Raw genomic sequence first — 72,089 nt, 5'->3', positions numbered from 1 at the left:
CCATTGTCTGACTACCTCTCCTCCACCTCCCCCTCTTCCATTACCTTTGATGCTCATTCTCTCGAGGTCCGCAAACCACCCTGAAGTATGTAGTTCCTTACAGTGTTCGAATACTGATTTATGAGATTTCTGTTTTCTTTTTTCTGCTTACTTTTCATATTTTTAAGATAATGCTTGTTTTATTGCTTTGCTTTTTATCCAATGTTATGATTCCCCTTTTTCTCCCTCCCCTCTTTTTGATGATATTTGATTGCCTCTCCTTTGATTGTTCTTTTCATTTTCCTGTTTCTTCATGGTCCCCCGATCCCATGATTTTTTCCTTTGTATTTCATATATTTTAATAAACTCAAACTTAAAAAAAAATTTTTTTTTATATCTTATTAGATCTGGAAGCAAAAGCATATACGCGAATCCTACTCGAAAAACTAGAAACTTGGGCAGAAGAAAACGAGATTCTCCCTTTTTTTCAAACAGGCTTCCGCAGAGGAGCAGCCACAACCACCAATATATTTGCTCTTTCTGCCTTTGTCATCAAGCTATCCAGTCGAACCAGCCACCACTGTTTTGTCGACCTAACCGCAGCCTTTGATAAGGTTGACAGACAGACTCTTTGGAAGAAACTAGCTAACTGGGGCATTCCACCCTCGCTTCTAATGGCCATAATGTCCCTTTACCCGGAAACCTGGGTGCGAGTGAAAACAGGCTCTACGTCGCTCACAGAAAAAATATACACGACCGGTGGCCTTAAACAAGGCTGTGTGCTTGCTCCCCTACTTTGCAACTTGTACACAGCGGTCTTGGGTAAAGCTCTCTCCAATGGTTGCCTGGTGGCCCTTCTCCTAGACCATCGTCCTTCACACTTTCTCCAATATGCAGTTGAAATTGTCATTATGGATCACACTAAAGTTGGGTTGCAACACGCTCTGACCTGCCTACACAAGTACAGTATAATTAATTACCTAACCATTAACCCAGATAAAACAAAGATCCTCGTACATGGAAGGCAAAAGAACAAAAAAGAAATCACATGTACCATAGGCCCCACGATAATCAACTCAGCGCAGAAATACAAGTACTTCGGGGTCTGGTTTACAGATTCCACTCAACCCGCTGCTCACAAAAAAGAGCTGATCAAGAAATGGACAGCCATTACCTCCGGCCTATCAAAACTTAATAACAAGCTGGAAAGTCCGTCAGCAGAGAGCACAAGGAAGGTCACTCAAGATTCCCTCCTCCCAGTTCCCTCATACGGGCATCAAGCCTATCTGGTGCCTGCTCGGAAATCCGTGAGCGGGCACGGAGCATTGCCTACAAAAAAATCTTCCAACCAGGGGCGTAACGCAGGCCTCCGCAGCCCCCGCGGTGTGGGGGGCCCTAAGCTCCAGGGGGCCCCCTCGGCACTGAACTCTGGCAGGAGAGCTCCTGATTGAGCCGAAGGGGGCCCCTCTGCGTACTGTGCAGGGAGACCCCCTCAATGTTCGTTACGCCAGTGTTTCCAACTGCCAAAACACCTTTCCAGGGCGAGACTTAGGCTGGAGTGTGGACTGGTCAAACAAACACTCATCATCGATGCTGACGTTTTAAAATTTTACATTCAAATTTTGAAATCCCCGATGCAATCCTTAAAGAACCGCCTTAGAGTCATATTTGAGAAACCTGGTTACCCGGGGAATATGCAAGTTGAGAGAGCCATGGCTACTACAGAAATAAACAAATTGCTGTCGATCTGCCTTATATCCCATACGCAATCTGGAAAAAGCATATCAATAAACAAGTCCAACTAGTTTAGTTCCTGCAAGACCAGGCAACACTAAAAACTTCTCCTTTCCTGGTCCCATTAGACGCCTCATATCTGGTAATCAACTGCAGCCATATCTTTCTGCCTCACTGAAACCAAAGACCAAAAGAAACACCATGTTCATGCGACAGCTGGCATTACCAATAGCTGAATTTACTCGGGCTTGGGCAAGCCAACACGGAGCAGGTGCATGCCGACTGTGTAACTACAAACATGAATCATGGCTACACCTCCTGTGCTGCTGCCCAACTTTAACAAATGAAAGAAGAATCCTCTTTAGGGAGCTATACCTCAGCGAAAAAGAAAGCACCTATTTGGAGGCTTCAGCAATATGTTTCACACAAAAGGAACCCCACATCCTGGTGCGCTGTGGAAGATTCATGCAATCTATCAGGGGCGCTCTCCAGCCCAGTACTAGTCTCCTCTCTCACTCGGTATACAATGGTTACCACGCATTTTTTACAACGCGGTACCGTTACCACGCTACTTTTACCACGCAAGTCGTTACCACGACTTGCGCTGGGGGGCGCTCCAGGATAGTAAATTGTTTAATTTACTATCCAACTCCTTCCCTAGAGTCCACGGGGACTGGAGTTGGAATAGTAAATTAAAAAATGTACTATCCAGCGCCCCTCCACGCAAGTCGTGGTAACGACTTGCGTGGTAAAAGTAGCGTTGTAACGGTACGCGTTGTAAAAGTACGCGTGGTACCGTCATACATCCATCTCACCCATACACAGTTCAAACGCTGATCTTGCATTACTTCAAATACAGCTCTTCGAAAGCACGCTGATTCTGCCTTGAAGCAAAGGATTAAGCATGGAGAGACTCACCGCTTTACTGTTATAACAGTTCAACCCAATTTGATATATAATCACAAAGCACAAGCACTTTATAAGAATTAGGCCGCAGGACAAAAACCAGAGGCACCTGAGGTGTATCGAAAGGAAGGAAAACAAGGGCAACGCCGAGCCAAACTGGTTTCTCCATTCGGGCTGATCGGGAAAATGGCAAAGCACTTTACTAGAGACTGGGACTAATGTTGAATATGAGGTGGTCAAGGACAATGGAAGGGGAGAGAACTAGGAAACAGATGAGTCAGCCGGGTAACATCCACCCGGGACGGTCTAAATGGAACGAATCAACGTAATTTCAACAACAAGCTCCCAGCCACTGTATGGGACATAGTATATACTTTTCTATCACAAACTTTTTTATATTTTATGAGCTATAGCTCGACTCTCCTTTTCTTTTTTTATTGGTATTTTACTGTAATGCAATGGTTTTAATTAACTTATGCAAATAAATAAACTTCACTTAATTCTCCTTTTAAAGCACAATAAATGTGGGCATTCGTACATAGTTGGCTCAGGTAACTATAACTGCTGAATTTCACTGGTTTTGTATGAGTGAAATCTGACCCTATCTATAATGTCCTTGGAACTTTTGTTTTTTCAGTGAATTTCCAAAGTTTGTTAAATTCTATTTGCTAGCTATAGCGTCCGTGCAACCTTTGTTTTTTTCCCAGTAAATTTCTGAGGTTTTTAAATGCTAATTCCTAACTATAATGCTCCTTTAACCTTTGTGTTTTTTCACACACCCTCTCAGAGACTTATGCACTCAGTCATATACACATACACTCAGAGACTCACACTCCAGCTCACAGACTCACTCAGATATACATGCACCCACTCACTCACCCACCAGCTCAAAAACTCATGCATCTACTTACAGACCCATCCAGACACTAGACCCCTAGACCCAGACCCACTCTGACACTCATGCATGCACAAATTCACTCACCGACTCAGTGACTTATGCTCTCACTCCCAGACTGTTGGAAGTGGGTGGTCTTTATCCCTCACCGATGCTACCAAATGTTGGCAGCGGGAGTCCCTGGCTCACACCGCTGTCACCAAGTGTGAGACCCAGACCCCTCGTTTCAACGTTAGGCTAAGTAAGGACACCGTTTGAGATAGCCCTGCTCACCCCCTTAGTAGCTTGGCACGAGCAGCCACGCTGATCTCCAAGGCACGAGTGTACAGTATATGCAGCCACACCCAGAGCAACCCAATGATGTTACCACAAATGGACTCTCCACGAGTTTTATAAAATGAGTCTAAACTTTATATGCAAAGTTTTATAAAATGAGTATAAACTTTATATGCAAAGATATACGATATGACCAAACGATACAAAACTAACATATATCAATGGATAGTATTCCTTCCGGTGGGTTGGTAGGTTCCAATCCCAACCACCACTTCTAACCAACAGCTAAGCTTACTTCTAACTGTTTCCAGGTCATATTGCTAGAATCACACACGTTGCAAAAGAAAAGAAATACAGCAATTCTTAATTATACACTCCTGTACTGTGCAATAGAGAAATATTGCAATGCGTAGCGCCACTATCATGTACTTTGCAATATAAGGAATAATGCAATGCGTATTACTACCAGCATGCCCTGTACCAGGAAGAAAAAGGAATGGGTTTGTGCCGTGCACACCTGTATTCTAAATTTTGACTATAACCTGAAGTATTCTGCTGTTTAATCTGTGCGTGCTGGGCGGTAAGGAGGAAGCAACCCCCCGTGGAAACAATAATACCAAAGCTTTCAAGTGTATTGATTCGTGAATCAATACACTTGAAAGCTTTGGTATTACTGTACCAGGAAGAAACATGCTACAATCATGTACTGTGCAATGAAGAAATAATGCACTGTGCCACGGTACAATCATGTACTCTGCAATGGGAAAATAACGCAGTGCGTAGCGCACCACCATGTAGTTCGTTAGGCACAAATAATGTCAGGCGTCATACGACAGTTCATTAGAAGCAAGAGTGCAATGTGTAATACAACAGTTGAGGTACTTTGTTAACAGTTGCCTCCAACCCGGATCAATGATGATACAAAAGTACTGATTCTTACTCCGGCCCCAGTACCGCCCCTCCTTGGGCCAGCACGGGCCTCAATCTGATCCGAAGCAAAAGGCTTGCACTGCTGATAGAAGCAAGAGGCTGAGAGAGTGTCCCCTAAGCCTGCCCCCCGCCCCAGGTGATGATATATGTTACCTGGGGGGGCCCACGACCCCACTCTCCCCTCCTTCTTCAGCGGCTTGGGCCTTGATCCAGAACTCCGTCAATGGGTTTGGCGAGCTCGGGCCGGCAGCTCAGCTTCTCCAGGGCTGCCGGTCCAGGCCGCTACTGTTTAGGAAGATCTCAGACCGCCGCGGGGCACACATACCCCATGCCTCTTGAGATTAGCTTGCTCCGGGGATACGATGTCACAAAAAACCTCCAGGTTGTCTCCCCTGGCACAAAGCCACGCACACAACGCTGATGGGACTCATGTCATCTCCAAGGACCCATTACCTGGCCCTCCTTCCAGCGCTCTCAGTGGACACCGAGTCATGCACTCAGCGCTGTTAAGAGTTACTTCGATTTCGGTGCACACAATATCCAGGCACTCCTCACCATCGCCTCTGGTTGCACCCCAACACGCAATCTGTGTTTCCGTGACATGCTCCTCCTCTGGTGCCCACAATGACCAGGCACTCCTCACCAACGCCTTGGCTGCACCACGACACTCACACTGCGCGTCTGAACCTCACCTCTTCTCTCGGTGCACACGATGACCGGGTGCTCCTCACCAACGCCTCAGCTGCACCACAACAAGCACACTGCACATCCGAGACTCAATTTACTTCTGTGTGTCCCCGATCACAAGGCACAACTTCTGAGGATCTCAAGCTGCAGAATCACGCGCACACCACGTTGCTTGGGACTTCTCTAGAAACTTTTATGTTCTTGTGTTTCCAAACAGGGAGCCAGAACACCACGGGCAGAGGTTCTTCTTCACCATGAAAGAGGTCAAAGAATTTGCAGACTCGACCTGTCCATTTTTCCATTCAAAACTACACCACATTCTAGGGGTTTCTGTACTCTTAGTTAGACTTCTTCATGTCTTTGAAGTTCTTGTGCTCAGGGGTCCCTGACCCCTGCCTAAATCAGTTCTGGGTGTCTCCCTCCCAGTGTCACTTTTCTCCCTTTGATACTGGGGCCTGGATCCTTAATCACTCAGCAGGAGATGGGTCAATTGTTTTATAGCAGCAACCCAGGCCTCTTCATCTCTCGGGGCTTCTCCTCACCCTGCACTCCAGATGCAGGTAAGCCTGGTGCCGTCTCAACCCCTCCCTTGGGTCAAGACCTCCCCAGCTCCTCTCCCCTCTCAGATCAAGACAGTCAATCCACATTTAGCAGAGACACATAGAAATGCTTGCAGCACAAAATGTAGCCACTTCTAAAAGAGTGGTTTCTGAACACACAGTGACATAACCACCTTCATAGAAAGATGTGTTATGGCACTGTGAGTTCCCACATACTAAACTTCACCTCTCCATTTCAAACATGTGGGAAACTAGGCTAACAAACACAATACCCAGCCTCCCCCATTCTGTCCTATGGGCAGGATGGTCTTTCACCAGTGAAAAATGAAATGGAGTGTTTTAAACTGTCAGGACATAGCACACACTTCAGTACATGTCCTGCCTTTCACCTCTACTGCACCCTGCCCAGTGGGTTTCCCTGGACCTATCATAGGGGTGTCTGATGTGCACGCAAAAGGGAAAGTAAAGCCTGACAAGTGGCTGCACTTGTCAGGACAACATGCTAAATTAGCAAAATGCGTGCAGGCCTTCCACTGCAGACCTGAGTTCCCTTCTCTGCGCTCCTTTGTATTACTCGCCCTGGCACGCACAGTGCACATTACTAGGGACTTTACTAGTAAGGCAAACATACCAATCATGGACAACCAATTATCATTACACTTTAAACAGGGAACACTTGTACTTTGACACCTGCAGGGTTAAAGTACCCGCAGCATCTAAATTGGCAACTCTATGTCAGGAAAATGGTCTAGGGGAAAGCAAAAGGTTTAGGGGACTTTAGCCAAAAAGTCCAAGTCCTACACAGACCCATTTAGATACTCATACACCCACTCATAGATCCACTCAGACACTCCTACAATCAATCAATTAATCAATCAATCAGGGATTTATAAAGCGCGCTACTCACCCGTGAGGGTCTCAAGGCACTAGGGAGGGGGGTGCAGCCCCAGTTCACTTGAAGAGCCAGGTCTTGAGGTTCTTTCTGAAGGTGTGGAGGGTGCGTCTGATGTTCACAGGCAGCTTGTTCCAGGCTCTGGCTGCGACGTAGGGGAAGGATCTTCCTTCTGCTCTGGTTCTGCAGATGCGGGGGGTCTCCTCAAGTGCGAGGTCTGCGGAGAGAAGGTTCCTCTTGGGTACGTGGAAGGAGACTCTCTCATTGAGGTATTTGGATCCGATGTTGTGGAGGGATTTGAAAGTGTGGGTGAGCAGTTTGAAGGAGACTCTCTTCTCGATGGGGAGACAGTGGAGGTCACATAGGTGTTGGGTCATGTGTTCATGCTGTGGGGTTCCGAAGAAGAGTCTGGCTGAGTTGTCCTGGATTGCCTGTAGCCTGTGTAGGAGGGTTCTGTTTATTCCGGTGTAGAGGGCATTGCCGTAGTCCAATCTGCTGGTTATGAGTGAGTGTGTGATGGATTCAGGGGGTATCCATTTGAAGGTCTTGCGGAAGATCCGGAGGCAGTTGAAGCTGGTGGAGGCAATGGAGTTGATCTGGCGGGTCATGGTGAGGGAGAAGTCGAGGATGATGCCGAGGTTCTATGCGAGGTTTTTCGGGGTGGGCATACTCCGGAGGGCCACCAGGTATTGTCTCAGGCAGAGGTGGAGGGTCCCAGGATGAGGACCTCGGTCTTCTCCGAGCTGAGCTTCAGGCAGCTGTTTTTCATCCAGGCGGCTACATCTCTCATTCCTTCCTGGAAACAGAGTCTGGTGTCTATGGGGTTCTTCGTGAGGGAGAGGATGAGCTGGGTGTCAAAGGCATATGATACTATGCTGAGCCCGTGTTGTCTGATGATGGCAGCAAGGGGGGCCATGTAGATGTTGAAGAGCGTGGGGCTGAGGGATGATCCTTGGGGCACTCAACAGTTGATCTGTGTGGGTTCAGACAGGAAAGGAAGTAGTCTGATCCTCTGGATTCTGCCTGAGAGAAAAGATCCGATCCAGGAGAGGGCGGTTCCTCGTATCCCAGCATTGAGGAATCTGGCTGCGAGAGTGCAATGTAAGACGGTGTTGAAAGCTGCGGAGAAGTCTGGTAGGATGAGGGCTGCGGTGTGCCCCTGGTCTAGTAGCATGCAGATGTTGTTGGCGGCAGCGAGGAGGGCTGTCTAAGTGCTGTGGTTGCTGCGGAGTCCAGACTGGGAGGCGTCTAGGATGGAGTTTTCTTCGATGAAGGCGGTCAGCTGGGTGTTTATGAGTCTCTCAGTGACTTTGCAGCAAAGGAAAGGAGAGAGATGGGCTGGTAGTTTTTCAGGTCTGTCGGGTCGGCCGTGGGCTTCTTGAGGAGGAGTTTGACCTCCACCCGCTTCCAGTCGTCGGGGAAGATGCCGGATTCAAAAGAGGCATTGATACACCAATCAAAGACCCACTCAGACACTCACACACCCATTCAGTCACTCACAAACCCACTCACAGGCCCACTCAGAGATTTATGCACAGTCACTCATATATTCAGAGACCCATGCATTCACTCACAGTCCCACTCAGAGATCCATGCACCCACTCAGAGAACCCCTCAGACACTCCCATGTCATAGACCTACTAGGAGAGTTATGCACTCACTCACAGACGCACTCAGACACTCATGCACCTACTTACTCGCCCACTCAGGCACCCACTTAGACACTCATGTATTCACTCACAGATTCAGTCAGTCAGTCATATACTTGCTTACAAATACACAAAGCCAGTCATGCACCTACTCACAGATCGACTGAGAGACTCATGCAACCAATCACTGACCCATTGAGACACTGATGCACCCACTCATTGATGCACTGAGACAGTCACGCAGCTCACTGAAGAACCTTTGATAGACTGATGCACCATCTCACAGATCCACTCAAATACTTATTCAGTGAATGAGAGACTAACTGATACAGTGATGTATGCAGTCACATATTCCACTGAAAGAGTTATACACTGTGTTATAAAGATATTACGGGAGTTATACTTGGTATTAGATGGTAATGTGTTTAGGGTGTTGGTTATAATCCATTTTGCAGTTATAAGTTTTGAATGTGATGGTGGCTGAAATTCACTTAAAAAACAAAGGTTAGAGGTTAGAGGGACGTTATAGTTAGGAAATAGAATTTAAAAAGCCTTAGAAACTCACTGAAAAAAACAAAGGTTACAGGGACATTATAGATAGGAAATAGAATTAAAAAAGCCTAACAAAAGGGGAGTCAGGGGTATGGTTAAGAAGAAAAAATTCAGAGGCAAAGGTGGAGAACTCGGAGCAAAAGGTGGGATCCTGGAGTAAAGCATTATTGAATCTCCATCTGCCTGAGTGAGGGGAGAAAGGGATGAGATCCAGGTCTACAAAGACAGGGGCATGGTCAGAGATCAAAATGGAGCCTATCCCGGAACGGATGGCATGTTGAGAAAGGGATTTACTGAGAAAGATATGGTCAATACGGGACTGAGATTGGTGTGGGGGAGAGAAGAAACTATATTCCCTCAAGTTAGGATTACATAACCTCCAGATATCAACCATGGCATTGTTTTGGGTAGTGTTAATAAATTGAGAGTGCATCCTGGAAGGAACAAATTTGACCTTGGAATGGCGATCTAGGAAGGGGTCCATGATCTAGTTACAATCCCCACCGAGAAGAATGTAATTCCCAGGGAGAGAGGCCAGTTTAGCAGAAATCGAGGGCCAGAAAGACTTACCTACTCCTGTGGGAGCATAAACGTTAAAGAGAGTCACGGGAATGTTATCAATAAGCATATCAACAATGACCCAACGGCCGTCAGTGTCACATTCGTGAGTAATGGAAGAAACATTCAACTTTTTGTGCAACAAAATTAATGCACCATTTTTCTTTGCAACAGAGGGGGAACAGAAAACCTGTCCCACCCAACAACGTTTAAGTTTACTCGCCTCAGCCTCCGAGAGGTGAGACTCCTGGAGGAGGGCAACATCAGTATTAATTCTAGCCTGGTGCGATAGCACCCTTTGCCTTTTAATGGGATTGTTCAATCCCTTAACGTTCCATGAAGTAACTCGGAACGAAACAAGAAGAGCAAACAAATATCAACAACATGCTCTAAGATAACCAATGCAAAGTAAAATTGAGGAAGCATAAAATGCAACGTAAGTGAGAAAATCAACAAGGAATCATTAGCAAGTAATGCAAAAATATTGTAAACAAAATCAAAAATGAGAGAGAGATAGGAAGATGAAAATAGAGTCGGTAGAGGAGGAGCAAAAATATCTGAAGGGGAGAAAGAAGGATGTGAAGATTGCTCTGTTTTTTCCTCCCCTCCCCCACTTCTTTCCTTTTCTTCAATAAAATTCAAACTTAAAGAATTTAAAAAGCCTTAGAAACTCACTGAAAAAAACAAAGGTTACAGGGACGGTATAGATAGGAAATAGAATTTAAAACGCCTTAGAAACTCACTGAAAAAAACAAAGGTTACAGGGACGTTATAGACAGGAAATAGAATTAAAAAAGCCTTAGAAACTCACTGAAAAAAACAAAGGTTACAGGGACGGTATAGATAGGAAATAGAATTTAAAACGCCTTAGAAACTCACTGAAAAAAACAAAGGTTACAGGGACATTATAGATAGGAAATAGAATTTAAAAAGCCTTAGAAATTCACTGAAAAAAACAAAGGTTACAGGGACGTTATAGTTACATGTAGGAAGAGGAACTAATAAGGAAAAATAAACATATTTATTCTCATTACACCTCTATAGGTCTGGCACACCATTTTGATGCAATCCCAGTATTACTACCTTAGTAAATCTGGCATTACATCAAAATCTGTGGGTGGTTGCATGGGAACGCCCAGGCTCCACTCATGAAATGCCTTCTCAAAGCAGAGTAATGCAAGGGAGTGGTTTTTGCTGCCTTGCGTTACTCTGGATTTACTAACCCCTGCAGAGCCAAGCAAGGTAACTTTCCTAGCTTAGTAAATCCCACTAAAGGACTTCCTTTACATTACATCACCCTGCTTGATGCAAGAGGAATGCAAGGCCTGATAAATCTGAGACCCAGTCTTTCCATTCAGGGCGTAAAATACACACAGTTTGATGTCAAAACAGCACATAAAAGAGTTCTGCCTTTGGAACTTGCGTCCAACTATCCTTAGGTTGGAAACTGATCTGTTGAACCTTGAAAACCCATAATATGTGTTCTGCACGGTTCTTGTATCACCCCGGAGCTGACAGTTCCAGTTGCTACAACTATATTGAGAATGTTTCCTTTCTTGACACTCTGTAATGTGCTCATGATCCTGCTCTGTGATCTCAGACCCAAGAGAGCTGCAAAGATTAGTACTACTGTGCCTGGTTGGAAGAAGGCTGCAGCTAAGACAGTCTTTGCAGCTCACCTTAAAGCAGGGAAGAGGCTCTGCAGACCCTGGTGAAGGAGGAGTTGTTGGATGGGCACAGGGTACCGCACATGGAATAATGCCATGTCTAGACACTGCATGCAGCTTGCAATGGAGGCTTCCTGGCTGCTCTCTGCTGTGGAGTGGGCACAGGGTGCTGCACATGGTGTAATGCCAAGGGATGTATGACGTTACAACGCATACTTTTACCACACCTACCATTACCACGCATTTTTTACAACGCAGGATCCATTACAACGCATACCATTACCACGCATGTATTTACAACGCATATACCTTTACAACGCATACAATTACAACGTAAGTATTGGTAAGTATATAATATTTTTTTATATTTATTTTAATTAAAATTAATATAATGTAATTTAATTTAATTTAATTTAATTCATTTAATTTAATTTAATTTAATTTAATTTAATTTAATTTAATTTAATTTAATATAATTTAATTAATTTAATTTAATTTAATCAATTTAATTTAATGTAATTTAAATTTAATTATATTTAATTTTTACCCTGTACCCTTTTACCCAAAAACCCAAAACTGACCCTGAACCCAAAAAATACCCCTTTACCCAAAAACCCAAAACTGACCCTGAACCCTAAAAATACCCCTTTATCCAAAAACTCAAAACGGACCCTAAACCCTAAAAATACCCCTTTACGCAAAAACCCAAAACTGACCCTGAACCCTAAAAATACCCCTTTACCCAAAAAACCAAAACTGACCCTGAACCCTAAAAATACCCCTTTACCCAAAAACTGAAAACTGACCCTGAACCCTAAAAATACCCCTTTACCCAAAAACTGAAAACTGCCCCTGAACCCTAAAAATACCCCTTTACCCAAAAACTGAAAACTGACCCTGAACCCTAAAAATACCCCTTTACTCAAAAACTGAAAACTGACCCTGAACCCTAAAAATACCCCTTTACCCAAAAACTGAAAACTGACCCTGAACCCTAAAAATACCCCTTTACCCCAAAACTGAAAACTGACCCTGAACCCTAAAAATACCCCTTTACCCAAAAACTGAAAACTGACCCTAAACCCTAACAATACCCCTTTACCCAAAAACTGAAAACTGACCCTGAACCCTAAAAATACCCCTTTACCCAAAAACTGAAAACTGACCCTAAACCCTAAAAATACCCCTTTACCCAAAAACTGAAAACTGACCCTAAACCCTAAAAATACCCCTTTACCCAAAAAGTGAAAACTGACCCTAAACCCTAAAAATACCCCTTTACCCAAAAACTGAAAACTGACCCTGAACCCTAAAAATACCCCTTTACCCAAAACCCCAAAACTGACCCTGCACCCTAAAAATACCCCTTTACCCAAAAACCCAAAACTGACCCTGAACCCTAAAAATACCCCTTTACCCAAAAACCCAAAACTGACCCTGAACCCTAAAAATACCCCTTTACCAAAAAACCCAAATAATATTTTTAATAAAATAATATACTTACCAATACTTACGTTGTAATGGTATGCGTTGTAAAGGTACCTGCGTTGTAAATACATGCGTGGTAATGGTATGCGTTGTAATGGATCCTGCGTTGTAAAAAATGCGTGGTAACGGTAGGTCGTGGTAAAAGTTGCGTTGTAAAGGTTGTATACCATGCCAAGTCTAGACAATGCATGTGGCATGACATGGAGGCTTCCTGGCTGCTCTCTGCTGTGGAGTGGGCACAGGCTGCCACATATGGTGTAATGCCAAGGCTAGAGAGCATATGCAGCTTGCCATGGAGGCTTCCTTGGTTCTCTGTGCTCTGAGGTGGGCACAGGGTGCCACACATGGTGTAATGCCAAGTCTAGATGATGCTTGCGACTTGCCATGGAGGCTTCCTTGGTTCTCTGTGCTCTGAGGTGGGCACAGGGTGCCACACATGGTGTAATGTCAAGTCTAGACGATGCTAGCGACTTGCCATTGAGTCTTCCTGAATGCTCTGTCCTGTGGGATTGAACACCTGAAAGGCAGTTAGCAATCAGACTGGTAAAGATGTAAGGGCACCAAAGCTGCCAGGATTGGGGAGACAGCACAAGTCCAGAAATAAGAATGGTCCCAATAGGAACATGTTCTCTCTTAAATGATCAGGCTGTTTAGAGAAGCGACCAAGGAAGAAATGTATTCAGGAAGTGCTGGAACAACAGATGCTTTGAAGTCAGATTGGGAAAGAAAATGATTTGGAGACACAGTGGTGGAGATGCTGAGCAAAGCACATGGTTTGAACAGGGTGAGAGAGAGCCAGGGACTGTGCCAGTGATTAAAAAAGGAGCTAGTGAGATGGTTGGAAAGCTAGAGAGAAAGAAGGTAAGACGCGAGTAACAAGATGTGGGAAGCTGAGTGTTTGGCAGAACCTCACTGAGATGGGCATCACTGGTCCTGCTTTTCCAAAGATGAACGCAGTCACATTTAGCCCAGACCTGCCGGGGGAGGAGAGAGACAGCTCCATCAGGGCAGAACATGGATAAAAGAGGGCAAACCACAGAGAGTCCTTACATACATGACCTCTCACATACATAGGATAGATCATACTAGAGCAATGACACCAGTGACTGAACAATCTAAGTCAGAGTAGGACTATACTAAGGTGCAGGGGAGTAAGACACAGCAAGAAGGAAGAGATGATGTACAGCTAGCAGAGTGACAGAGTTGAAAGATGGACCTGTGAGAAGGGGGAAACCAGGGTAGTTTACTTCGTCCATTCAAAGCTGAAGGAAGAGAAGCAAGACTGCTGAAAAACTGACAAGGTGATGCCTGCTGGAGCACACTCACTGTTACAGGGGAGGTAGTCTTCTGAGATGGACTGGCCATTCTGCCACTCTGGCCATTCCACCTTGGACTACCGACTCACAGCTGCTCTTATCCAATCACGTACCTCACTGACCCCATTCAAGGCTCACTTCCTGCAAATGTGGGATAGTTTGACATTTTGCCAGGAATTATTTTGGTTCCCAGTCCAAAGCTAGAAGTCTGCAACTGGTGAACATATGTTGCTTACAATATACTTGTTACGGGGGAGCTACTATTGCGGGTGGGCTTTCGCACACTCAACTGTAGACTGCTGGGAAGTGGTGGGCTGGGGGCACATTCAGTCTTAGGCTGCTGGGAGGTCGTGGGTGATGCACACTCTGCTGGAGGTGGCTGGGAGATGGTAGGATGGGTAAATCAATCAATCAATCAATCAGTAGATTTGTAGAGCCCATCTTGTCACCCGTGAGTGTATCCAGGCTCTGGCAGGGGCCAGGTGATTAGCCAAATAGCCAGGTCTTCAGGGACTTTTGGGACTCTGGAAGAGATGGGGAGGTCTCTAGATTAAAGGGTAGCTTGTTCCATGTCTCTGCCTCTAGGTAGGAGAAGGAACATCCTCTACATCTGCTACATTGGATGCGGGGTGAGGGTTAGGGAAAGGTACGGAGCGCGGAAGTGTCTGGTGGGCTGATGGAAGTTCAGCCAGTCGTTCAAGTAGGGAGGTCTGCAGTTGTGTAGGGCCTTGAATGCTTGGGTCAGGAGCTCAAATGCCATCTTTTCTGTACAGGGAGCCAGTGGAGTTCCATAAGGTAGGGATTGATGGGGGTTCATCTAGGGAGATGCAGGGTGAGGCTGGCTGCGGAGTTCTGTATGGTCTGTAGTCGGAGGAGGAGGTGCTCTGCAATCCCTGTATAGAGAGTGTTGCTGTAGTCCGATTGGCTGAATGTGAGGGCCTGGGTGATGGTGCATCTTGAGCTTTGGCATCGCCATTTGAATATCTTGCAAAGCATGCTGGGAATGAAGCAGCAGAGGGAGGTGACGGAGATGACCTGAGTTGTCATAGTTAACGTGTTGCCCAGAATGATACCTAGGTCTGTACTAGAGTGTGAGGGGAGGCCCTCTGTGTGAGGGGAAGCACTATGTAAGGGGAGGCACTATGTAAGGGGAGGCACTATGTAAGGGGAGGCATTATGTAAGGGGAGGCACTATGTAAGGGGAGGCATTATGTAAGGGGAGGCACTATGTAAGGGGAGGCATTATGTAAGGGGAGGCACTATGTAAGGGGAGGCACTATGTAAGGGGAGGCATTATGTAAGGGGAGGCACTCTGCATGAGGGGAGGCAATCTGTGGAGGCACTCTGTGAGGGGAGGCACTCTATGTAATCGGAGGCACTCTGTGTAAGGGGAGGCACTCTGTGTGAGGGGAGGCACTCTATGTAAGGGGAGGCACTGTAGGCCTGATTATGACCCTGTCATGTTCTGACTCTACAGGTTGTGTTTTCTCTTCTTTACTCACCTTGCATCGACTTTAAGCTGATTGTGTAAAAGATGTTTAAATGTATAGCACCCACATGCTTCTCAAATCCTTGAGCACTATATGAAATGGGTAAACTAATAAATCATTCACGGTCTAAAACTGAGCTGGGAGGGTAAGGTTGGGAAGGGAGGTAGGAGGGGCAGATTTTGTACAGAACTTACTTGAGGGGTCAGCAGAGGTCCGGAAGATCTGGGTCGCTCTGTCGCTGGCACCGCTGGTCCTGGGCACCGCTGGTCCTGGGCACTGCTGGTCCTGGGCACCGCTGGTCCTGGGCACTGCTGGTCCTGGGCACTGCTGGTCCTGGGCACTGTTGCAGATGGTTTGCTGATGATAGGCACTTTATGATGACCCCCAAAAGAAAAAGAATATGTACAATATAAGTTTTAGGAATTAATTGGGCCCGTTTCAGTACGTCCATGTGTTTTCTTGGGCACATTACTCACTTTGAGACTTTCTCGGTTCATTATTCTCAGCGTGGTCAATCTCAGGGTCCTGCTTGAATACTTTTTCATTTATCTAGGGTCATTTTTTGTGTTTTTGTAAATCTTTTTGTTTTCCTTACAGAGAGATCCTATATGAGCATATCCCTCTTTTCTTTGTATCCTTTATCTTTGCACTTAAATGCACTGTCACCTTCCTCAGACTTTCTTACAGTGCTGGCTGTGTGCACCCCTCAGCCTTCCCCGGCAACCCTCTTCCCTTACCATCTCTTTCAGTATTTCTTACCCAAATGTAGTGCTTAAGTTTAATGCTGCATAATATCCATGCCCTCCCTGATATTTATAAAAACAATTTTGTTAGTATCCCAATTAATTTCCTAAAGATTTTTTAACTCAGAAGTAAGTAAACCAATAAACTAAAGGTCAACCTTTCTGCGCACACTGCCATTCTGACCACTTTTAATAAAAATAAAATTGAGATTCTTCCAACAAGTCTCTGTTTTGGACTCAGGTGGGGCCCATAGCGCCTACACCTTGGCGTCGGCGAGGCAGCGCTGCATTCACAAAGGCAGATGGGGACCTACCTCTGAGCAGGCTGAGAGGACCCGAGCGCCTGTGCCTGACATAAGGTGCAGACCCCGGTGTAAGAGGAGGAGGGCCTACCTGTGTTTACAATGGCAAGTGTCGGTCCCCTGTGTCTGAGGTCAAACACGGATCAAGCAAGGTGCAAAACAGGGAACATCTACCTATCTTTAGACTGGCAAGAATCCAACCTCATTTGTTTGAGATCAGACACAGAGGCGGGTATGAAACAGGAGGCTCTATCTATGCTTACACTGGGAAGGGTCAGTCCCCTATGGCTGAGATCAGACACAGAGGCGGGTATAAAACAGGAGGCTCTATCTATGCTTACACTGGGAAGGGTCAGTCCCCTATGGCTGAGATCAGACACAGAGGCGGGTATAAAACAGGAGGCTCTAACTATGCTTACACTGGGAAGGGTCAGTCCCCTATGGCTGAGATCAGACACAGAGGCGGGTATGAAACAGGAGGCTCTAACTATGCTTACACTGGGAAGGGTCAGTCCCCTATGGCTGAGATCAGACACAGAGGCGGGTATAAAACAGGAGGCTCTAACTATGCTTACACTGGGAAGGGTCAGTCCCCTATGGCTGAGATCAGACACAGAGGCGTGTATAAAACAGGAGGCTCTACCTATGCTTACACTGGGAAGGGTCAGTCCCCTATGGCTGAGATCAGACACAGAGGCGGGTATGAAACAGGAGGCTCTACCTATGCTTACACTGGGAAGGGTCAGTCCCCTATGGCTGAGATCAGACACAGAGGCGGGTATAAAACAGGAGGCTCTAACTATGCTTACACTGGGAAGGGTCAGTCCCCTATGGCTGAGATCAGACACAGAGGCGGGTACAAAACAGGAGGCTCTACCTATGCTTACACTGGGAAGGGTCAGTCCCCTATGGCTGAGATCAGACACAGAGGCGGGTATAAAACAGGAGGCTCTACCTATGCTTACACTGGGAAGGGTCAGTCCCCTATGGCTGAGATCAGACACAGAGGCGGGTATAAAACAGGAGGCTCTCCCTATGCTTACACTGGGAAGGGTCAGTCCCCTATGGCTGAGATCAGACACAGAGGCGGGTATGAAACAGGAGGCTCTACCTATGCTTACACTGGGAAGGGTCAGTCCCCTATGGCTGAGATCAGACACAGAGGCGGGTATGAAACAGGAGGCTATAACTATGCTTACACTGGGAAGGGTCAGTCCCCTATGGCTGAGATCAGACACAGAGGCGGGTATGAAACAGGAGGCTCTAACTATGCTTACACTGGGAAGGGTCAGTCCCCTATGGCTGAGATCAGACACAGAGGCGGGTATGAAACAGGAGGCTCTACCTATGCTTACACTGGGAAGGGTCAGTCCCCTATGGCTGAGATCAGACACAGAGGCATGTATAAAACAGGAGGCTCTACCTATGCTTACACTGGGAAGGGTCAGTCCCCTATGGCTGAGATCAGACACAGGGGCGGGTATAAAACAGGAGGCTCTACCTATGCTTACACTGGGAAGGGTCAGTCCCCTATGGCTGAGATCAGACACAGAGGCGGGTATGAAACAGGAGGCTCTACCTATGCTTACACTGGGAAGGGTCAGTCCCCTATGGCTGAGATCAGACACAGAGGCGGGTATAAAACAGGAGGCTCTAACTATGCTTACACTGGGAAGGGTCAGCCCGCTATGGCTGAGATCAGACACAGAGGCGGGTATAAAACAGGAGGCTCTACCTATGCTTACACTGGGAAGGGTCAGTCCCCTATGGCTGAGATCAGACACAGAGGCGGGTATAAAACAGGAGGCTCTACCTATGCTTACACTGGGAAGGGTCAGTCCCCTATGGCTGAGATCAGACACAGGGGCGGGTATAAAACAGGAGGCTCTAACTATGCTTACACTGGGAAGGGTCAGTCCCCTATGGCTGAGATCAGACACAGAGGCGGGTATAAAACAGGAGGCTCTACCTATGCTTACACTGGGAAGGGTCAGTCCCCTATGGCTGAGATCAGACACAGAGGCGGGTATAAAACAGGAGGCTCTAGCTATGCTTACACTGGGAAGGGTCAGTCCCCTATGGCTGAGATCAGACACAGAGGCAGGTATAAAACAGGAGGCTCTACCTATGCTTACACTGGGAAGGGTCAGTCCCCTATGGCTGAGATCAGACACAGAGGGGGGTATAAAACAGGAGGCTCTAACTATGCTTACACTGGGAAGGGTCAGTCCCCTATGGCTGAGATCAGACACAGAGGCGGGTATAAAACAGGAGGCTCTACCTATGCTTACACTGGGAAGGGTCAGTCCCCTATGGCTGAGATCAGATACAGAGGCGGGTATAAAACAGGAGGCTCTAACTATGCTTACACTGGGAAGGGTCAGTCCCCTATGGCTGAGATCAGACACAGAGACGGGTATAAACCAGGAGGCTCTAACTATGCTTACACTGGGAAGGGTCAGTCCCCTATGGTTGAGATCAGACACAGAGGCGGGTATGAAACAGGAGGCTCTAACTATGCTTACACTGGGAAGGGTCAGTCCCCTATGGCTGAGATCAGACACAGAGGGGGGTATAAAACAGGAGGCTCTAACTATGCTTACACTGGGAAGGGTCAGTCCCCTATGGCTGAGATCAGACACAGAGGCGGGTATAAAACAGGAGGCTCTACCTATGCTTACACTGGGAAGGGTCAGTCCCCTATGGCTGAGATCAGACACAGGGGCGGGTATAAAACAGGAGGCTCTAGCTATGCTTACACTGGGAAGGGTCAGTCCCCTATGGCTGAGATCAGACACAGAGGCAGGTATAAAACAGGAGGCTCTACCTATGCTTACACTGGGAAGGGTCAGTCCCCTATGGCTGAGATCAGACACAGAGGGGGGTATAAAACAGGAGGCTCTAACTATGTTGACACTGGGAAGGGTCAGTCCCCTATGGCTGAGATCAGACACAGAGGCGGGTATAAAACAGGAGGCTCTACCTATGCTTACACTGGGAAGGGTCAGTCCCCTATGGCTGAGATCAGATACAGAGGCGGGTATAAAACAGGAGGCTCTACCTATGCTTACACTGGGAAGGGTCAGTCCCCTATGGCTGAGATCAGACACAGAGGCGGGTATAAAACAGGAGGCTCTACCTATGCTTACACTGGGAAGGGTCAGTCCCCTATGGCTGAGATCAGACACAGAGGGGGGTATAAAACAGGAGGCTCTACCTATGCTTACACTGGGAAGGGTCAGTCCCCTATGGCTGAGATCAGACACAGAGGCGTGTATAAAACAGGAGGCTCTACCTATGCTTACACTGGGAAGGGTCAGTCCCCTATGGCTGAGATCAGACACAGAGGCGGGTATGAAACAGGAGGCTCTACCTATGCTTACACTGGGAAGGGTCAGTCACCTATGGCTGAGATCAGACACAGAGGCGGGTATGAAACAGGAGGCTCTACCTATGCTTACACTGGGAAGGGTCAGTCCCCTATGGCTGAGATCAGACACAGAGGCGGGTATAAAACAGGAGGCTCTACCTATGCTTACACTGGGAAGGGTCAGTCCCCTATGGCTGAGATCAGACACAGAGGCGGGTATAAAACAGGAGGCTCTACCTATGCTTACACTGGGAAGGGTCAGTCCCCTATGGCTGAGATCAGACACAGAGGCGGGTATGAAACAGGAGGCTCTACCTATGCTTACACTGGGAAGGGTCAGTCCCCTATGGCTGAGATCAGACACAGAGGCGGGTATGAAACAGGAGGCTCTACCTATGCTTACACTGGGAAGGGTCAGTCCCCTATGGCTGAGATCAGATACAGAGGCGGGTATAAAACAGGAGGCTCTACCTATGCTTACACTGGGAAGGGTCAGTCCCCTATGGCTGAGATCAGACACAGAGGCGGGTATAAAACAGGAGGCTCTAACTATGCTTACACTGGGAGGGGTCAGTCCCCTATGGCTGAGATCAGACACAGAGGTGGGTATGAAACAGGAGGCTCTACCTATGCTTACACTGGGAGGGGTCAGTCCCCTATGGCTGAGATCAGACACAGAGGCGGGTATAAAACAGGAGGCTCTACCTATGCTTACACTGGGAAGGGTCAGTCCCCTATGGCTGAGATCAGACACAGAGGCGGGTATAAAACAGGAGGCTCTAACTATGCTTACACTGGGAAGGGTCAGTCCCCTATGGCTGAGATCAGACACAGAGGCGGGTATAAAACAGGAGGCTCTAACTATGCTTACACTGGGAAGGGTCAGTCCCCTATGGCTGAGATCAGACACAGAGGCGGGTATAAAACAGGAGGCTCTAACTATGCTTACACTGGGAAGGGTCAGTCCCCTATGGCTGAGATCAGACACAGAGGCGGGTATAAAACAGGAGGCTCTACCTATGCTTACACTGGGAAGGGTCAGTCCCCTATGGCTGAGATCAGACACAGAGGCGGGTATAAAACAGGAGGCTCTAACTATGCTTACACTGGGAAGGGTCAGTCCCCTATGGCTGAGATCAGACACAGAGGGGGGTATAAAACAGGAGGCTCTAACTATGCTTACACTGGGAAGGGTCAGTCCCCTATGGCTGAGATCAGACACAGAGGCGTGTATAAAACAGGAGGCTCTACCTATGCTTACACTGGGAAGGGTCAGTCCCCTATGGCTGAGATCAGACACAGAGGCGGGTATAAAACAGGAGGCTCTACCTATGCTTACACTGGGAAGGGTCAGTCCCCTATGGCTGAGATCAGACACAGAGGTGGGTATGAAACAGGAGGCTCTACCTATGCTTACACTGGGAAGGGTCAGTCCCCTATGGCTGAGATCAGACACAGAGGCGGGTATAAAACAGGAGGCTCTACCTATGCTTACACTGGGAAGGGTCAGTCCCCTATGGCTGAGATCAGACACAGAGGCGGGTATAAAACAGGAGGCTCTACCTATGCTTACACTGGGAAGGGTCAGTCCCCTATGGCTGAGATCAGACACAGAGGGGGGTATAAAACAGGAGGCTCTAACTATGTTGACACTGGGAAGGGTCAGTCCCCTATGGCTGAGATCAGACACAGAGGCGGGTATAAAACAGGAGGCTCTACCTATGCTTACACTGGGAAGGGTCAGTCCCCTATGGCTGAGATCAGATACAGAGGCGGGTATAAAACAGGAGGCTCTACCTATGCTTACACTGGGAAGGGTCAGCCCGCTATGGCTGAGATCAGACACAGAGGCGGGTATAAAACAGGAGGCTCTACCTATGCTTACACTGGGAAGGGTCAGTCCCCTATGGTTGAGATCAGACACAGAGGCGGGTATAAAACAGGAGGCTCTACCTATGCTTACACTGGGAAGGGTCAGTCCCCTATGGCTGAGATCAGACACAGAGGCGGGTATGAAACAGGAGGCTCTACCTATGCTTACACTGGGAAGGGTCAGTCCCCTATGGCTGAGATCAGACACAGAGGCGGGTATGAAACAGGAGGCTCTACCTATGCTTACACTGGGAAGGGTCAGTCCCCTATGGCTGAGATCAGATACAGAGGCGGGTATAAAACAGGAGGCTCTACCTATGCTTACACTGGGAAGGGTCAGTCCCCTATGGCTGAGATCAGACACAGAGGCGGGTATAAAACAGGAGGCTCTAACTATGCTTACACTGGGAAGGGTCAGTCCCCTATGGCTGAGATCAGACACAGAGGCGGGTATAAAACAGGAGGCTCTAACTATGCTTACACTGGGAGGGGTCAGTCCCCTATGGCTGAGATCAGACACAGAGGCGGGTATGAAACAGGAGGCTCTACCTATGCTTACACTGGGAGGGGTCAGTCCCCTATGGCTGAGATCAGACACAGAGGCGGGTATAAAACAGGAGGCTCTACCTATGCTTACACTGGGAAGGGTCAGTCCCCTATGGCTGAGATCAGACACAGAGGCGGGTATAAAACAGGAGGCTCTAACTATGCTTACACTGGGAAGGGTCAGTCCCCTATGGCTGAGATCAGACACAGAGGCGGGTATAAAACAGGAGGCTCTAACTATGCTTACACTGGGAAGGGTCAGTCCCCTATGGCTGAGATCAGACACAGAGGCGGGTATAAAACAGGAGGCTCTAACTATGCTTACACTGGGAAGGGTCAGTCCCCTATGGCTGAGATCAGACACAGAGGCGGGTATAAAACAGGAGGCTCTACCTATGCTTACACTGGGAAGGGTCAGTCCCCTATGGCTGAGATCAGACACAGAGGCGGGTATAAAACAGGAGGCTCTAACTATGCTTACACTGGGAAGGGTCAGTCCCCTATGGCTGAGATCAGACACAGAGGGGGGTATAAAACAGGAGGCTCTAACTATGCTTACACTGGGAAGGGTCAGTCCCCTATGGCTGAGATCAGACACAGAGGCGTGTATAAAACAGGAGGCTCTACCTATGCTTACACTGGGAAGGGTCAGTCCCCTATGGCTGAGATCAGACACAGAGGCGGGTATAAAACAGGAGGCTCTACCTATGCTTACACTGGGAAGGGTCAGTCCCCTATGGCTGAGATCAGACACAGAGGCGGGTATGAAACAGGAGGCTCTAACTATGCTTACACTGGGAAGGGTCAGTCCCCTATGGCTGAGATCAGACACAGAGGCGGGTATAAAACAGGAGGCTCTAGCTATGCTTACACTGGGAAGGGTCAGTCCCCTATGGCTGAGATCAGACACAGAGGCGGGTATAAAACAGGAGGCTCTAGCTATGCTTACACTGGGAAGGGTCAGTCCCCTATGGCTGAGATCAGACACAGAGGCGGGTATAAAACAGGAGGCTCTAGCTATGCTTACACTGGGAAGGGTCAGTCCCCTATGGCTGAGATCAGACACAGAGGCGGGTATAAAACAGGAGGCTCTAACTATGCTTACACTGGGAAGGGTCAGTCCCCTATGGCTGAGATCAGACACAGAGGCGTGTATAAAACAGGAGGCTCTAGCTATGCTTACACTGGGAAGGGTCAGTCCCCTATGGCTGAGATCAGACACAGAGGCGGGTATAAAACAGGAGGCTCTACCTATGCTTACACTGGGAAGGGTCAGTCCCCTATGGCTGAGATCAGACACAGAGGCGGGTATGAAACAGGAGGCTCTACCTATGCTTACACTGGGAAGGGTCAGTCCCCTATGGCTGAGATCAGACACAGAGGCGGGTATGAAACAGGAGGCTCTACCTATGCTTACACTGGGAAGGGTCAGTCCCCTATGGCTGAGATCAGACACAGAGGCGGGTATAAAACAGGAGGCTCTACCTATGCTTACACTGGGAAGGGTCAGTCCCCTATGGCTGAGATCAGACACAGAGGCGGGTATAAAACAGGAGGCTCTAACTATGCTTACACTGGGAAGGGTCAGTCCCCTATGGCTGAGATCAGACACAGAGGCGGGTATAAAACAGGAGGCTCTAACTATGCTTACACTGGGAGGGGTCAGTCCCCTATGGCTGAGATCAGACACAGAGGCGGGTATGAAACAGGAGGCTCTACCTATGCTTACACTGGGAGGGGTCAGTCCCCTATGGCTGAGATCAGACACAGAGGCGGGTATAAAACAGGAGGCTCTACCTATGCTTACACTGGGAAGGGTCAGTCCCCTATGGCTGAGATCAGACACAGAGGCGGGTATAAAACAGGAGGCTCTAACTATGCTTACACTGGGAAGGGTCAGTCCCCTATGGCTGAGATCAGACACAGAGGCGGGTATAAAACAGGAGGCTCTAACTATGCTTACACTGGGAAGGGTCAGTCCCCTATGGCTGAGATCAGACACAGAGGCGGGTATAAAACAGGAGGCTCTACCTATGCTTACACTGGGAAGGGTCAGTCCCCTATGGCTGAGATCAGACACAGAGGCGGGTATAAAACAGGAGGCTCTAGCTATGCTTACACTGGGAAGGGTCAGTCCCCTATGGCTGAGATCAGACACAGAGGCGGGTATAAAACAGGAGGCTCTAACTATGCTTACACTGGGAGGGGTCAGTCCCCTATGGCTGAGATCAGACACAGAGGCGGGTATGAAACAGGAGGCTCTACCTATGCTTACACTGGGAGGGGTCAGTCCCCTATGGCTGAGATCAGACACAGAGGCGGGTATAAAACAGGAGGCTCTACCTATGCTTACACTGGGAAGGGTCAGTCCCCTATGGCTGAGATCAGACACAGAGGCGGGTATAAAACAGGAGGCTCTAACTATGCTTACACTGGGAAGGGTCAGTCCCCTATGGCTGAGATCAGACACAGAGGCGGGTATAAAACAGGAGGCACTAACTATGCTTACACTGGGAAGGGTCAGTCCCCTATGGTTGAGATCAGACACAGAGGCGGGTATAAAACAGGAGGCTCTACCTATGCTTACACTGGGAAGGGTCAGTCCCCTATGCCTGAGATCAGATTTAGAGCCATGTGTAGAAGCAGGAAGATGTACCTCTGCTTTCACTGGGAAGGACCCTCTCTGCTACTGACCGAGAACTGAGTGACCCTGGTGTAAAATGAGAGACATCTCCAAATAAAATCACCCTGGGGTTGATTCACTCCACGTCCTCTATTAACTCTCAATTCCAGGGCATTGAAGTGGCCCTAAATATCTTTGAAATGACCCAGAGAAAGACGCCATCATCAGTGAGCGCGTCCTTTTAAGACCTATGCAGCAGCGCCAGATGTGAGAGCACCAGTCTCACCTTCCGCCATCTTGACTCCAGGCAACTTTGGAAGCTTGAAAAGAAATCAGTCAGGTCTACAGAATTATCAGCTACCCTCACTGATGGAGCTTAGGGTTTAAACCCCTGGACTCCTGGCCTCCTTTGTTTATTACCATGATATATGACGTCTGCTGCCAGGCACCCCTACACATGTGGAGACCTGGGGTACCAAGGTCACAGTGAGTCAAGGGGCGACCTGGAACTGACTCCAGAGATGGAAACAATGAGTCCTATGATAGGTGGCATTCTTGTCACATGTTCTCCTCAGCATGTCTCCCCCACACCCCCTCGACACTAACCTGTCACTTACCCTGCACTCACCCTGCACTTACCCCACACCTCCCTCGACACTCACCCTGCACTCACCCTGCACTCACCCTGCACTCACCCTGCACTCACCCTGCACTCACCCTGCACTCACCCTGCACTCACCCTGCACTCACCCTGCACTCCCCTGCACTCACCTGGCACTCACCCTGCACTCACCCTGCACTCACCCTGCACTCACCTGGCACTCACCCTGCACTCACCCTGCACTCACCCTGCACTCACCCTGCACTCACCCTGCACTCACCCTGCACTCACCCTGCACTCCCCTGCACTCACCTGGCACTCACCCTGCACTCACCCTGCACTCACCCTGCACTCACCTGGCACTCACCCTGCACTCACCCTGCACTCACCCTGCACTCACCCTGCACTCACCCTGCACTCACCCTGCACTCACCCTGCACTCCCCTGCACTCACCTGGCACTCACCCTGCACTCACCCTGCACTCACCCTGCACTCACCTGGCACTCACCCTGCACTCACCCTGCACTCACCCTGCACTCACCCTGCACTCACCCTGCACTAACCCTGCACTCACCTGGCACACACCCTGCACTCACCTGCACTCACCCTGCACTCACCTGGCACTCACCTGGCACTCACCTGGCACTCACCTGGCACTCGGCTCAGCTCTGCTCTGCCTGTGAGGTTCCAACACTGACAGCTCCTTATATACCCCCTCTTCTGAGCTAGGGTGGGCTGTGGCACGGTGTGGAAGAGGGGATTGGTCAAGGCCGTTATCTGGAAGATCCAATCAGTATGCAAATGCTAGTCCCAAAGACCGGTTCAGGAACTGGTCCAGGAAATACAAACATTCTGGTCTTTTTATTCAGAATCGAATTTCCTTGATCTGCTCAACTGATTACCAGATTGTGCACTTAATGAAAAACGCTGACGTTCTATTGATGACTGATTATTTTCTAAAGAATCACTTCACTTTATGCAAAGTCAGATGCAAACAGAGCATCTGCCCATGGGTGCCAAAGAGTTTCTGTGCATTGAAACTATGCAAAACCTGCAAGGAAAACGTGTGCCTTGTAGCAAGTAAAGTAAACAAGGACCTGGGAAAAAGAGGTGCAAAGAAGGGTCAAGAGAGAGGTGCTGAGTAAAGGTTCAGTTTCTCACCCCTGGCCTTCCCCACCCCAGTCATTGCTACCATCGATCCCACAGCCTGGGAGACCTGCTGTCCTATCATCATAAAGAGCAGAGGTCTTCAAACCTTTGGATGCCGAGACCTCCCTGTCAGCATGTTCAGGTGTAAGGACCCCCTCCTGACAAACATTTCTAAACCTGTAGGCAGGGCTACTGGAATTATGAGGAAGGTGAGGACCAAATTGCACGACAGGCTGGACTAAACTGTGTGGGAAGAAAATTTAAATAATGTTTTGTGATGCTGCGTTGTTTTGGGATAGAATTGCTTCATTATTTTGACATTTTTTGAACAAAACCTGGCTCTATGCTCTGTAAATCACCCCATTTGGCTGGTTCTCCTTCCCCTTCTGTGTGTTTCTCATTTGCCTTCAGGCAGCAGACGGCTATTAGCCCCAGGACACCTTTTGGAAACAGTAGTGCACCACAAATGTAAATAATAATAGTAATAGGCAGAAGCAGGGGAGCCACGAAACCCAAACTTCGCGGGGGCCTACACTCCCAGCCAGGGCTCGTCCTAACACTGGTCGCACACGGTGCAACAGTCGTTTTTGGTGCCCCTCCCCCGTTTCCTCCTTCTACATAAATCCCCCACTACCACTCACCAACAATGCACTTCATCTCTCCATAGCACCTTTCTGATAAACATTTAATTTTTTTATAGTGCTACTCTTCGTTTACTCAGACTCAGTTCTGTGATCTGCATGGTACACGTTCTTTGTAGCAGGCACATTAACCCTCTGCACTGTGAGGGTGGCAGGAGGGCCCATGTGAGTTCACGGTGAGCGATGCAACAGTGTGAGCGTAGGGAAAGAGGAGTGACTGCAGGGTGAGTGAGGTGACCTATCAATTTGGGTGCGGATGTAAGTGCAGAGTGGGACGAGTGAATGCATGGTGAGTGATGGGCTTGTTGGAGTGAGATTGCAGAGTGAGCAGTGAGGGGGACAGGTGAGTGAAGTCTCGCATGAGTGCAGGTGAGTAGTGTGCTCTTGTGACTGCAGGGTGAGGTACAGGGTGAACAGCATTAGTGCATTGTGAGTGCAGAGTGATCGCTTTGAGTGCAGAATGAGTGGGTGAATGGTGTGAGTGCAGAGTGAGCGGGTGAACAGTGTGAGTGCAGAGTGATCGCTTTGAGTGCAGAGTGAGCGGGTGAATGGTGTGAGTGCAGGGTGAGTGGGTGAATGGTGTGAGTGCAGGGTGAGCGGGAGAATGGTATGAGTGCAGAGTGAGCGGGTGAATGGTGTGAGTGCAGAGTGAGCGGGTGAACAGTGTGAGTGCAGAGTGAGCGGGTGAATGGTGTGAGTGCAGGGTGAGCGGGTGAATGGTGTGAGTGCAGGGTGAGCGGGTGAATGGCGTGAGTGCAGAGTGAGCGGGTGAATGGTGTGAGTGCAGAGTGAGCGGGTGAATGGTGTGAGTGCAGAGTGAGCGGGTGAATGGTGTGAGTGCAGGGCGAGTAGTCTGAATGCAGGGTGTATTCCCAGACACTGGAAGTAACTCAGCATGTTATTGACGGCTGTGTAGGGTTTCAGATATAAGTTAAACTATTGCTATTCTGCATTAATCAGGGACCGAGGGTGGAGGAAATAATGTGCTGATCCTGCAACAAACTTCCAGTCCTAGGGTTAGGGTTGCCTGCTCATTATTTTGATGGCCCAGACGGTACAAAAATAAACATTCACCTAAAGCTGTATATTTCACACTCATCTGTGCGTACTTGGAACAGCAAATATAAATAGAAGGTACTTTTAATTGTGTTCTAGGGCTGCCTCAAGGATCCATGACTGATAATTAAAGGGGACTAATACAGAAAAGCCACATTAGGAATGAATGCATATGGTTTTATTTAGAATCCTATTTAGTGTCAAGAGGAGGCCTTTGCAGGCTCTTTAGACATCAAATGGGTGGTATTTTTCTTTTGGCAACCCTACTTTATATTTATTTTTATGAAATGCGTTCTCACAGTACTGCAGTAAATGTGAAATATAAATGTAAGGAATAGGCAGAGTGGGGGCCCAGGGGATACTGGAACTAGAAAAACAAGCATTGAAAATGCAAAAGGTCTCGCCTTTAATTAAGTTAAAGCCATTTGCTTTGCTAATGGTATTGTATAGCAAAGCAAATGTCTTTAACTTAATTAAAGGCGAGACCTATTGCCAGTAAACCTGCATATGATGAATGTTTTGAGGATCTATGGACTACAACCGCCTGGCCTCTGAATTGTGAACGTTCTGTCACACGAAAGTGCAAAAACACTCATCAAGTAAGTTGATCAGAAGAACTCAACCATGTGCAAGACACAGGTCGCTTAAGTAGCCTGAAAGATAGTTACAACTCACAGCATGAGTTTGTCCCTGTATGTCAGTGTTGTGTGGCCATCCAGTGGTAACATGTGGCAACCAATGGTGCACAGTGTGGTTTTCTTCTTTTATTAGTCCCTTAAGAGAGTATGCCGCCTCCAGATGCTTCTATAATCATATTGGCCAAGTACTTTCAGAGCCTCCGTCCGCCACTTCTCATAGAAGCACTGGGAAGGGAAGTAGTTCATTGTGTCCAGTACCTAAACTCCCCCATGCCTTCCCAGCTGTGTAGAGGCCAAGTCCAGCTGTTCGGCCAGGTCAAGATCCCTTGATGCCAGAAGACATCATCCCAGCCCCTGTACTGATCAGGCCCCTACAATCGATTCATAGCAACGTCTTTTTCTACAGCCCCTTACTGATGTAGGTGACCATCCACATTGTATAGGTTCCATATAGGAACTATGTAAGCCTATGACCTCAATCACACAAAGAGAATGTATTAGCATGTCGGCCACAGTACAAATGGAAACCATATTTGGATATTTGGCTTGATCCCTCCATATATATATATATATATATATATTGACAAACATTAAAATCAGACAGTAAGAGCATTATAGGCTAACTATTGAACCCACACCACTGGAGTCTAGCTATCCAGGCCGATGAAGGCTGATAGCCAGAAACCGGTCGTTGGATGCTTGATTCCGGTCTGGGAAAGACATGGCTTGGTAGTTCGGACTGGACTGTTCCCATGAGGCACAGGGTCAGAGCTGATTTGCATATAGCCAGTGTCTAACCCAGGGTGGTGTGGAGTGCAAAAAAACGATGGATTTAGACCCAGATCCTTGTACTGGGGTGAATGTATGACATTGTTCTACATTCTGTCCATCAACTGTGTTTTTTGTAACTATTGAACCCTCCTTGTGCTAACCTGATATGTGGTGATGGGTAAACTGGGGCCACAGGTTGTGCAATGAGTCCTGAGGTTGTTGGAGTGGAATGAACAGGAAAGCTGTATGAAGTATGTAAGAACCTGTGCTTAAAGGGTTTAGAACTCACGGTGTACTGACAGCTGTGTTAAGAATGAGGCAGGCATGCTGAGCGGCACCTATTAGGGTCTTAGTCCCCTTCCTTCACCATTAGTGTGGGTGAGTAAGGTTTCCAGGGCACGCTTACAGTGAAGGGCATTTTGTAGTTGTCACTCTGGTGGAAGATGATAAGACGGGAGGGCATTCGGAATCAGAAGTGGCCCTCTGTGTGTGAGTGAGTGTAGGAGTAAAAGAAGCATCGCCAGTCTCGGTATGCCTGTAAGGGGTGCATTGTGAGACTATATAGGGCCTCCCCCTGCACATCCATTCACAGACGGGCCCCGCCTCCATCTCCCAATACTCTCTTGAGCACGACCTTTGATGAACCAATGAGGTGTTTCCAACATGCACACCTAAGAAGGGTTTGTGATAGATGCTCATGGGCCGCAGGAAGTTGTCTTGTAAAATGTATCTTTTTTTAGATAAACCCCTTCTATAGAGGGAGACAGCAGTGGGGCTAGCTCGCAAGGTGTGGGGGCCTCCAGTCTTTAGGTCGAACACCAGGGCTGCTCCGAGCACGGGACCCACATGAAGTTATTACGGTGCTATGCGGTGCCTGAAGCAGACTCACCACAGATCTCATGAGAGGTTGACACATGTCAGCTTGCTCTCAAGTGCTTGCACATAACCACCACCCAGGTAGTCATAGGTTGAGACCACTCAGCTCACGGTGTGAAGCATACAGCGAGCCCCCAATCCCCTGCAACAAAGAACTCAAGACAGGAACTGAAGAAGTTCAGCTGGCTCTGCACTGTTTACAGCAGACCCGCGACAAAACTCATGGTAGAGGTTGATACAGTTCAGCTTGGTGTGCAGTGCTTGCAGAAGCGCCTCTCGTGCCCCAACCCCTCCAAGAGTGTTCATGGGAAGTTGAGAGTTCAGCTCGGTGTGCAGTGCTTGCAGAAGCGCCTCTCATGCCCCAACCCCTCCAAGAGTGTTCATGTGAAGTTGAGAGTTCAGCTCGGTGTGCAGTGCTTGCAGAAGCGCCTCTCATGCCCCAACCCCTCCAAGAGTGTTCATGGGAAGTTGAGAGTTCAGCTCGGTGTGCAGTGCTTGCAGAAGCGCCTCTCATGCCCCAACCCCTCCAAGAGAGTTCATGGGAAGTTGAGAGTTCAGCTCGGTGTGCAGTGCTTGCAGAAGCGCCTCTCATGCCCCAACCCCTCCAAGAGTGTTCATGGGAAGTTGAGAGTTCAGCTCGGTGTGCAGTGCTTGCAGAAGCGCCTCTCATGCCCCAACCCCTCCAAGAGTGTTCATGGGAAGTTGAGAGTTCAGCTCGGTGTGCAGTGCTTGCAGAAGCGCCTCTCATGCCCCAACCCCTCCAAGAGTGTTCATGGGAAGTTGAGAGTTCAGCTCGGTGTGCAGTGCTTGCAGAAGCGCCTCTCATGCCCTAACCCCTCCAAGAGTGTTCATGGGAAGTTGAGAGTTCAGCTTGGTGTGCAGTGCTTGCAGAAGCGCCTCTCATGCCCCAACCCCTCCAAGAGTGTTCATGGGAAGTTGAGAGTTCAGCTAAATGTGCAGTGCTTGCAGAAGCGCCTCTCATGCCCCAACCCCTCCAAGAGTGTTCATGGGAAGTTGAGAGTTCAGCTCAGTGTGCAGCGCTTGCAGAAGCGCCTCTCATGCCCCAACCCCTCCAAGAGTGTTCATGGGAAGTTGAGAGTTCAGCTCGGTGTGCAGTGCTTGCAGAAGCGCCTCTCATGCCCCAACCCCTCCAAGAGTGTTCATGGGAAGTTGAGAGTTCAGCTCGGTGTGCAGTGCTTGCAGAAGCGCCTCTCATGCTCCAACCCCTGCAAGAGTGTTCATGGGAAGTTGAGAGTTCAGCTCGGTGTGCAGTGCTTGCAGAAGCGCCTCTCATGCCCCAACCCCTCCAAGAGTGTTCATGGGAAGTTGAGAGTTCAGCTTGGTGTGCAGTGCTTGCAGAAGCGCCTCTCATGCCCCAACCCCTCCAAGAGTGTTCATGGGAAGTTCAGAGTTCAGCTCGGTGTGCAGTGCTTGCAGTAGCGCCTCTCATGCCCCAACCCCTCCAAGAGTGTTCATGGGAAGTTGAGAGTTCAGCTCGGTGTGCAGTGCTTGCAGAAGCGCCTCTCATGCCCCAACCCCTCCAAGAGTGTTCATGGGAAGTTGAGAGTTCAGCTCGGTGTGCAGTGCTTGCAGAAGCGCCTCTCATGCCCCAACCCCTCCAAGAGTGTTCATGGGAAGTTGAGAGTTCAGCTCGGTGTGCAGTGCTTGCAGAAGCGCCTCTCATGCCCCAACCCCTCCAAGAGTGTTCATGGGAAGTTGAGAGTTCAGCTTGGTGTGCAGTGCTTGCAGTAGCGCCTCTCATGCCCAAACCCCTCCAAGAGTGTTCATGGGAAGTTGAGAGTTCAGCTCGGTGTGCAGTGCCTGCAGAAGCGCCTCTCATGCCCCAACCCCTCCAAGAGTGTTCATGGGAAGTTGAGAGTTCAGCTCGGTGTGCAGTGCTTGCAGAAGCGCCTCTCATGCCCCAACCCCTCCAAGAGTGTTCATGGGAAGTTGAGAGTTCAGCTCGGTGTGCAGTGCTTGCAGAAGCGCCTCTCATGCCCCCACCCCTCCAAGAGTGTTCATGGGAAGTTGAGAGTTCAGCTCGGTGTGCAGTGCCTGCAGAAGCGCCTCTCATGCCCCCACCCCTCCAAGAGTGTTCATGGGAAGTTGAGAGTTCAGCTCGGTGTGCAGTGCCTGCAGAAGCGCCTCTCATGCCCAAACCCCTCCAAGAGTGTGTTTATGGGAAGTTGAGAGTTCAGCTCGGTGTGCAGTGCTTGCAGAAGCGCCTCTCATGCCCCAACCACTCCAAGAGTGTTCATGGGAAGTTGAGAGTTCAGCTCGGTGTGCAGTGCTTGCAGAAGCGCCTCTCATGCCCCAACCCCTCCAAGAGTGTTCATGGGAAGTTGAGAGTTCAGCTCGGTGTGCAGTGCCTGCAGAAGCGCCTCTCATGCCCAAACACCTCCGAGAGTGTTCATGGGAAGTTGAGAGTTCAGCTCGGTGTGCAGCGCTTGCAGAAGCGCCTCTCATGCCCCAACCCCTCCGAGAGTGTTCATGGAAAGTTGAGAGTTCAGCTCGGTGTGCAGTGCTTGCAGAAGCGCCTCTCATGCCCCAACCCCTCCAAGAGTGTTCATGGGAAGTTGAGAGTCCAGCTCGGTGTGCAGCGCTTGCAGAAGCGCCTCTCATGCCCCAACCCCTCCAAGAGTGTTCATGGGAAGTTGAGAGTTCAGCTCGGTGTGCAGTGCTTGCAGAAGCGCCTCTCACGCCCCAACCCCTCCAAGAGTGTTCATGGGAAGTTGAGAGTTCAGCTCGGTGTGCAGTGCTTGCAGAAGCGCCTCTCATGCCCCAACCCCTCCAAGAGTGTTCATGGGAAGTTGAGAGTTCAGCTCGGTGTGCAGTGCTTGCAGAAGCGCCTCTCATGCCCCAACCCCTCCAGGAGTGTTCATGGGAAGTTGAGAGTTCAGCTCGGTGTGCAGTGCTTGCAGAAGCGCCTCTCATGCCCCCACCCCTCCAAGAGTGTTCATGGGAAGTTGAGAGTTCAGCTCGGTGTGCAGTGCTTGCAGAAGCGCCTCTCATGCCCAAACCCCTCCAAGAGTGTTCATGGGAAGTTGAGAGTTCAGCTCGGTGTGCAGTGCTTGCAGAAGCGCCTCTCATGCCCCAACCCCTCCAAGAGTGTTCATGGGAAGTTGAGAGTTCAGCTCAGTGTGCAGTGCTTGCAGAAGCGCCTCTCATGCCCCAACCCCTCCAAGAGTGTTCATGGGAAGTTGAGAGTTCAGCTCGGTGTGCAGTGCTTGCAGTAGCGCCTCTCATGCCCAAACCCCTCCAAGAGTGTCCATGGGAAGTTGAGAGTTCAGCTCGGTGTGCAGTGCTTGCAGAAGCGCCTCTCATGCCCCAACCACTCCAAGAGTGTTCATGGGAAGTTGAGAGTTCAGCTCGGTGTGCAGTGCTTGCAGTAGCGCCTCTCATGCCCCAACCACTCCAAGAGTGTTCATGGGAAGTTGAGAGTTCAGCTCGGTGTACAGTGCTTGCAGAAGCGCCTCTCATGCCCCAACCCCTCCAAGAGTGTTCATGGGAAGTTGAGAGTTCAGCTCGGTGTGCAGCGCTTGCAGAAGCGCCTCTCATGCCCCAACCCCTCCAAGAGTGTTCATGGGAAGTTGAGAGTTCAGCTCGGTGTGCAGTGCTTGCAGAAGCGCCTCTCACGCCCCAACCCCTCCAAGAGTGTTCATGGGAAGTTGAGAGTTCAGCTAAATGTGCAGTGCTTGCAGAAGCGCCTCTCACGCCCCAACCCCTCCAAGAGTGTTCATGGGAAGTTGAGAGTTCAGCTCGGTGTGCAGTGCTTGCAGAAGCGCCTCTCATGCCCCAACCCCTCCAAGAGTGTTCATGGGAAGTTGAGAGTTCAGCTCGGTGTGCAGTGCTTGCAGAAGCGCCTCTCATGCCCCAACCACTCCAAGAGTGTTCATGGGAAGTTGAGAGTTCAGCTCGGTGTGCAGTGCTTGCAGAAGCGCCTCTCATGCCCCAACCACTCCAAGAGTGTTCATGGGAAGTTGAGAGTTCAGCTCGGTGTGCAGTGCTTGCAGAAGCGCCTCTCATGCCCCAACCCCTCCAAGAGTGTTCATGGGAAGTTGAGAGTTCAGCTCGGTGTGCAGTGCTTGCAGAAGCGCCTCTCGTGCCCCAACCCCTCCAAGAGTGTTCATGGGAAGTTGAGAGTTCAGCTCGGTGTGCAGTGCTTGCAGAAGCGCCTCTCGTGCCCAAACCCCTCCAAGAGTGTTCATGGGAAGTTGAGAGTTCAGCTCGGTGTGCAGTGCTTGCAGAAGCGCCTCTCATGCCCCAACCCCTCCAAGAGTGTTCATGGGAAGTTGAGAGTTCAGCTCGGTGTGCAGTGCTTGCAGAAGCGCCTCTCGTGCCCAAACCCCTCCAAGAGTGTTCATGGGAAGTTGAGAGTTCAGCTCGGTGTGCAGTGCTTGCAGAAGCGCCTCTCATGCCCCAACCCCTCCAAGAGTGTTCATGGGAAGTAGAGAGTTCAGCTCGGTGAGCAGTGCTTGCAGAAGCGCCTCTCATGCCCCAACCCCTCCAAGAGTGTTCATGGGAAGTTGAGAGTTCAGCTCGGTGTGCAGTGCTTGCAGAAGCGCCTCTCATGCCCCAACCCCTCCAAGAGTGTTCATGGGAAGTTGAGAGTTCAGCTTGGTGTGCAGTGCTTGCAGTAGCGCCTCTCATGCCCAAACCCCTCCAAGAGTGTTCATGGGAAGTTGAGAGTTCAGCTTGGTGTGCAGTGCTTTCAGAAGCGCCTCTCGTGCCCAAACCCCTCCAAGAGTGTTCATGGGAAGTTGAGAGTTCAGCTCGGTGTGCAGTGCTTGCAGTAGCGCCTCTCATGCCCCAACCCCTCCAAGAGTGTTCATGGGAAGTTGAGAGTTCAGCTCGGTGTGCAGTGCTTGCAGAAGCGCCTCTCATGCCCCAACCCCTCCAAGAGTGTTCATGGGAAGTTCAGAGTTCAGCTCGGTGTGCAGTGCTTGCAGTAGCGCCTCTCATGCCCCAACCCCTCCAAGAGTGTTCATGGGAAGTTGAGAGTTCAGCCCGGTGTGCAGTGCTTGCAGAAGCACCTCTCATGCCCCAACCACTCCAAGAGTGTTCATGGGAAGTTGAGAGTTCAGCTCGGTGTGCAGTGCTTGCAGAAGCGCCTCTCATGCCCCAACCCCTCCAAGAGTGTTCATGGGAAGTTGAGAGTTCAGCTAAATGTGCAGTGCTTGCAGAAGCGCCTCTCATGCCCCAACCACTCCAAGAGTGTTCATGGGAAGTTGAGAGTTCAGCTCGGTGTGCAGTGCTTGCAGAAGCGCCTCTCATGCCCCAACCCCTCCAAGAGTGTTCATGGGAAGTTGAGAGTTCAGCTAAATGTGCAGTGCTTGCAGAAGCGCCTCTCATGCCCCAACCCCTCCAAGAGTGTTCATGGGAAGTTGAGAGTTCAGCTAAATGTGCAGTGCTTGCAGAAGCGCCTCTCATGCCCCAACCCCTCCAAGAGTGTTCATGGGAAGTTGAGAGTTCAGCTCGGTGTGCAGTGCTTGCAGAAGCGCCTCTCATGCCCCAACCCCTCCAAGAGTGTTCATGGGAAGTTGAGAGTTCAGCTCGGTGTGCAGTGCTTGCAGAAGCGCCTCTCACGCCCCAACCCCTCCAAGAGTGTTCATGGGAAGTTGAGAGTTCAGCTCGGTGTGCAGTGCTTGCAGAAGCGCCTCTCATGCCCCAACCCCTCCAAGAGTGTTCATGGGAAGTTGAGAGTTCAGCTCGGTGTGCAGTGCTTGCAGAAGCGCCTCTCATGCCCTAACCCCTCCAAGAGTATTCATGGGAAGTTGAGAGTTCAGCTTGGTGTGCAGTGCTTGCAGAAGCGCCTCTCGTGCCCCAACCCCTCCAAGAGTGTTCATGGGAAGTTGAGAGTTCAGCTCGGTGTGCAGTGCTTGCAGTAGAGCCTCTCATGCCCCAACCCCTCCAAGAGTGTTCATGGGAAGTTGAGAGTTCAGCTCGGTGTGCAGTGCTTGCAGAAGCGCCTCTCATGCCCCAACCCCTCCAACAGTGTTCATGGGAAGTTGAGAGTTCAGCTCGGTGTGCAGTGCTTGCAGTAGCGCCTCTCATGCCCCAACCCCTCCAAGAGTGTTCATGGGAAGTTGAGAGTTCAGCTCGGTGTGCAGTGCTTGCAGTAGCGCCTCTCATGCCCCAACCACTCCAAGAGTGTTCATGGGAAGTTGAGAGTTCAGCTCGGTGTGCAGTGCTTGCAGAAGCGCCTCTCATGCCCCAACCCCTCCAAGAGTGTTCATGGGAAGTTGAGAGTTCAGCTCGGTGTGCAGTGCTTGCAGAAGCGCCTCTCATGCCCCAACCCCTCCAAGAGTGTTCATGGGAAGTTGAGAGTTCAGCTCGGTGTGCAGTGCTTGCAGAAGCGCCTCTCATGCCCCAACCCCTCCAAGAGTGTTCATGGGAAGTTGAGAGTTCAGCTAAATGTGCAGTGCTTGCAGAAGCGCCTCTCATGCCCAAACCCCTCCAAGAGTGTTCATGGGAAGTTGAGAGTTCAGCTTGGTGTGCAGTGCTTGCAGTAGCGCCTCTCATGCCCCAACCCCTCCAAGAGTGTTCATGGGAAGTTGAGAGTTCAGCTCGGTGTGCAGTGCTTGCAGTAGCGCCTCTCATGCCCCAACCCCTCCAAGAGTGTTCATGGGAAGTTGAGAGTTCAGCTCGGTGTGCAGTGCTTGCAGTAGCGCCTCTCATGCCCCAACCCCTCCAAGAGTGTTCATGGGAAGTTGAGAGTTCAGCTCGGTGTGCAGTGCTTGCAGAAGCGCCTCTCATGCCCAAACCCCTCCAAGAGTGTTCATAGGAAGTTGAGAGTTCAGCTCGGTGTGCAGTGCTTGCAGAAGCGCCTCTCATGCCCCAACCCCTCCAAGAGTATTCATGGGAAGTTGAGAGTTCAGCTCGGTGTGCAGTGCTTGCAGAAGCGCCTCTCATGCCCCAACCCCTCCAAGAGTGTTCATGGGAAGTTGAGAGTTCAGCTAAATGTGCAGTGCTTGCAGAAGCGCCTCTCATGCCCCAACCCCTCCAAGAGTGTTCATGGGAAGTTGAGAGTTCAGCTCGGTGTGCAGTGCTTGCAGAAGCGCCTCTCATGCCCCAACCCCTCCAAGAGTGTTCATGGGAAGTTGAGAGTTCAGCTCGGTGTGCAGTGCTTGCAGAAGCGCCTCTCATGCCCAAACCCCTCCAAGAGTGTTCATGGGAAGTTGAGAGTTCAGCTCGGTGTGCAGTGCTTGCAGAAGCGCCTCTCGTGCCCAAACCCCTCCAAGAGTGTGTTTATGGGAAGTTGAGAGTTCAGCTCGGTGTGCAGTGCTTGCAGTAGCGCCTCTCATGCCCCAACCACTCCAAGAGTGTTCATGGGAAGTTGAGAGTTCAGCTCGGTGTGCAGTGCTTGCAGAAGTGCCTCTCACGCCCCAACCCCTCCAAGAGTGTTCATGGGAAGTTGAGAGTTCAGCTCGGTGTGCAGTGCTTGCAGAAGCGCCTCTCGTGCCCCAACCACTCCAAGAGTGTTCATGGGAAGTTGAGAGTTCAGCTCGGTGTGCAGTGCTTGCAGAAGCGCCTCTCACGCCCCAACCCCTCCAAGAGTGTTCATGGGAAGTTGAGAGTTCAGCTCGGTGTGCAGTGCTTGCAGAAGCGCCTCTCATGCCCCAACCCCTCCAAGAGTGTTCATGGGAAGTTGAGAGTTCAGCTAAATGTGCAGTGCTTGCAGAAGCGCCTCTCATGCCCCAACCCCTCCAAGAGTGTTCATGGGAAGTTGAGAGTTCAGCTCGGTGTGCAGTGCTTGCAGAAGCGCCTCTCATGCCCCAACCCTTCCAAGAGTGTTCATGGGAAGTTGAGAGTTCAGCTCGGTGTGCAGTGCTTGCAGAAGCGCCTCTCACGCCCCAACCCCTCCAAGAGTGTTCATGGGAAGTTGAGAGTTCAGCTCGGTGTGCAGTGCTTGCAGAAGCGCCTCTCATGCCCCAACCCCTCCAAGAGTGTTCATGGGAAGTTGAGAGTTCAGCTCGGTGTGCAGTGCTTGCAGAAGCGCCTCTCATGCCCTAACCCCTCCAAGAGTATTCATGGGAAGTTGAGAGTTCAGCTTGGTGTGCAGTGCTTGCAGAAGCGCCTCTCATGCCCCAACCCCTCCAAGAGTGTTCATGGGAAGTTGAGAGTTCAGCTCGGTGTGCAGTGCTTGCAGAAGCGCCTCTCATGCCCCAACCCCTCCAAGAGTGTTCATGGGAAGTTGAGAGTTCAGCTCGGTGTGCAGTGCTTGCAGTAGCGCCTCTCATGCCCCAACCCCTCCAAGAGTGTTCATGGGAAGTTGAGAGTTCAGCTCGGTGTGCAGTGCTTGCAGTAGCGACTCTCATGCCCCAACCACTCCAAGAGTGTTCATGGGAAGTTGAGAGTTCAGCTCGGTGTGCAGTGCTTGCAGAAGCGCCTCTCATGCCCCAACCCCTCCAAGAGTGTTCATGGGAAGTTGAGAGTTCAGCTCGGTGTGCAGTGCTTGCAGAAGCGCCTCTCATGCCCCAACCCCTCCAAGAGTGTTCATGGGAAGTTGAGAGTTCAGCTCGGTGTGCAGTGCTTGCAGAAGCGCCTCTCATGCCCCAACCCCTCCAAGAGTGTTCATGGGAAGTTGAGAGTTCAGCTAAATGTGCAGTGCTTGCAGAAGCGCCTCTCATGCCCAAACCCCTCCAAGAGTGTTCATGGGAAGTTGAGAGTTCAGCTTGGTGTGCAGTGCTTGCAGTAGCGCCTCTCATGCCCCAACCCCTCCAAGAGTGTTCATGGGAAGTTGAGAGTTCAGCTCGGTGTGCAGTGCTTGCAGTAGCGCCTCTCATGCCCCAACCCCTCCAAGAGTGTTCATGGGAAGTTGAGAGTTCAGCTCGGTGTGCAGTGCTTGCAGTAGCGCCTCTCATGCCCCAACCCCTCCAAGAGTGTTCATGGGAAGTTGAGAGTTCAGCTCGGTGTGCAGTGCTTGCAGAAGCGCCTCTCATGCCCCAACCACTCCAAGAGTGTTCATGGGAAGTTGAGAGTTCAGCTCGGTGTGCAGTGCTTGCAGAAGCGCCTCTCATGCCCCAACCCCTCCAAGAGTGTTCATGGGAAGTTGAGAGTTCAGCTCGGTGTGCAGTGCTTGCAGAAGCGCCTCTCATGCCCAAACCCCTCCAAGAGTGTTCATGGGAAGTTGAGAGTTCAGCTCGGTGTGCAGTGCTTGCAGAAGCGCCTCTCATGCCCCAACCCCTCCAAGAGTATTCATGGGAAGTTGAGAGTTCAGCTCGGTGTGCAGTGCTTGCAGAAGCGCCTCTCATGCCCCAACCAATCCAAGAGTGTTCATGGGAAGTTGAGAGTTCAGCTAAATGTGCAGTGCTTGCAGAAGCGCCTCTTATGCCCCAACCCCTCCAAGAGTGTTCATGGGAAGTTGAGAGTTCAGCTCGGTGTGCAGTGCTTGCAGAAGCGCCTCTCATGCCCCAACCCCTCCAAGAGTGTTCATGGGAAGTTGAGAGTTCAGCTCGGTGTGCAGTGCTTGCAGAAGCGCCTCTCATGCCCAAACCCCTCCAAGAGTGTTCATGGGAAGTTGAGAGTTCAGCTCGGTGTGCAGTGCTTGCAGAAGCGCCTCTCGTGCCCAAACCCCTCCAAGAGTGTGTTTATGGGAAGTTGAGAGTTCAGCTCGGTGTGCAGTGTTTTCAGTAGCGCCTCTCATGCCCCAACCACTCCAAGAGTGTTCATGGGAAGTTGAGAGTTCAGCTCGGTGTGCAGTGCTTGCAGAAGTGCCTCTCACGCCCCAACCCCTCCAAGAGTGTTCATGGGAAGTTGAGAGTTCAGCTCGGTGTGCAGTGCTTGCAGAAGCGCCTCTCGTGCCCCAACCACTCCAAGAGTGTTCATGGGAAGTTGAGAGTTCAGCTCGGTGAGCAGTGCTTGCAGAAGCGCCTCTCATGCCCCAACCCCTCCAAGAGTGTTCATGGGAAGTTGAGAGTTCAGCTCGGTGTGCAGTGCTTGCAGAAGCGCCTCTCATGCCCAAACCCCTCCAAGAGTGTTCATGGGAAGTTGAGAGTTCAGCTCGGTGTGCAGTGCTTGCAGAAGCGCCTCTCGTGCCCAAACCCCTCCAAGAGTGTGTTTATGGGAAGTTGAGAGTTCAGCTCGGTGTGCAGTGCTTGCAGTAGCGCCTCTCATGCCCCAACCACTCCAAGAGTGTTCATGGGAAGTTGAGAGTTCAGCTCGGTGTGCAGTGCTTGCAGAAGCGCCTCTCACGCCCCAACCCCTCCAAGAGTGTTCATGGGAAGTTGAGAGTTCAGCTCGGTGTGCAGTGCTTGCAGAAGCGCCTCTCGTGCCCAAACCCCTCCAAGAGAGTTCATGGGAAGTTGAGAGTTCAGCTCGGTGTGCAGTGCTTGCAGAAGCGCCTCTCATGCCCCAACCACTCCAAGAGTGTTCATGGGAAGTTGAGAGTTCAGCTCGGTGTGCAGTGCTTGCAGAAGCGCCTCTCATGCCCCAACCCCTCCAAGAGTGTTAATGGGAAGTTGAGAGTTCAGCTTGGTGTGCAGTGCTTGCAGAAGCGCCTCTCACGCCCCAACCCCTCCAAGAGTGTTCATGGGAAGTTGAGAGTTCAGCTCGGTGTGCAGTGCTTGCAGAAGCGCCTCTCATGCCCCAACCCCTCCAATAGTGTTCTTGGGAAGTTGAGTTTTCAGCTAAATGTGCAGTGCTTGCAGAAGCGCCTCTCATGCCCCAACCCCTCCAAGAGTGTTCATGGGAAGTTGAGAGTTCAGCTCGGTGTGCAGTGCTTGCAGAAGCGCCTCTCACGCCCCAACCCCTCCAAGAGTGTTCATGGGAAGTTGAGAGTTCAGCTCGGTGTGCAGTGCTTGCAGAAGCGCCTCTCATGCCCCAACCCCTCCAAGAGTGTTCATGGGAAGTTGAGAGTTCAGCTCGGTGTGCAGTGCTTGCAGAAGCGCCTCTCATGCCCCAACCCCTCCAAGAGTGTTCATGGGAAGTTGAGAGTTCAGCTCGGTGTGCAGTGCTTGCAGTAGCGCCTCTCATGCCCCAACCCCTCCAAGAGTGTTCATGGGAAGTTGAGAGTTCAGCTCGGTGTGCAGTGCTTGCAGAAGCGCCTCTCATGCCCCAACCACTCCAAGAGTGTTCATGGGAAGTTGAGAGTTCAGCTCGGTGTGCAGTGCTTGCAGAAGCGCCTCTCGTGCCCAAACCCCTCCAAGAGTGTGTTTATGGGAAGTTGAGAGTTCAGCTCGGTGTGCAGTGCTTGCAGTAGCGCCTCTCATGCCCCAACCACTCCAAGAGTGTTCATGGGAAGTTGAGAGTTCAGCTCGGTGTGCAGTGCTTGCAGAAGCGCCTCTCATGCCCCAACCCCTCCAAGAGTGTTCATGGGAAGTTGAGAGTTCAGCTCGGTGTACAGTGCTTGCAGAAGCGCCTCTCACGCCCCAACCCCTCCAAGAGTGTTCATGGGAAGTTGAGAGTTCAGCTCGGTGTGCAGTGCTTGCAGAAGCGCCTCTCATGCCCCAACCCCTCCAAGAGTGTTCATGGGAAGTTGAGAGTTCAGCTCGGTGTGCAGTGCTTGCAGAAGCGCCTCTCATGCCCCAACCCCTCCAAGAGTGTTCATGGGAAGTTGAGAGTTCAGCTCGGTGTGCAGCGCTTGCAGAAGTGCCTCTCACGCCCCAACCCCTCCAAGAGTGTTCATGGGAAGTTGAGAGTTCAGCTCGGTGTGCAGCGCTTGCAGAAGCGCCTCTCGTGCCCCAACCCCTCCAAGAGTGTTCATGGGAAGTTGAGAGTTCAGCTCGGTGTGCAGTGCTTGCAGAAGCGCCTCTCGTGCCCAAACCCCTCCAAGAGAGTTCATGGGAAGTTGAGAGTTCAGCTCGGTGTGCAGTGCTTGCAGAAGCGCCTCTCATGCCCCAACCACTCCAAGAGTGTTCATGGGAAGTTGAGAGTTCAGCTCGGTGTGCAGTGCTTGCAGAAGCGCCTCTCATGCCCCAACCCCTCCAAGAGTGTTCATGGGAAGTTGAGAGTTCAGCTAAATGTGCAGTGCTTGCAGAAGCGCCTCTCATGCCCCAACCCCTCCAAGAGTGTTCAAGGGAAGTTGAGAGTTCAGCTCGGTGTGCAGCGCTTGCAGAAGCGCCTCTCATGCCCCAACCCCTCCGAGAGTGTTCATGGGAAGTTGAGAGTTCAGCTCGGTGTGCAGTGCTTGCAGAAGCGCCTCTCATGCCCCAACCCCTCCAAGAGTGTTCATGTGAAGTTGAGAGTTCAGCTCAGTGTGCAGTGCTTGCAGAAGCGCCTCTCATGCCCCAACCCCTCCGAGAGTGTTCATGGGAAGTTGAGAGTTCAGCTCGGTGTGCAGTGCTTGCAGAAGCGCCTCTCATGCCCCAACCCCTCCAAGAGTGTTCATGTGAAGTTGAGAGTTCAGCTCGGTGTGCAGTGCTTGCAGAAGCGCCTCTCATGCCCCAACCCCTCCAAGAGTGTTCATGTGAAGTTGAGAGTTCAGCTCAGTGTGCAGTGCTTGCAGAAGCGCCTCTCATGCCCCAACCCCTCCAAGAGTGTTCATGGGAAGTTGAGAGTTCAGCTCGGTGTGCCGTGCTTGCAGTAGAGCCTCTCATGCCCCAACCCCTCCAAGAGTGTTCATGGGAAGTTGAGAGTTCAGCTCGGTGAGCAGTGCTTGCAGAAGCGCCTCTCATGCCCCAACCCCTCCAAGAGTGTTCATGGGAAGTTGAGAGTTCAGCTCGGTGTACAGTGCTTGCAGAAGCGCCTCTCATGCCCAAACCCCTCCAAGAGTGTTCATGGGAAGTAGAGAGTTCAGCTCGGTGTGCAGTGCTTGCAGAAGCGCCTCTCGTGCCCAAACACCTACAAGAGTATTCATGGGAAGTTGAGAGTTCAGCTCGGTGTGCAGTGCTTGCAGAAGCGCCTCTCGTGCCCAAACCCCTCCAAGAGTGTTCATGGGAAGTTGAGAGTTCAGCTCGGTGTGCAGTGCTTGCAGAAGCGCCTCTCATGCCCCAACCCCTCCAAGAGTGTTCATGGGAAGTTGAGAGTTCAGCTCGGTGTGCAGTGCTTGCTGAAGCGCCTCTCATGCCCCAACCCCTCCAAGAGTGTTCATGGGAAGTTGAGAGTTCAGCTCGGTGTGCAGTGCTTGCAGAAGCGCCTCTCATGCCCCAACCCCTCCAAGAGTGTTCATGGGAAGTTGAGAGTTCAGCTCAGTGTGCAGTGCTTGCAGAAGCTCCTCTCATGCCCAACCCCTCCAAGAGAGTTCATGGGAAGTTGAGAGTTCAGCTCGGTGTGCAGTGCTTGCAGAAGCACCTCTCATTCCCAAACCCCTCCAAGAGTATTCATGGGAAGTTGAGAGTTCAGCTCGGTGTGCAGTGCTTGCAGAAGCGCCTCTCATGCCCCAACGCCTCCAAGAGTGTTCATGGGAAGTTGAGAGTTCAGCTCGGTGTGCAGTGCTTGCAGAAGCGCCTCTCGTGCCCAAACCCCTCCAAGAGTGTTCATGGGAAGTTGAGAGTTCAGCTCGGTGTGCAGTGCTTGCAGAAGCGCCTCTCATGCCCCAACCCCTCCAAGAGTGTTCATGGGAAGTTGAGAGTTCAGCTCGGTGTGCAGTGCTTGCAGAAGCGCCTCTCATGCTGTGGAAAAGTAAATTTTGCCATGTTCTGTGTCCCTACGCCTCATCCATCATATGTTATGTGTGCATGATCAATATGCATATGTTATTCCCCATGTCCGATTAATGACGCAATTCCAGTTGTGTCCACCTCTGGTATGTTAGTTTCCAGTCCTCGTGAATACTACGAATATCAGGCCTATGTAAGTAATGTTGCCACGTTTCTCAGTGTGCACGTTATTCAATTATAAAGTCTCCGTTTCCAGGCCTCAAAAGGGCCCGGACCACAGATTCAGCTCCTGTCTCCTGAAAGCCTCGCTGAGGAGCGATACAGCCCCCACCTGTATCCTCGACCCTTCACCTACTTCCTGCCTTGCAGTGCCCGGTGTACCCCGGCTCTGCCTCTGAGTCTGCCAAAAGTATGTTATAGTTCCTGCTATCAGTTCAGTCCTCCTCTTCTGCATTCCTAAGCTACTGAACTGCATCAATAGTTTCCGTCATTTGTCTAGCCTTCTCGTCTCCACGTTAGAGAAATACTGTATTTAATGGTCATTTAATATTCTTCACGCACTACATGTAGAATAATGCATGGTCCAGTCTTAGAGTCAAGTTAGCTTTTCCCCTCATGACTTCTAGTTTATATCAACATGTTCCCTAAACAGTAGATATCAAATAGGGTTTAGGTACATGTCGCTCCGACCCTCCAGACTCTAGTCTCTGCTCCTAGCACAGAGTTCGTAGCCCCCAGCTTCTCCTAGTAACACGTCATTGCCAGTTTTCGCGCACCATTAGGTTAGAGGTCCCGGCTCCTTAGGTAGCCCCCTCCAAAGTTTCCGCCCATTCATGACATATTCTGTTACGTTTGCATCACATGTCTATGTATACTCCCAGTTACACCTCTTTTTACTGTTATCTCTCGCGACTGCTACGCGTCACGCCTTCTGCTCCACCTACTGTTACGCCTACTGCAATGTAATGCTATGTGTTTGCGCTATGTATATAAGTCAATGTTTTGTTATTAAATGTTAGCGCGCTCATCCCAGACCCAGCCCCGGCAGCTGCCGGGCCTTATTGCCCTATTCCTATGCAGGTTGTCCTGATCCTGTCCTTATGCTGTAATAAACCTGCAGAAACTCCTACTACCTCGAATCTTGACTCTTATTTATTGAGCTATCTGTTATGCTATAAGTCTAGTCAAAAATAGGGTATTATTTATTTATTTACCACATAATGGCGCCCGAATAGGGACTTGCCCTTTCCCCACGCGTCGGTGAAGCCACGCCGACCCCCTGACCCTCTGCAGTCGTGACGGAACCATACCGTGCACTGGCAGATATTTCTGCTCCAAGTATCCCTCAGGCCCACGGAGGAGACGGAGGAGGCGGTCCAGCATCCGAACGAGACGGTGGAGGAACGCGGCGAGTCCCGACCAGAGCCCAAGCCGAGAGTCCAAGGTCCGAGGTATCCGGAGGCCCACCCGTAACTGAAGTCCGAAGTCCGAAGTTCGTCGTCGTAGTCCAGTCCCGTCCGAGGCCTTCCGTTCCGTGCTGCCCGGTGAGTACCATTGCTGGGGTAGTGTCTAGACAGGGTCAGTCTAAATTGACTCCTGGTCCGTGGGTTGGTGGTACCCAAGCCCACAAACGAAGTGTTCACCTAGGTGGATACGGGTCTTGATGCGTTCCTTTATGGGACCGGTATGTTCCGTACTGTTACAGCAGTGCATCCAGTAACTCTAGTCTGTTCCGTTCTCGAGAATTCTGTTCTGTTTCTGTTTTCAGTATTTTCAGGTAGTATTCTGTTCGAACTGTTATTTATAATGTTGTTTAATGTATTTTCAACGTCGTGGTATGCCTGAATTGTTTTCCCAATTGTTATTGTTTTTCGTGTATTGTATTGTGTTCCGATTCAAGTTTAGAATGCCGCTCTTTTCCAAGTTACGTCAGTTAAAAACTAGAAAGGGGCTGCTGGAAGCAGCAGTTCCTGTTCCGCCTAGGGACAGTCCAGGTCACTTTATGTATCAGAAACATGGCATAAGCGCCATATTGTATCTAGATTTATGGGTAGAGTATACCAAACAGTTAGAAGAAAAGTATAGATGGCCCGTATCGGGTACATGGGATGCCGAATGTATCATGCGAGTAGAGGAAGCATTATGGAAAAAGAAAGCCAGACAGTCACAGAAAGATGCCATCGAGTTATGGCGTAAGGAAGCGCATAGAAGAACGGAAAAGGAAGTCAGAAAGTCAGAGTTAAGTAGAGAATCCCAAGAACGAGCCCAAGAAAGAGAATTAATCGAGATAGGTGAACAAGTCAAAGCCGAACAGTCAGACAGACAGAGGCATGCCCTTATTAAGGGTATGTATCCTCTCCTTGCCGAAGGCTTGCCAAAAGCGACCCCAGAGGCACCCAGTAATTTCCCGCCACCATTAGTTCCGACCAAGCTACGTCACAAACCGACCGCAGCTGATATTTTTATTTCGTCCTATTTGGACGACACAGTTCCAGAATATGCAAATCCAGTTCGCGCTCCCCCTGTCCCTGTAAATCAGGCACTTCCCGTTCCTCCAGACACCGGAGTACCTGTTACGGTACCCCCGGGTCAGCCTGCCATACAAGTTCAGCCCACGTTACAATTACCGACCCTGCAAGCACGAAGAATGTCAGTCGACGATTCTAGTATAGGGGCCGCGGGAGGAGGTCCTCCTCAAACCCCGCCGCCACACAAGCGTTCATCAGCACTCGAATTACATGCTCAAGCATCACAGCGTACTCCTAAAAGTAATAAGTCTGTTACAGAAATCAGACAAGCCCTTGCCGAATGTGTCTATGACGCAGTCCCAGGCGAGTATAATATGGTTTTATATTCCGTACGTGTAAGGAGGGTGACCGAGTATCTAGTCACCTTACCAAATATGAAAGAAGATCTAGACAGAATATATCGTTTCATCCGTACAGGGGATGATCCAGAAAGTATTGGCGAAATTATGTCTCAAAGGAAAGCCGAGATTCAGCTCATGATATTAAAGTTCCTGATCAATTGTTTAATAAGAGAACAAGATTACCCGTCTAAAGATCCCGCCGAAATGAGAATCCTAACAAGGTGGAGTGATAATATAGCCGAGGGTAAGCACAAGACCATTAGTGCCATGGAAAGTATGTACAAGAAAATTCGTAAAGAAATAATAAGGTTACACGAACAGCGTAAAGCAGCACAAGTAAGCGAGAAAGAAAGTATCTCTGATCCTGAAGAGGAAGACGAGAATCCCGCCAGAATAGCGTATGTAGGAAAATCCAGATTTCCAGATCGCCATTTACGTCCAGAACCTAAGTCTATTTTTCATCATCTAGCACCAGAACAAGGTTCCCTAGAACAAGTATTTCAAGCTACCGATCACATCCTGAAATCACGAGTCGGTTACAGTGAACTAAGTACCATGCATGAACAAGAACTAGCCCGATCAACAGTCCGATGGATTACTGATTCTACCACTTTTCCAGACGAAATAGTGGCACAAATGTTTCTGAAATTGCCCCCAGCCGAGCAACGACTGGTGGGTATGTATATGATCCAACACCTCATTACCCTGTATGAGGGTCAACATTCTGATCCAGGCCCGTTACATGATATCCTGAACGAGTTACTCCAGTACAGATGGAGAGGTCTAGGTACCGATTTAATTAGTGTCATTCTAGAACAGCGCCACAAGTATAGAACGTTCCTGAACCCGCATTTTGTTCATGTCTCACCCCCAGAAAGTAAACCATTCTACATAGACAGACAGAATCCGCTACGAGAAGTCCACCCAGTCCAAGGGGCGGGTGGCGTAATGCAACGAGTGTTTGTATACACTCCAATATCAAAGATGGAACTTCTTGAAATGAAGAAATTAATTCCCTGTCATGACAAAGATCCAGCGGGGTTCCATAGAGAATTAAAAGACATGCTCCGTATGGGAGAATACACTTACCCAGATATCATTAAAATGTTAAAGGTCCTGTTACCCGCAGGGGTGTATGAAAAGTTAAAGGAAAAGGAATGGGAGGTGGGAGAGAAAAAGATCGATTGGGCAGCTCTAGAAGCTGAAGACAAGGCACGAGTACCAGGTACCGGTCTTGGAGATAAATGTAAAGAATTACCAGAATTATTGATTCAAGTTTTACCCAGATTATTGACAACTAGGAAAGAAGACTGGGATGCAATCTCAGCCTGTAAACAGAAACAAGATGAGGATATTAGTGATTTTTATTCTAGATTTGAGAAATGTTTCAGTATTAATAGTGGTCTCAAGACAAGTAGTGAGTCATACCCTCATCTTTTCGTTACCAAATTAGTCGAGAATTCAAGTCCACAAATTAAAAACCGAGTTTTGAAAGTCGAAAGCACCTGGCAAGCAAATACTCCGTCCCAGATGCTCCAGATGCTCCAGTATCACCAGAATAGAATCAGAGAAGAGCAAGAACACGAAAGAAAACGTATGAAAGACACGAAAATGAAAGTGCTAGTTGCACAATCTATTCCTCAAGACAGTCAGAAGAGGGGTCCGAATCAAGCCAGTCATCCTGCAGCTCCCGTTAAAGGGAACTGCAATTATTGTAAACAGCCAGGTCATTTTATAAACGAGTGTGCAGTTCTGAAACACAACATAGCTACTGGTAAGACTAAAGAAAGGCCACGTCCGCCGAGACAAGAACAAGTTTCACAGACTCCTCAGTCACAGAATGCACCACAGACAGTTACAGTACCGCAGCCTATTGCTGCAACACAGCACGTTACATCGCAGATGTACCAGTATGCACAGTCCGAGTATCCAGAGTACCAGTCATATTCATGAAACAGCCTAGAGAGGGAGGTAGGCTTGCCTCTCATCGAGATACCTGTAGACCAAGAAGGTCCCTATGTTCATAGTCAAGTATTAGGGAAAGACAGAAAGTTTTTGATCGATACAGGGGCAAGTAGGACCACAATTAGTCACGCCGAAGTTCCAGGGGCTCCGCTCTCAGGCTCAAGAAATGTTTCCCTTGGATTTTCAGGAAAACCCATAGTTAATGAAATATCTAAGCCAGTTACTCTAGAAGTAGGTCCATTGTCCCGTACTACTGATCTGTTACTTACTAAGTCATGTCCAGAAAATCTATTAGGCATTAAGACATTGAAAGAATTAGGTGCAGTTATTTGCTGTTCCCCAGAGGGAATACGTCTGTTCCTACGTGACTTTAAGGGTCACTATGTGTTACGAGATTTTGATTCAAGATTGTCTAATGTTCCGCAGCATTTATGGGCGCAAGGTCCAACTGATGTAGGTTACATGCAAATCACACCCTATCGTGTGACTCTCAAACCAGGTGTAGTGTTACCACGAATCAGGCAGTACAGATTGCCACCTGAGGCTGTAGCAGCCTTATCCAAAATTATTGACGAGCTCATGGCTCAAGGAGTAGTTGTAGAAACTGACTCCAATGTATGCAATTCTCCGATCATTCCAGTCATGAAACGTACTGATCCAAATGCACCCCCAGTACATCGATTAGTGATTGATTTACGAGAGCTTAATAAATGTATTATTCCTCAGTACCCAGTTGTCCCAGACATTTCTTCCCTGTTAACAGCCATTGATTCCGAAGCCATGTTTTTCACTGTTATTGACCTCAAGAATGCATTTTTTAGTGTTCCAATTCATCCAGACAGCCAGTTTCTTTTCGGATTTTGTTTAAATGGAAGGAGCTATATGTTTACACGCGCTCCTCAAGGTTTCACAGAAAGCCCTAGTATTTACAGTCAAGCACTCAAGAGACAGCTAGACAACATTCACATGCCAACTGACACTGCCCTGCTCCAGTATGTCGATGATCTACTGATCACAGCCCGTTCTGAACGTGACTGCGAGCGTGCATCACTTACAGTTCTGTATTTCCTTGCCGAGATGGGACACAAGGTGTCACCTTCGAAGCTTCAATTCTGTGTCCAGCAAGTGGTATACTTAGGACACTTGCTGTCCAAGAGGGGTAGGCAGTTGACACCCGACCGTATCCAGTTAATAGCGAGTCTTCCCCAGCCCAGAACCCAGAAGGAGGTACGTGCTTTTATCGGCCTTACTTCTTATTGTAGACAATGGATTCCCCAGTATGCATTCCTAGCCAAGCCACTGATACAGTTAACGACACAGGAGGCAGCCGTATCGACTGTCCTCCCTTGGACATCTGACCATACACTTAGTTTTAACGAGTTAAAGAAAGCCCTATGTCAAGCTCCAGTTCTAGCTACACCGAACTACAGTAAGCCTTTTACACTTTTCGTTACAGAACGCAAAGGTACAGCATTATCTGTTCTCACACAAGATCAAGCAGGTCAATACAAGCCCTGTGCTTATTTTTCGAGCACATTAGATCCAGTCGCCCAGGCGTTGCCTGCGTGCCTCAAGTCAGTTGCAGCCACAGCACTAGCTATCAGACAAAGTGATTCCATAGTTTTAGGACATTCCTTGACAGTACAAGTTCCACATTCAGTAGAAGTTCTTTTAAACCGAACACAAACTCAGCACTTGACAATTGCACGTTTAACAGGTTATGAATTGACACTGTTCCAGCCACACATAGAAATTAGACGCTGCAACGTTCTGAATTCTGCTACACTGTTACCATCAGTTAGTTCAAATCCAGACACACATGATTGTGTGGAAGTAGTTAACATTACGACAAAGCCAAGACAAGACCTGACAGATATTCCGTTACCAGATCCTGACCTGACACTTTATGTGGATGGTTCATGTATGAGAACTAGTACAGGAGAACTAGTCGCCGCGTATGCAGTGACTACTGACACTGAAGTTATTGAAACACACCGTATTGGTACTCTGTCCGCTCAAGCAGCAGAGCTAGTCGCTCTGACACAAGCCTGTATACATGCCAAGAACCTGAAGGTTAATGTTTACACAGATTCACGTTACGCATTCGGAGTTGTACACGACTTCGGGGTGCTCTGGCAGGAGAGAGGTTTTATGACTTCTCATGGAACCAAGATTCAGCATGGTCTCCTTATTCAAGCCCTGTTAGATGCCATACATTTACCGACATCTATTGCTATCATGAAATGCAAAGCACATACGAAAGTCACTGACATTATTTCCCAAGGTAATGATTTAGCAGACCGCACAGCCAAGCTTACAGCACAGACTCCAGACATTCCAGTTAATATGACACATACTCCAGATCCGATTACATGCATGACAGTTAAGGACCCTACTCAAGATGTCATAGATATCCAGTCACATGCTACTCCCGATGAAATCAAGAAATGGTCTGTACAAGGAGGGGTTCAGACAGATCAGGGATGGGTAACGAAGGGTAGAGCCACATGGTTTCTCCCCGATTCTATGGTTCAAGTCATTATCAATACCGCACATAGTCCAGCACATTTAGGAGAAAAAGCTATGTTAGACAGTATCCAGAACATTTGGTTCAACAAGCATTTACGAGCTGCAGCCAAGCAGAAAGTCCGTACCTGTATGATATGTTGCCAGTTTAATCCAGGTAAAAGTGTCCCGGTGGAACAAGGTGGTTTCCAGCCCCCTGACCACCCTTTTGAGGTCCTCCAGATGGATTATATTCAAATGGAGCGATGTCGAGGTTTCAAGTATGTTCTTGTAGTAGTATGCGCCTTGTCCAGATGGACAGAAGCATATCCAGTCCCAGATTACACAGCCGCGACCACTGCCAAGCAGTTGGTTCGTGAATTTTTCCCTAGATATGGACTCCCTAGAGTCGTATATTCTGATAACGGCCAGCCATTCTCATCTGAACTCATGAAACACGTTTCCCTGTTGTTAGGGTACCAGTGGAAGTTCCATTGTGTACGCCATCCAGAAGCAGCTGGACTAGTCGAAAGGCATAATCAGACTCTGAAAATCCGTATAGCAAAAGTATGTAAAGACAAGGGTGTGGATTGGTTAGTAGCTTTGCCAGTCGCTCTGTTTTATATGCGTATGGTCGCACATTCCAGATCAGGTCTGTCCCCGTATGAGGTCGTTTTCGGCCGCCCCCCTAATATGTGGGGTACTCCTAGACCCCGAAGTATTACCGATGTTTCATGTAATATGCTGACAGATTACCTAGCTTCCTTGATGTCTGCCCTCAACTCATGTCGTTCACAGGTTGCCGCCGCATTTCCAGACAATACCGAGGTGGCACCGCACGAGATCGTTCCAGGCTCCCTTGTGATGATCAGAAATTTCGACAGATCAAGTCCGCTGGAACCACGTTGGAAGGAGCCACGTCAGGTCCTCTTGACCACCCGGACTGCCGTCAAGTTGGAAGGCAGGAAGGGGTGGGTCCACCTTTCTCATGTAAAACTTTTCAAAGGATCGAAACCAGTCTTCAAAAACATTTCCAAGAACATTTCCCAGGATTCGAAAGACTGCCAAAATATTGCTCTTAAGGACTGTCCCGCACAAGACATTATTACAACCCCTCCCTTGTTAGAGAAAACTCCGCAACAGGAGTATAAGTTAAAGCTCAGGTCTAATAAGTCAGCCAGTTTGATTGTATAAGTCCTCCCCTAGGTGAAGCGGTTAGACTGTTTCTGACATGTATAAAATAGACCCCCATAGTGAGAGAGTCAGTCAAAGCTCAATCAAATGTATCGTTTTTCTGAGTTTCATATTATTTCTCAGCATAATGATTTCCTGCACCAGCTATGCTTTCTATCTGTGTTTTTCAGTTCCTCATGTAAATATGTCTGCTCATGCTACAGTAGAGCACACGTTTAGTGATCTGCCTCCTCACGAATATTCATACCGCCTCGCCATGCGTAATAACACATTTATCCGTATGTTACATTATTCACACCAGACCAGCAATGCCACTAATTGTTGGGTGTGTGGTCGACTCCCCCCTTTCCAGACACCGAAGGGAGTTCTGCCACTCTTTCCTTATCCATTCTCACACAATGGTTCGTGTGGAGCATGGTCCACGTTAACGTCATCCTCAACAGATATGTCTTTTCTTAACAGTACATGTTTCCCAGACAAGCAAGGTCTCCCCCACAGAACAGGTTTAGATTTAGAAAATGAAGTATATAATTTAGGAAATTATTCGTCGAATTTCATGGTTCTGAATGTTCAGTCTGATACTACTCCAGACTCACCCGCTATTTCAGTAATACCAGTCAAAGGCGAATTATGTGTCCGTAGTTATGGTTCTGTACATATAGGTCATAGTGAATGTACTACTGTTATCCAGTATAGTGACAGTGGGAAATCTATTTTCAAAGCTTCACGTCATTCTTATTTTATTTGTGGTCAAACTGCATATGTCCGTCTGCCCCTCGATTGGGAGGGAACCTGTTACATTGCTTTCCTACTGCCACCTGTTTTTCTAGCCCCACCTGACTATCATAGGAATTCTTTCTTAGTACACACTAGACACAAGAGAAATCTCCCGATTGTCGATTATACTGAAACCGCCGCAGAGCAATTCATTGATATAGATAAAGGTGTTTTCCCTTATTTAGGTACAGTTGTAAATAGTAAGCTCATCCGTAGGTTAACAAGAACCCTTGAAGCAGTAGTAGATGAGACGGCCTCCGCTCTAGGTAACTTAACTGAAGAGCAATCCTTTATGAGAATTGTCGTTTTACAGAATCGTCTCGTCCTTGACGTCATACTGGCCGATAGGGGCGGGGCCTGTAGAGTTCTCGGATCCAGTTGTTGTATTTTCATTCCTAATAACGCGCCGTCTGTTTATTCAGCTATAACCAGACTCCATAAAATTGCCCATCTGTTACACCAAGATCCAGGCACCTGGACATGGTCCGGTTGGTTCTGGAATATAATTTCCGCGTGGGGTTGGAAAGTCCTGTCCTTTTTAGGTATTGCAGTAGCGATCATATTTAGCTGCTGCCTCTGTATACAATGTGGCCCTGCGATTTGCAGCATGTGTGCTACCTCTTGTATTCCCAGTCCCAAGCCCTGTTCTAAATCCCGTTCCAAGACAATTCGAGACGAGCAAATGGTACTGTATGAAATGATAGACGGTATCATGAATATTGATGTTTCCTGATGGAAACGTAGTGACAAGGAGGGAATGTGGAAAAGTAAATTTTGCCATGTTCTGTGTCCCTACGCCTCATCCATCATATGTTATGTGTGCATGATCAATATGCATATGTTATTCCCCATGTCCGATTAATGACGCAATTCCAGTTGTGTCCACCTCTGGTATGTTAGTTTCCAGTCCTCGTGAATACTACGAATATCAGGCCTATGTAAGTAATGTTGCCACGTTTCTCAGTGTGCACGTTATTCAATTATAAAGTCTCCGTTTCCAGGCCTCAAAAGGGCCCGGACCACAGATTCAGCTCCTGTCTCCTGAAAGCCTCGCTGAGGAGCGATACAGCCCCCACCTGTATCCTCGACCCTTCACCTACTTCCTGCCTTGCAGTGCCCGGTGTACCCCGGCTCTGCCTCTGAGTCTGCCAAAAGTATGTTATAGTTCCTGCTATCAGTTCAGTCCTCCTCTTCTGCATTCCTAAGCTACTGAACTGCATCAATAGTTTCCGTCATTTGTCTAGCCTTCTCGTCTCCACGTTAGAGAAATACTGTATTTAATGGTCATTTAATATTCTTCACGCACTACATGTAGAATAATGCATGGTCCAGTCTTAGAGTCAAGTTAGCTTTTCCCCTCATGACTTCTAGTTTATATCAACATGTTCCCTAAACAGTAGATATCAAATAGGGTTTAGGTACATGTCGCTCCGACCCTCCAGACTCTAGTCTCTGCTCCTAGCACAGAGTTCGTAGCCCCCAGCTTCTCCTAGTAACACGTCATTGCCAGTTTTCGCGCACCATTAGGTTAGAGGTCCCGGCTCCTTAGGTAGCCCCCTCCAAAGTTTCCGCCCATTCATGACATATTCTGTTACGTTTGCATCACATGTCTATGTATACTCCCAGTTACACCTCTTTTTACTGTTATCTCTCGCGACTGCTACGCGTCACGCCTTCTGCTCCACCTACTGTTACGCCTACTGCAATGTAATGCTATGTGTTTGCGCTATGTATATAAGTCAATGTTTTGTTATTAAATGTTAGCGCGCTCATCCCAGACCCAGCCCCGGCAGCTGCCGGGCCTTATTGCCCTATTCCTATGCAGGTTGTCCTGATCCTGTCCTTATGCTGTAATAAACCTGCAGAAACTCCTACTACCTCGAATCTTGACTCTTATTTATTGAGCTATCTGTTATGCTATAAGTCTAGTCAAAAATAGGGTATTATTTATTTATTTACCACAATGCCCCAACCCCTCCAAGAGTGTTCATGGGAAGTTGAGAGTTCAGCTCGGTGTGCAGTGCTTGCAGAAGCGCCTCTCATGCCCCAACCCCTCCAAGAGTGTTCATGGGAAGTTGAGAGTTCAGCTCGGTGTGCAGTGCTTGCAGAAGCGCCTCTCATGCCCCAACCCCTCCAAGAGTGTTCATGGGAAGTTGAGAGTTCAGCTCGGTGTGCAGTGCTTGCAGAAGCGCCTCTCATGCCCCAACCCCTCCAAGAGTGTTCATGGGAAGTTGAGAGTTCAGCTCGGTGTGCAGTGCTTGCAGAAGCGCCTCTCATGCCCCAACCCCTCCAAGAGTGTCCATGGGAAGTTGAGAGTTCAGCTCGGTGTGCAGTGCTTGCAGTAGCGCCTCTCATGCCCCAACCCCTCCAAGAGTGTTCATGGGAAGTTGAGAGTTCAGCTCAGTGTGCAGTGCTTGCAGAAGCGCCTCTCATGCCCCAACCCCTCCAAGAGTGTTCATGGGAAGTTGAGAGTTCAGCTCGGTGTGCAGTGCTTGCAGAAGCGCCTCTCATGCCCCAACCCCTCCAAGAGTGTTCATGGGAAGTTGAGAGTTCAGCTCGGTGTGCAGTGCTTGCAGAAGCGCCTCTCGTGCCCAAACCCCTCCAAGAGTGTTCATGGGAAGTTGAGAGTTCAGCTAAATGTGCAGTGCTTGCAGAAGCGCCTCTCATGCCCCAACCCCTCCAAGAGTGTTCATGGGAAGTTGAGAGTTCAGCTCGGTGTGCAGTGCTTGCAGAAGCGCCTCTCATGCCCCAACCCCTCCAAGAGTGTTCATGGGAAGTTGAGAGTTCAGCTCGGTGTGCAGTGCTTGCAGTAGCGCCTCTCATGCCCCAACCCCTCCAAGAGTGTTCATGGGAAGTTGAGAGTTCAGCTCGGTGTGCAGTGCTTGCAGAAGCGCCTCTCATGCCCAAACACCTCCGAGAGTGTTAATGGGAAGTTGAGAGTTCAGCTCGGTGAGCAGTGCTTGCAGAAGCGCCTCTCATGCCCCAACCCCTCCAAGAGTGTTCATGGGAAGTTGAGAGTTCAGCTCGGTGTGCAGTGCTTGCAGAAGCGCCTCTCATGCCCCAACCCCTCCAAGAGTGTTCATGGGAAGTTGAGAGTTCAGCTCGGTGTGCAGTGCTTGCAGAAGCGCCTCTCATGCCCCAACCCCTCCAAGAGTGTTCATGGGAAGTTGAGAGTTCAGCTCGGTGTGCAGTGCTTGCAGAAGCGCCTCTAATGCCCCAACCCCTCCAAGAGTGTTCATGGGAAGTTGAGAGTTCAGCTCGGTGTGCAGTGCTTGCAGAAGCGCCTCTCGTGCCCAAACCCCTCCAAGAGTGTTCATGGGAAGTTGAGAGTTCAGCTCGGTGTGCAGTGCTTGCAGAAGCGCCTCTCATGCCCAAACCCCTCCAAGAGTGTTCATGGGAAGTTGAGAGTTCAGCTCGGTGTGCAGTGCTTGCAGAAGCACCTCTCATGCCCAAACCCCTCCAAGAGTATTCATGGGAAGTTGAGAGTTCAGCTCGGTGTGCAGTGCTTGCAGAAGCGCCTCTCATGCCCAAACCCCTCCAAGAGTGTTCATGGGAAGTAGAGAGTTCAGCTCGGTGTGCAGTGCTTGCAGAAGCGCCTCTCGTGCCCAAACACCTACAAGAGTATTCATGGGAAGTTGAGAGTTCAGCTCGGTGTGCAGGGCTTGCTGAAGCGCCTCTCATGCCCCAACCCCTCCAAGAGTGTTCATGGGAAGTAGAGAGTTCAGCTCGGTGTGCAGCGCTTGCAGAAGCGCCTCTCATGCCCCAACCCCTCCAAGAGTGTTCATGGGAAGTAGAGAGTTCAGCTCGGTGTGCAGTGCTTGCAGAAGCGCCTCTCGTGCCCCAACCCCTCCAAGAGTGTTCATGGGAAGTTGAGAGTTCAGCTCGGTGTGCAGTGCTTGCAGAAGCGCCTCTCATGCCCCAACCCCTCCAAGAGTGTTCATGGGAAGTTGAGAGTTCAGCTCGGTGTGCAGTGCTTGCAGAAGCGCCTCTCGTGCCCCAACCCCTCCAAGAGTGTTCATGGGAAGTTGAGAGTTCAGCTCGGTGTGCAGTGCTTGCAGAAGCGCCTCTCATGCCCCAACCCCTCCAAGAGTGTTCATGGGAAGTTGAGAGTTCAGCTAAATGTGCAGTGCTTGCAGAAGCACCTCTCATGCCCCAACCCCTCCAAGAGTGTTCATGGGAAGTTGAGAGTTCAGCTCGGTGTGCAGTGCTTGCAGAAGCGCCTCTCATGCCCCAACCCCTCCAAGAGTGTTCATGGGAAGTAGAGAGTTCAGCTCAGTGTGCAGTGCCTGCAGAAGCGCCTCTCGTGCCCAAACCCCTCCAAGAGTGTTCATGGGAAGTTGAGAGTTCAGCTCGGTGTGCAGTGCTTGAAGAAGCGCCTCTCGTGCCCCAACCCCTCCAAGAGTGTTCATGGGAAGTTGAGAGTTCAGCTCGGTGTGCAGCGCTTGCAGAAGCGCCTCTCGTGCCCAAACCCCTCCAAGAGTGTTCATGGGAAGTTGAGAGTTCAGCTCGGTGTGCAGCGCTTGCAGAAGCGCCTCTCATGCCCAAACCCCTCCAAGAGTGTTTAAGGGAAGTTGAGAGTTCAGCTCGGTGTGCAGTGCTTGCAGAAGCGCCTCTCATGCCCCAACCCCTCCAAGAGTGTTCATGGGAAGTTGAGAGTTCAGCTCAGTGTGCAGTGCTTGCAGAAGCGCCTCTCATGCCCCAACCCCTCCAAGAGTGTTTATGGGAAGTTGAGAGTTCAGCTCGGTGTGCAGTGCTTGCAGAAGCGCCTCTCATGCCCCAACCCCTCCAAGAGTGTTCATGGGAAGTTGAGAGTTCAGCTCGGAGTGCAGTGCTTGCAGAAGCGCCTCTCATGCCCCAACCCCTCCAAGAGTGTTCATGGGAAGTTGAGAGTTCAGCTCGGTGTGCAGTGCTTGCAGAAGCGCCTCTCATGCCCCAACCCCTCTAAGAGTATTCATGGGAAGTTGAGAGTTCAGCTCGGTGTGCAGCGCTTGCAGAAGCGCCTCTCATGCCCCAACCCCTCCAAGAGTGTTCATGGGAAGTTGAGAGTTCAGCTCGGTGTGCAGTGCTTGCAGAAGCGCCTCTCATGCCCCAACCCCTCTAAGAGTATTCATGGGAAGTTGAGAGTTCAGCTCGGTGTGCAGCGCTTGCAGAAGCGCCTCTCATGCCCCAACCCCTCCAAGAGTGTTCATGGGAAGTTGAGAGTTCAGCTCGGTGTGCAGTGCTTGCAGAAGCGCCTCTCATGCCCCAACCACTCCAAGAGTGTTAATGGGAAGTTGAGAGTTCAGCTCGGTGTGCAGTGCTTGCAGAAGCGCCTCTCATGCCCCAACCACTCCAAGAGTGTTAATGGGAAGTAGAGAGTTCAGCTCGGTGTGCAGTGCTTGCTGAAGCACCTCTCATGCTGTGGTAAATAAATAATTAATTACCGGTTCTATTTTTGACTGGATACAATATAAACAGATAGCTCAATAAATAAGAGTCAAGATTCGAGGTAGCTGGAGTTGACAGGCTTTAATTATGCATAAAGGACTGGAACAGGACAGCCTGTACGGGAATGGGATGGCAGGGCCCGGCAGCTGCCGGGGGCAGGATCTGGGAGCATAAGGAACAAGGGGTAACCTTTAATAACAGTGCACAATATTTATAGTTAAACAAATACATTGTATTCAGTACAGTAGGCGTAGCAGTAGGCGGAGTTTGTAGCAGTCGCGAAAGATAAGGCATAAAGTGGGTGTAACAAGAGGTGTGTCCAGGGCGTATACATAGACATGTGATGCAAACGTAACAGAATATGTCATAAACGGGGCGGAAACATGGAGGGGGCTACCTGAGCAGCTGGGACCTCTAACCTAGTGGTGCGCGCAAACTGGCAATGACGTGTTACCAGGGAGAACTGGGGGGCTATGACTTCTGCGCTAGAAGAGGAGACTAAAGTCTGGAGGGTCAGAGCGACATGTACCTAGGCATATCTAGTATCTAGTGTTTAGAGAACATGTTGATAGAATCCAAAAGTTATCAGGATAAAGGCTAACAGACATTAAGACTGGTGCATGCATTATTCTACATGTAGTGTGTGTGCGAGGAATATTCTATGAATATTAATACAGTATTTCTCTTACATGGAGACATAAAGGCTAGACCATGACGGAAACTATTGATGTGATTCAGTAGCTTAGGAATGCAGAGAAGGAAGGCTGGACTGATAACTAGAGACATAACATATTCTTGGCAGACTGGGAGGCAGAGCCAGGCCGAGCCGGGCACTGCGAGGCATGAAGTAAGTGAAGGGTCAGGGATACAGGTGGGGGCTGTATCGCTCCTCGGAGAGGGTTCAGGAGACAGGAGCTGAATCTGAGTCCGGGCCCTTTTGAGGCCTAGAAACGGGGATAATTCAATGAATTAACGTGCACACTGAAAAACGTGGCAGCGTAGCTTTACATAGGCCTGATATTCGTTATATTTACGAAAACTGGAAACTGGCATACTAGAGATGGACACAACTGTAATTGCGTCTTTAATCGATCATAGGGGAATACATGCATATCGATCATGCACATATAACATAACATGGCGAACACGTAGGCACATACAACATGGCAAAATTTACTTTTCCACATTCCCTCCTTGTGCCCTACGTTTCCATCAGGAAACATCTATTTTCATGATACCATCTATCATTTCATACAGCATCATTTGCTCGTCTCGAATTGTCTTGGAACGGGTTTTAGGACTAGGAATACAAGAGGTAGCACAAATGCCGCAAATCGCAGGGCCACATTGTATACAGAGGCAGCAACTGAATATGATCATTACTGCAATACCTAGAAATGACAATACTTTCCATCCCCAGGCAGATATGATACTCCAGAGCCAACCGGACCATGTCCAGGTGCCTGGATTCTGGTGTAACTGATGGGCAATTTTATGAAGTCTGGTTATAGCTGAATAAACAGACGGCGCGTTATTAGGAATGAAAATGCAGCAACTAGATCCGATGACTCTACATGCTCCTCCTCTATCGGCCAGTATGACGTCAAGAACGAGACGATTTTGGAGCACGACAAATCTCATAGCAGATTGCTCTTCGGTTAAGTTACCTAGAGCAGAAGTAGTCTCATTCACTACTGCTTCAAGGGTTCTGGTTAGTCTACGTATTAACTTACTATTCTGGATAGGTCCTATAAAAAAGAAGAAACCTTTATTAAAGTCTTGATATTGTTCTAGAGTAGTTTCAGTTTGATCGACAATTGGGGACTCGATCTCCCTTCTATGCCTGACGTGTACTAGATGTGTGTTTCTGTGATAATCAGATGGGGCTAGAAAAACTGGTGGCAGTAGGAAGGCAATGTAACAGGTTCCATCCCAATCGAGGGGCAGACGAATATATGCGGTCTGACCACAAACAAAATAAGAATGACGTGAAGCTTTGAAAATAGATTTCCCACTGTCACTATACTCGACAGTAGTAGTACAATCACTATGTCCTACATGTGCGGAACCATTATTTCTGACACATAATTCGCCTTTGACTGGTAGTACTGAAATAGCAGGTAAGTCTGGAGTAGTATCAGACTGAACATTCAGGACCATGAAATTCGAAGAATAATTACCTAAATTATAAACTTCATTTTCTAGATCTAACCCTGTTCTATGGGGGAGACCTTGCTTGTCTGGAAAACATGTTCTATTCAGAAGGGACATATCATTTGAAGATGACGTTAACATGGACCATGCTCCACATGAACCATTATGTGAAAACGGATAAGGAAAGAGTGGCAGAACTCCCTTCGGTGTCTGGAAAGGGGGGAGTCGACCACACACCCAACAATTAGTAGCATTGCTGGTCTGGTGTGAATAGTGTAACATTCTTATAAATGTATTATTTCTCATAGCAAGACGATAGGATAACTCGTGAGGAGGCAGATCACTAAATGTGTGCTCTACTGTAGCATTAGAAGACTTATTTACATGAGGAATTGGAAAACATAAATGTAATGCATAACTTGTGCAGGTAACCATCAAACTTAGAAACAATAGAAAACTTAGAAAAACGATACATCGGATAGAGTTTTGACTAACTCTCTCACTATGGGGGTCTATCTCATACATGTCAGATACCTGTCTAACCGTTTCACCCGAGAGGGACTTAGACAATTAAACTGGCTGACTTATTTTACTAGACCGGAGTTTTAACTTATACTCCTGTTGCGGAGTTTTCTCTAACAGAGGAACATTCAGTTCTGGATTTGACTTAATGTCAGGATTAGAGTCTGGTTTCAGGCAGTCTTTGGAAATGGAAATGTCTGTAGAAATGTCATTAAAAGTCTTGTTTCGGAGTCCATGAAATTTCTTGACATGCGACAGATGGACCCAACCCTTGCGGCCTTCCAACTTCACGGCCGTACGGGTGGTCAGAAGGACTAGTTTCGGCTCCTTCCAGCGAGGCTCCAGCGGACTTGAACGATCAAAGTTCCTTACAAAAACGAGGCTTCCTGGAACGATTTCATGCGGTTTCACCTCGGTATTGTCTGGAAATGCGGCGGCAACCTGTGAACGACAAGAGTGTAGGGCAGACATCAAGGAAGCTAGGTAATCTGTCAGCATATTACTGGAAACATCTGTAATACTGCGGGGTCTAGGTGTACCCCACATGTTTGGGGGGCGGCCGAATACGACCTCATAAGGGGACAGACCTGATCTGGAATGTGCGACCATGTGCAAAGAGAATAGAGCAACTGGCAGGGCAACTAGCCAGTCTACACCTTTCTCTTTACATGTCTTGGCAATACGGACTTTCAGAGTTTGATTATGTCTCTCTACGAGACCGGCTGCTTCAGGATGGCGCACACAATGGAACTTCCACTGGTACCCTAACAGAAGGGAAACATGTTTCATCAACTCAGATGAGAATGGCTGGCCGTTATCAGAATACACGACCCTAGGGAGTCCATAACGGGGGAAGAATTCACGAACCAACTGCTTGGCAGTGGTCGCTGCTGTGTAATCTGGAACTGGATATGCTTCTGTCCACCTGGACAAAGCGCATACAACTACAAGAACGTACTTGAAACCTCGACATCGCTCCATCTGAATATAATCCATCTGGAGGACTTCAAAAGGGTGGTCAGGAGGTTGGAATCCACCTTGTTCCACCGGGACACTTTTACCTGGATTGAACTGGCAACATATCATACAAGTACGGACTTTCTGCTTGGCTGCAGCTCGTAAGTGCTCGTTGAACCAAAGGTTCTGAATACTGTCTAACATGGCTTTTTCTCCTAGGTGTGCTGGACTATGTGCGGTATTGATAATGACTTGAACCATAGAGTCGGGGAGAAACCATGTGGCTTTTCCCTTCGTCACCCATCCCTGATCTGTCTGGACCCCTCCTTGTTCGGACCATTTCTTGATTTCTTCAGGAGTAGCATGTAACTGTATGTCTATGACATCTTGTGTAGGGTCCTTAACTGTCATACATGTAGTCGGATCTGGAGTGGATGTCTGTGTCTTGTTAACTGGAATTTCTGGTGTCTGAGCTGTAAGCTTGGCTGTTCGATCTGCTAGATCGTTACCTTGGGAAATGATGTCAGTAACTTTCGTATGTGCTTTGCACTTCATGATAGCAATAGCTGTCGGTAAATGTATTGCATCTAACAGAGCTTGAATGAGGAGACCATGCTGAATCTTGGTTCCATGAGAAGTCATGAAACCTCTCTCTTGCCAGAGTACTCCGAAGTCGTGTACAACTCCGAATGCGTAACGTGAATCTGTATATATGTTTACTTTCAGGTTCTTGGCACGTATGCAGGCTTGGGTCAGAGCAACTAGCTCTGCTGCTTGAGCAGACAGGATGTCAATACGGTGTGTTTCAATAACTTCTGTATCAGTAGTCACTGCATACGCGGCTATAAGTTCTCCTGTACTAGTTCTCGTATATGAACCATCGACATAAAGTGTCAGGTCGGGATCAGGTAATGCAATGTCTGTCAGGTCTTGTCTTGGCTTGGTCATAGTGTTAATAACTTCCACACAGTCATGTGTGGCAGGATTTGAAGTAACTGACGGTAACAGTGTAGCGGGATTTAAAACGTTGCAGCGTCTGATTTCTATGTGTGGCTGGAACAGTGTCAATTCGTAACCTGTTAAACGTGCAATTGTCAAGTGCTGTGTCTGTGTTCGGTTCAAAAGAACTTCCACGGAGTGTGGAACTTGTACTGTCAGGGAGTGTCCTAATACTATGGAATCACTTTGTCTGATTGCTAGAGCTGTGGCTGCAACTGACTTGAGGCACGCAGGCAGAGCCTGGGCTACTGGATCTAATGTGCTCGAAAAATAAGCACAAGGCTTGTACTGTCCTGCTTGATCTTGTGTGAGAACAGATAATGCTGTACCTTCACGTTCTGTGACAAAAAGTGTAAAAGGCTTACTGTAGTTCGGTGTAGCTAGAACAGGTGCTTGGCATAAAGCTTTCTTTAATTCATTAAAACTAAGTGTATGTTCAGATGTCCAAGGGAGGACAGTCGATACGGCTGCCTCCTGTGTCGTTAACTGTATCAGTGGCTTTGCTAGAAATTCATACTGAGGAATCTATTGTCTGCAATAAGAAGTAAGGCCGATAAAAGCACGTACCTCCTTTTGTGTCTTGGGCTGTGGAAGACTCGCTATTAACTGGATACGGTCTGGTGTCAACTGCCTACCCCACTTGGACAGTAAGTGTCCTAAGTAGACCACTTGCTGGACACAGAACTGGAGCTTCGAAGGGGACACCTTGTGCCCCATCTCGGCTAGGAAATACAGAACGGTAAGTGATGCTCGCTCGCAGTCACGCTCAGAACGGGCTGTGATCAGTAGATCATCGACATACTGGAGCAGGGCAGTGTCAGTTGGCATGTGAATATTGTCTAGTTGTCTTTTAAGTGCTTGACTGTAAATACTAGGACTTTCTGTGAAACCTTGAGGAGCTCGTGTGAATTTATAGCTCCTTCCATTTAAACAAAATCCGAAAAGGTACTGGCTGTCTGGATGAATCGGGACACTGAAAAATGCATTCTTGAGGTCGATTACAGTAAAAAATGTAGCTTCGGGATCAATAGCTGTCAATAAGGATGAAATATCTGGGACTACTGGATACTGGGGAATGATACATTTATTAAGTTCTCGAATGTCAATCACTAATCGATATACTGGAGGTGCATTTGGATCAGTACGTTTCATGACTGGAATGATAGGAGAATTACATACATTGGAGTCAGTTTCTACAACCACTCCTTGAGCCATGAGCTCGTCAATAATTTTGGATAAGGCTGCTACAGCCTCAGGTGGCAATCTGTACTGTCTGATTCGTGGCAAGACTATACCTTGCTTGAGGGTCACACGATGGGGTGTGATTTGCATAAAACCTACATCAGTTGGACCTTGCGCCCATAAATGCTGCGGTACATTTGACACTCTTGGATCAAAATCTCGTAATACATAGTGACCTTTATAGTCCCTTAAAAACAAACGAACTCCCTCTGGGGAGCAGCAAATTACTGCACCTAATTCTTTCAATGTTTTAATGCCTAACAAATTTTCTGGACATGATTTCGTAAGTAACAAATCAGTAGTTCGGGACAATGGACCAACTTCTAGAGTAACTGGCTTTGAAATCTCGTTTACAATAGGCTTTCCTGAAAATCCAAGGGAAACATTTCTAGAGCCTGAGAGCGGAGCCCCTGGAACCTCGTCGTGACTGATAGTAGTCCTACTTGCCCCTGTATCAATCAGAAACTTTCTGTCTTTCCCTAATACTTGACTGTGTACATAGGGACCCTCTTGATCTACAGGTATCTCGATGAGAGGCAAGCCTACCTCCCTCTCTAGGCTGTTTCATGAATACTGTTGATACTCTGGATACTCTGTCTGGGCATACTGCTACATTTGCTGTGTAACATGCTGTGTTGCAGCAATAGGCTGCGGTGCTGGAACTGTCTGTTGTGCATTCTGTGGCGACTGAGAAGTCTGGGTAACTTGTTCTGGTCTAGGCGGGCGTGGTCTTTCTTTAGTCTTACCAGTTGCTATGTTGTGTTTCAGAACTGCACACTCGTTTATAAAATGACCTGGCTGTTTACAATAATTGCATGTCCCTTTAACGGGAGCTGCTGGATGACTGGCTTGATTCGGACCCCTCTTCTGACTGTCTTGTGGAACAGATTGGGCAACTAATACTTTCATTTTCGTGTCTTTCATACGTTTCCTTTCGTGTTCTTGCTCTTCCCTGATTCTGTTCTGGTGATACTGGAGCATCTGGAGCATTTGTGACGGGGTATTAGCTTGCCAGGTACTTTCGACTTTCAAAACTCGATTTTTAACTTGTGGGCTTGAATTCTCGACTAGTTTAGTAACAAAAAGATGAGGGTATGACTCGCTACCTGTCTTCAAACCACTGTTAATTATACAACATTTTTCGAATCTAGAATAAAAATCACTAGTATCTTCGTCTGGTTTCTGTTTACATGCTGAAATTGCATCCCAGTCTTCCTTTTTCGTGGCTAATAATCTTGGCAAAACCTGAATCAATAACTCAGGTAATTCTTTACATTTATCTCCAAGACCAGTACCTGGTACACGTGCATTATCTTCAGCTTCTAGAGCTGTCCAATCAATCTTTTTCTCTCCCACCTCCCATTCTTTTTCCTTGAGTTTTTCATATATCCCTGCGGGCAACAGGACCTTTAACATTTTAATGATATCTGGATACGTATATTCTCCCATACGGAGCATGTCTTTTAATTCTCGATGGAACCCTGCTGGATCTTTGTCGTGACAGGGAATTAATTTCTTCATCTCTAAGAGTTCCATCTTGGTGATAGGGGTGTAAACAAATACTCGTTCTAGATCGCCACCCGTTCCTCTAACTGGATGGACTTCTCGTAACGGATGCTGTCTATCTATGTAAAATGGCTTACTTTCTGGGGGTGAGACGTGAACAAAATGCGGATTCAGAAACGTTCGGTATTTGTGGCGCTGTTCTAGAATGACACTAATTAAATCGGTACCTAAACCTTTCCATCTATACTGGAGTAACTCGTTCAGGACATCATGTAATGGACCTGGATCAGAATGCTGACCCTCATACAGTGTAATGAGGTGTTGGATCATATACATACCCACCAGTCGCTGCTCGGCTGGGGGCAGTTTCAGAAACATTTGTGCCACTATTTCGTCTGGAAAAGTGGTAGAATCAGTAATCCATCGGACTGCTGATCGGGCTAGTTCTTGTTCATGCATGGTACTAAGTTCACTATAACCGATTCGTGATTTCAGAATGTGATCGGTAGCTTGAAATACTTGCTCAAGAGAACCTTGTTCTGGTGCTGGAAGATGAAAAACTTTCTTGTGTTCTAGGCGTGAATGTCGGTCTGGAAATCTAGATTTACCTACATACGCTATTCTGATGGGATTCTCGTCGTCTACCTCTTCAGTAGAAGAGTTGTCTTCTTTCTCACTTACTTGTGCTGCTTTACGATTGTCGTGTAACCTTATTATTTCCTTACGAATTTTCTTGTACATACTTTCTATACTACTGAGTGTCCTGTGTCTTCCCTCGGCTATATTATCACTCCACCTTGTCAGAACTTTCATTTCGGTCGGATCTTTAGTCGGACAATCTTGTTCCCTTATTAAACAATTGATTAGAAACTTTAATAGCATGAGCTGGGTCTCAGCTTTCCTTAGAGACATGATTTCGCCAATACTTTCTGGATCGTCTCCTGTACGGATGAAACGATATATTCTGTCTAGATCTTCTTTCATATTCGGTAGGGTGTCCAAATACTCGGTCACCCGTCTTACACGCAATGAATATATAACCATATTATCATCGCCTGGGACTGGATCATAACGGCATTCGGTAAGAGCTCGTCTGATATCTGCGACGGACTGATATTTGGGCGTACGCTGTAACGCACGTTCATGTAACTCGACTAATGTTACACGTTTGTGTGGCGGCGGGGTACCAGGAGGACCTCCCCCCGGGGCCCCTAAACTGGAATCGTCGACTGATACTCTTCGTGCTGGCAGAGTGACTGATGTAGCGGGAACTTGTACTGTGGGCTGGACCGGGGGTACCGTAACAGGTGCTGTAACAGGTGCCCCGGTGGCTGGAAGAACAGGAATTACATTATTTACAGGAGCTGGCGGAGCGGGATTTGCATATTCTGGGACTGTGTCATCCAAATAGGACGAGAGAAAAATATCAGCTGCGGTCGGTTTGTGACGTAGCTTAATCGGAACTAATGGCGGCGGAAAATTACATGGTGCTTCCGGGGTTGCTTTCGGCAAGCCCTCGGCAAGAAGAGGAAACATACCCTTAATAAGGGCAGTTCTCTGTCTGTCTGACTGTTCGGCTTTTACTCGTTCACCTATTTCGATTAATTCCCTTTCTTGGGCTCTTTCTGAGGATTCTCTACTTAATTCTGACTTTCTGATTTCTTTCTCTGTTGTTTATGAGATTCTTTGCGCCATAACTCGATGGCATCTTTCTGGGACTGTCTGGATTTCTTTTTCCATAATACTTCTTCTACTCGCATGATGCACTCGGCATCCCATGTACCTGATATAGGCCATCTATATTTCTCTTCTAGATCTTTAGTATACTCGACCCATAAGTCTAGATATAATATGGCACTTATGCCATGCTTATGATACATAAAATGACCTGGACTGTCCCTAGGCGGGACAGGAACTGCTTCCTCGAGCAGACCTTTTCTAGTTTTTAACTGACGTAACTTAGAGAACAGAGGCATGACTAGACTGGAGTCTAGAAACAATACAATACACAATAAACACAATAATAACTTTAAGAAAACAAATCACTCATACCACGACATTGAAAACACATGAAATAACATTTAAAAATAACGGTTCGGACAAAATACTACCTGGAATACTGAGAACAGAAACACATGAATTTCTCGAGAACAGAACAGATCTTACTGGAATGACTAGATGCACTGCTAAAACAGTACGAAACTTACCGGTCTCATAAAGAGACACGTCAGGACCCGCATCCACCTAGGTGGACACTTCGTGTTGGATCTGTGTACCCAAACCCACGGACCAGAGACAAATTAATTGACCCTGTCTAGATACTACCCCAGCAACGGTACTCACCGGGCAGCAAGAACGGAAGGCCTCGGACTGGACTGGACTGCTACGACGACGGACGGACGAACTTCGGACTTCAGTTAGAGGTGGGCCTCCGGATACCTCGGACCTTGGACTCTCGGCTTGGGCTCTGGTCGGGACTCGCCGCGTTCCTCCACCGCCTCGTCTGGATGCTGGACCGCAACCTCCGTCTCCTCCGTGGGCCTGAGGGATACTTGAAGCAGAAATATCTGCACGTGCACGGTATGGTTCCGTCACGGCTGCAGAGGATCAGGGGGCCTGCGTGGCTTCTCCGGCGCGTGGGGAAAGGGCAAGTCCCTATTCGGGCGCCATTATGTGGTAAATAAATAATTAATTACCGGTTCTATTTTTGACTGGATACAATATAAACAGATAGCTCAATAAATAAGAGTCAAGATTCGAGGTAGCTGGAGTTGACAGGCTTTAATTAAGCATAAAGGACTGGAACAGGACAGCCTGTACGGGAATGGGATGGCAGGGCCCGGCAGCTGCCGGGGGCAGGATCTGGGAGCATAAGGAACAAGGGGTAACTTTTAATAACAGTGCACAATATTTATAGTTAAACAAATACATTGTATTCAGTACAGTAGGCGTAGCAGTAGGCGGAGTTTGTAGCAGTCGCGAAAGATAAGGCATAAAGTGGGTGTAACAAGAGGTGTGTACAGGGCGTATACATAGTCATGTGATGCAAACGTAACAGAATATGTCATAAACGGGGCGGAAACATGAAGGGGGCTACCTGAGCAGCTGGGACCTCTAACCTAGTGGTGCGCGCAAACTGGCAATGACGTGCTACCAGGGAGAACTGGGGGGCTATGACTTCTGCGCTAGAAGAGGAGACTAAAGTCTGGAGGGTCAGAGCGACATGTACCTAGGCATATCTAGTATCTAGTGTTTAGAGAACATGTTGATAGAATCCAAAAGTTATCAGGATAAAGGCTAACAGACATTAAGACTGGTGCATGCATTATTCTACATGTAGTGTGTGTGCGAGGAATATTCTATGAATATTAATACAGTATTTCTCTTACATGGAGACATAAAGGCTAGACCATGACGGAAACTATTGATGTGATTCAGTAGCTTAGGAATGCAGAGAAGGAAGGCTGGACTGATAACTAGAGACATAACATATTCTTGGCAGACTGGGAGGCAGAGCCAGGCCGAGCCGGGCACTGCGAGGCATGAAGTAAGTGAAGGGTCAGGGATACAGGTGGGGGCTGTATCGCTCCTCGGAGAGGGTTCAGGAGACAGGAGCTGAATCTGAGTCCGGGCCCTTTTGAGGCCTAGAAACGGGGATAATTCAATAAATTAACGTGCACACTGAAAAACGTGGCAGCGTAGCTTTACATAGGCCTGATATTCGTTATATTTACGAAAACTGGAAACTGGCATACTAGAGATGGACACAACTGTAATTGCGTCTTTAATCGATCATAGGGGAATACATGCATATCGATCATGCACATATAACATAACATGGGGAACACGTAGGCACATACAACATGGCAAAATTTACTTTTCCACAATGCCCCAACCCCTCCAAGAGTGTTCATGGGAAGTTGAGAGTTCAGCTCGGTGTGCAGTGCTTGCAGAAGCGCCTCTCATGCCCCAACCCCTCCAAGAGTGTTCATGGGAAGTTGAGACTTCAGCTCGGTGTGCAGTGCTTGCAGAAGCGCCTCTCATGCCCCAACCCCTCCAAGAGTGTTCATGGGAAGTTGAGAATTCAGCTCGGTGTGCAGTGCTTGCAGAAGCGCCTCTCATGCCCCAACCCCTCCAAGAGTGTTCATGGGAAGTTGAGAGTTCAGCTAAATGTGCAGTGCTTGCAGAAGCGCCTCTCATGCCCAAACCCCTCCAAGAGTGTTCATGGGAAGTTGAGAGTTCAGCTCGGTGTACAGTGCTTGCAGAAGCGCCTCTCATGCCCCAACCCCTCCAAGAGTGTTCATGGGAAGTTGAGAGTTCAGCTCGGTGTGCAGTGCCTGCAGAAGCGCCTCTCATGCCCCAACCCCTCCAAGAGTGTTCATGGGAAGTTGAGAGTTCAGCTCGGTGTGCAGTGCTTGCAGAAGCGCCTCTCATGCCCCAACCCCTCCAAGAGTGTTCATGGAAAGTTGAGAGTTCAGCTCGGTGTGCAGTGCTTGCAGAAGCGCCTCTCATGCCCCAACCCCTCCAAGAGTGTTCATGGGAAGTTGAGAGTTCAGCTCAGTGTGCAGTGCTTGCAGAAGCGCCTCTCATGCCCCAACCCCTCCAAGAGTGTTCATGGGAAGTTGAGAGTTCAGCTCGGTGTGCAGTGCTTGCAGAAGCGCCTCTCATGCCCCAACCCCTCCAAGAGTGTTCATGGGAAGTTGAGAGTTCAGCTCGGTGTGCAGTGCTTGCAGAAGCGCCTCTCATGCCCCAACCCCTCCAAGAGTGTTCATGGGAAGTTGAGAGTTCAGCTCGGTGTGCAGTGCTTGCAGTAGCGCCTCTCATGCCCCAACCCCTCCAAGAGTGTTCATGGGAAGTTGAGAGTTCAGCTCGGTGTGCAGTGCTTGCAGAAGCGCCTCTCATGCCCCAACCCCTCCAAGAGTGTTCATGGGAAGTTGAGAGTTCAGCTCGGTGTGCAGTGCTTGCAGAAGCGCCTCTCATGCCCCAACCCCTCCAAGAGTGTTCATGGGAAGTTGAGAGTTCAGCTAAATGTGCAGTGCTTGCAGAAGCGCCTCTCATGCCCCAACCCCTCCAAGAGTGTTCATGGGAAGTTGAGAGTTCAGCTAAATGTGCAGTGCTTGCAGAAGCGCCTCTCATGCCCCAACCCCTCCAAGAGTGTTCATGGGAAGTTGAGAGTTCAGCTCGGTGTGCAGTGCTTGCAGAAGCGCCTCTCATGCCCCAACCCCTCCAAGAGTGTTCATGGGAAGTTGAGAGTTCAGCTCGGTGAGCAGTGCTTGCAGAAGCGCCTCTCATGCCCCAACCCCTTCAAGAGTGTTCATGGGAAGTTGAGAGTTCAGCTCGGTGTGCAGTGCTTGCAGTAGCGCCTCTCGTGCCCAAACCCCTCCAAGAGTGTTCATGGGAAGTTGAGAGTTCAGCTCGGTGTGCAGTGCTTGCAGAATCGCCTCTCATGCCCCAACCCCTCCAAGAGTGTTCATGGGAAGTTGAGAGTTCAGCTCCGTGTGCAGTGCTTGCAGAAGCACCTCTCATGCCCCAACCACTCCAAGAGTGTTCATGGGAAGTTGAGAGTTCAGCTCGGTGTGCAGTGCTTGCAGAAGCGCCTCTCATGCCCCAACCCCTCCAAGAGTGTTCATGGGAAGTTGAGAGTTCAGCTAAATGTGCAGTGCTTG

This window comes from Lissotriton helveticus, chromosome 10 (assembly GCF_964261635.1).
Source record: "Lissotriton helveticus chromosome 10, aLisHel1.1, whole genome shotgun sequence".
Taxonomy (NCBI): domain Eukaryota; kingdom Metazoa; phylum Chordata; class Amphibia; order Caudata; family Salamandridae; genus Lissotriton; species Lissotriton helveticus.
This window is presented reverse-complemented; position numbering follows the sequence as displayed.